This window comes from Harpia harpyja, chromosome 6 (genome assembly GCF_026419915.1).
Source record: "Harpia harpyja isolate bHarHar1 chromosome 6, bHarHar1 primary haplotype, whole genome shotgun sequence".
NCBI classification, from domain to species: Eukaryota; Metazoa; Chordata; class Aves; order Accipitriformes; family Accipitridae; genus Harpia; species Harpia harpyja.
In genome coordinates this window covers 24246254-24318342 of record NC_068945.1, presented here as the reverse complement: position 1 = coordinate 24318342, position 72089 = coordinate 24246254, and the positions used below count along the sequence as shown (strand labels likewise).

General features: G+C 43.6%; 1 protein-coding gene across 1 annotated transcript; it reads right to left on the bottom strand.

The window, feature by feature from the left end:
• Nucleotides 1–41694: 41694 nt before the first annotated feature.
• C6H12orf75 (chromosome 6 C12orf75 homolog) lies at nucleotides 41695–59884 on the bottom strand. Its single transcript, XM_052789894.1, has 6 exons — nucleotides 59794–59884; nucleotides 52568–52592; nucleotides 46214–46249; nucleotides 44945–45024; nucleotides 44103–44143; nucleotides 41695–42655 (listed from the first exon to the last, which is right to left on the bottom strand). The coding sequence occupies exons 1-5, from the start codon at nucleotides 59834–59836 to the stop codon at nucleotides 44139–44141; spliced, it is 189 nt and encodes a 62-aa protein (XP_052645854.1). The 5' UTR covers nucleotides 59837–59884; the 3' UTR covers nucleotides 41695–42655; nucleotides 44103–44138.
• Between the last annotated feature and the right edge of the window lie 12205 nt (nucleotides 59885–72089).

The window sequence follows — 72089 nt, the reverse complement described above, 5'->3', positions numbered from 1 at the left end:
AGCTGTGGGATAAAGTGTATGGTAGCAAGAGAGAACCTATTGGTTAGTCTTCAGCTAGAGGAACCGTCTTTAATAACACAACAGAAGAGCTAATCATTGAAACAAATGACCAGCAAGCAGCATAAAAATACCCAAACTCAATTGTCTGGAAAGATAAGAGCTGAGCTGATCGGAATTTGGGTCTACTAATAGTGGGTCTGTGCAGGGATTTGGAGTACCTTGGCATTTGCTGAAGGAATTTACTGCAATCAACACCTTTTTGGAGACACCCGAGATGGTGATTTTACAAAGTGAAAATCCAGCATAAGAGTAGTAGAGAACAGGAAAGCAGAGAGTGTGGAGGCTTCAAACTCTGTTAGTGAATGGAATTGTTCCTCAATCTCTGTGAGCTTCAAATTAGGTCATAATCCCAACGCAGATGCTCTATTTCAAGAAAGAGTGACTTTAAATGCATCTCTGTGAACAGACTGTAACCAGAGCTTTTCTTCATGGCTGTGGAAACCTTAATAAATATTAATTTTTACTTCAGTTCAGTTTCCATATGTTCACGTATATAAAAATGCAATTTTTGTTGAGTTTGCAAGAGGCTGAAAAATTATGTGCCGTGGAAAATACAAACCCCACTAAAACCTGCTAGAGACATCCTCACTAAGCTATGCAAAGAAGACCCATTGTAAAAAGAATCTTATAAGCTGTCTAATTAATGTTACTTTAATTGGTTATTCACAGTACATTTCTCCTGTTTATTTCCACAGCAATTCTCATGACTCTTGGGAGGTTGCTTATTAGCCATGCCTAGAGAACTATGGCAGACATGCAAATTCTGTGAGCCAGAAGACAATTTAAAACAAAGGAGTTACAAAACCAAAATTCAATTGCAAACCAATTACAAAAGCATTTTAACACTTCACAATTGAATATGGATGTTACAATCTGTCAAGAGGTAAACAGAAGGAAGATTAATTCAGTCTTCCACAGTCCAGGGAACTTTTGTCCCATTTCTAGCAAATTACTCTGATGATAATACGAAAATATAGACCCCAAAATACAAATTGGTATCAATGTCACTACAATACTGTCTCTGGAAGTTCAAAGGCACTTTTACAGAACTGTCAAAATATTTTCACCAAACTTCTTTTCCACTAAAATGCTATTATCTTTTGCTAGGGGGACTATTTGGCCAGGTAAAGGAAACAAAACACACCTTGCTGATTGGTACCGGGCTCTGGCACTTTCCTGGGAAGTGGTGCCGGTCCTTGTCCCACGTGCTGTTGAGCTCTGGTCTGCATTAGACCCCACGCTGATGGGAGGTTGCGCATCCTACATTCTGTGCTAGTCCCAGCAGCTATAAAACATCGACAGAAGGCACGCTTTTTGTTTTGCAAAAATACTGTAGAGTTGTTTTCACTTCAAAAGGAAAGAAAATACTTTCCAAAACATAGTTGTTGCCATGAAAAACAGTATCTCCCCTCTGCCTGAGGTATTCTGGACTTCTCTTCAACACGGAAAGGCTTTAAATATTACCTAAGTCTTAAGGTCAAGAGGGCACTCATTTATTACCCTTCCCTTTCTCCCTAGTCAAGCCCAGGCTTGTCAACAAATCATATATAAATTAGCCCCCTAACTGCCTGCAAGTCAGCGGATCTGAGCAGCAGCTGGATGGTGCAAAGATCTCCCATTCTTCATTGCTGTGTTTTGCAGCGTGTCTTCACTGAATATTACAGTGTTTACAGCACAATGCCGTGGTACTGCTCAGATAGGCTTCCGCAGGATGGGTCTTTGCAGTATATGCATCTTCACCTGCGTGTTCTGCTGCTGATAGGGCTTGCTGGAGGTTGGTTTGACGCCCTGGCAGAACATGAAGCAAGCTTGAGGCCACTGCTTTTGGTTGCAAGAGCCAACGTTTCCTTTAGTCAGCACAGAGAAATTGCGATCATCTGCGGGTCCCTAACCTTTTTCTCCTTGGATTCCCCATTTTAAATACACAGGAATGTAGAAGGTAACACAGGAAAAAGAGCTATCATAACCTTTAACGCCAAAACTCGACCTCACGGGGTTCTCTCAATGCACTTAGGCTCAATACTGCTTGGATATATATTTATCACACAGAGGCACCGTGCAGATTCCAATCCTCCATATCAGTTCAAGGAAGACAGGCTCTACTCCTCACTGTCAGCACTGAGTGGACATATTTTCACTGTAACCATTGGGTCCCTGCAATAGGAAATTCACCTGGCCTATACAGCTCAAAGCTAGACACGGACAAGACCAAAGTTCAGGAAGGCAGATAGAAATGAGGAATTGTGCTTGCTGTTCCAGAAAAGGCTCAACTCCAGGTTGCTATCAGTACAATCACTAACAACAGAATTTTAATCCACCCCCCCCCGCCCCCCCACCCCAGTATTTGAACTTCTAAGAATGTCATTGTGTCCTAATAGTCCCTTTTCTTTCTCCTCGAGCTCTGGTGATTTGCCTCCTTAGCTAAGAAGCTGATCCAAAGCTCGCTGAGGGCAACAGAAGTCCTGAAGACAGGTTCAAAAAGCAAAAGTAGTTCCAGTGCATGTAGGCGTTGTATTCTCTCTTTCCGGTGTGTTTTCCAGCGTGAGATAATGTCTGCTTTTCTTGTTGCAAGCATGTTACTATCTTCTATCTCTTAACATACCTACTAAGACCTTGTACATTCCAGCGATATTTTAAGCCAGAAGGTCACGACACATTGCCCGTAGGTCATAAACCTATTCCCTTTCACTGTGTCTGCTCTGCCACTGGAACAGGCTTGCTTAGTCACCTGCCAATAGTCCCCCTCCGATCGCAGCAGCACTCTATAAATCACTGCACTCATTCCTGCATGTTTACTTGGAAGCACCGTGGGAATCAGCCCAGAGGACTGTGGGACACATCTAAGCAGGTCAGATAGAAAATAAGCAACTGTGGAGTCACAGCTGGGAGTGAGGTTGAGGACACCTCATCACAGCAATTAGCAAGATAGATGATACCAAAGAGCTCATGAGCCAGTTAAGTTTTGGAGTGTCCAGGGATTACTGAAGGACACAGGCGGAGGGAGACGGGTCAAAATTCACTGGGAACAAGATTCACAAAAGCCTTTTCTGTGTGGATCTGCCCCTTAGTGGCATGAGGGCTCAAGCCTCATTGCAAGCCCGTAAGAACTGTGATCCCCGGTTATTTTTCAGGTTATGGACAAAGGAGGACAAAAAGATGTATTTGCAAAACTCTGCCTTCCCCTTTGAGCCCCACATTGCCAAGTGACCAAACGATGAAGTCCCTTGAATCTGCCTTAGTGGTGCAGGTCACAAGAAATTCCCCATACAGCATAGCTCTGTGCCCGGTGCCTCCGGTGTGTTGGGCTGATGACCCCCTCTATACAGGTGACTCCCTCAGATGAATGATGATCTTGGTCTCTTAAAAAAACCTCTTGCATTGTACCACACAGGTATGTGGCATGTAGATGCCAACCAGCAATAACTTGGATGTCATGGGAGGGGGAAAGAAACAAACTGATTTCTACTACAATGAAATAACATGGATGGAGAAAACAAAGCATGTTATACTTGGAATTAAGTCACATCTGCGTGCCTGACATTTAAAATATCTGACAGCAGAGCTGCTGTCATTGGGAGTATTTTCCTTAGGGCTCTAGGCACTTCACTGCAACTTTCTTAACCTTTTGGTACAGACAGAGAGCAGAAAAAAAGCTAGTCACAGATGAACCTTTGTAGGGTGGTGTGGAAGACGATATGGTTTAGGTCAGAGGGAAATCAGTGCAGTCTTCTGGCTGTGTCACTCGATAGCTCTACAGACTTCTTTTTGAGGACGGATTATGCCTGAGATGTCTATATGGGAACAACTCAAAAGTGAAAGCCTTTCAACAGAGCAAGGGTCACAGAGAGAGGTGATAGCTTTTCTTACACCAATTCATAATATCCCTTCTTACAGACTCTTCCTTATTTACATCCTTAGATCATCTTGGCTCCAACACTGTTACTACAATAACTAAATATTTAAATATTTCAAAATACAGGAACTATCTTTGCACTTTAAGTAAAGTAGCACACTGGCAAAATAGTGTCCCTGCAGCATCTGAGGCAAGACTCCCACGCGGATGCCAGGTAACCTGACAGAAGGAAGTGGGTTTAAAATGCAATACACCTTCTTTATCCAAAATGAGCATAAAAATGATTTCTTGACTGATTCTGGGCACTTTCGTGAGCACCTATGGATAGGAAGTTCTCCAGCAGGCATGATTTGTCCACGCTGGGTTTTCAGATGACTTTGAATTTGTCTCCCAGATTTATCGCTGACTTCTCTCGCTTATTTATTAATCCTCCTTGGACACATCACTTCAGGCCTCTCTGATCTAGTGTCATATAAAACCATACCCACAGTGATGAGAGTTACATATTTTTCTTCCATGATCTACCCTTGCCTCAGACCAACACCTCTTTGACATGGCCACTGCCAGTCCTTGATTTCGAGCCAGTACTTTGAAAACAGATATTGTAGGTACTTGCTGGCTATTTCCTACTCTTTACTGTTTGGCTAATTTCAGCTGGCAGGGTGAGAATGGACGTGGTAAAACATCCCATCTTGTAGCGGTAGTTGCTCTGGTGCAGCTTTTCCTTTCGCTTTGGATTTACGCTGCCATAGGACCACCGTGTTCTGCTAACGTTGAGAATTCACGTTGGGAATCAATCTAACAGCAAACTACCAATATCTCACAGTTTCCGCCACGTGACAAGGACACCGAACCAGACCGTGTCCGGTTGTCTCTCCCCAGGAACATCCTTGATGGCTACAACCTCCTCCACAGCAAGAGCTGAGCTATCGTGACTCTCCCCTTTTCCCCATCTGCTTCAGGGTCAGATTTGCCATAGGAGAAAAATGAAAGCGTCTCGCAACTGAATAAGGACCTGGTGTTGAACACTCCGATACAAAATACCCACAGGAGAGGGAGGCTGGCCTGGACACCATATGCAGGTGGCCACCAACGCTCACCCCAGCCCAGGGGCTGTAGCGTAGCTGCATCTTTACACGCTTTATAGCAATGCCCCTGGGCACTACTGTGAGAAAACACAAAGATTCTGCTGAAGTTTAAAAAAAAACCCCACAACAAAAAAAGAGGATTTCTTCTTATTTTGACTTGCATCAGTGAAATCCAATTCAGTCAACCTGACTGACTGCAGTCCCAACCTCACCTCAGGGGGAGAGGTCAGTCCTTTTTCTGAGTTTCAGGCTGAAGCAGCACTGTACTTGAGAGAAGCATCCAGCCCACAGCTGCTTTTAAATAGTTTACGAAAGACTGTATCATTTGCAATGATAAGGTTAAGCCACCGGCACATGCAGTCACTGCTTTATCACTAACATAGGTCCTTTTTTTAGCACAGCACGGCCCACAGCCCTACGAGAGCAAATAATAGCTTGTGGCACCGTTTCAAAAACAAGGTCTTTGTAAATGCCAACCACAATAACCTTAAGGCCTGCAGTGACTATTCTGGGGAAAAAAACCACCTTATTATTTCAGAGACATCTCACAGTACTCCTGCCAGAAAAGACTGGCCCGAGCAGAAACGCTGCTGTCCTGTTTTGAATTTTCCTGAAAATGCCCCTACTGACAAGTGGGCTTACCAAGTTCATTTTTTAAGAGACACTAAAGTAATCGAGGAAAGTTATGTGAAGCCAGATCCTGCTTTCTGAAGTTTTGAATCCAGGGCACGACTCCTCTTCTGTGGTAAAATTTTCAGAAACACCTACAATTTCAATTCTAAGGCAGTCATGTAAATGTTGTTCTAAGATGATCCCCTGGTACTGCTGACTTCTGGATCTTGATTTAACTGGTTTTGTAACTGAGTCACAGAATCAATAGCAGGGGTGGACCCACCAGTCTGGGTTGTGAAATTTCCTTAAAAGTGTGTCTTGAAAATTAGTTTCTGTGAGGAAAAATATGGTAAACATGCAACCTTTTAATGTCATCGGCAGGGTAAAGCTGGAGCTGGGGATGTGCTAAAAGGGAGGTTAACGTAGCAAGTGCATTGACTGCCAAGTCGAGGCAAGCTACCCATTGCTGGCAGCGGCTCAGCAAGCTAGGAGTTATCTTTATCTCTTTTGGCTTGTCAGGAGGATTACGCTTTAACTGTTTCTAGAGCTGGGAAAGGTATAAAGGAGGTGTCTCTCTTCAGTAAATCATGATGAAATAGGGCAGATGATCTCAGTGAGGAAGAGCACCTAAAAACTAAGCAAGGGAATGAATTTGTTTTTAATTGGTGATACTGTCTCTGTCGCAAATATTGCGGTCCTCCAACTCCTATAAATATTAGATTGTTTTTATGTTGCTTTGAATTAGTTTGGAACCAACTTGACAATTTTTTGCAGAATTCCTTACGTATGCAAAATGCTCTAGTGGCCTGGAGTTCTTTACTGTACTCCCTAGACTTTACTAGATGAGCCAAAGCAGGAGCGGGGCTGAAAAAGAGGTAGCTGTTGCATTGACAGTCGTCACAGCTGGCCTTAGGTTAAATCGTTCCTCAAATATGGCTGCGGATGTTCTTGGTACAAGCTGGAGGAATCAGTGCACACAAGGTGGACTCCTCCAGTGCTGAACACGGAGTGCAGGAATAGAAGTTCCCATGTGGACATCCTTGCCGCTGGTTGTTGAAACAAGCACGGTTCCCACCAGTTTTTGGTTGATGCCTACCTGTCCACTTCTGAGGTAAGTTAGGGCTCTAGTCAGTGTAGATATTTGTCCTGCCTTAAGTGCTTGCCAGCTCCTTAGGCACTCGAATTCCTTTCAAAATCTGACCCATCGTCACCGATACGATGTGTGCTTAGGAACCCTTACAAGGAGTGTGTGTGTTGGTGATTTATGGCCTTTTACGAGGTGATATACTTTCAGATGAAGAGAATAGCCATAATTACATAAAGAAACTGAGTTTATGGTTAAAGCCACTCAGTCACGATGTTGTCCGTGCAAGTTGCAGGCTGTATTTCAAAAGCAACAGAAAAATTAACTACGTTCTGCAAGTTACTAACCCCAACAGGCCCTTCAAATGGCTGCAAATTCTGATCTCCCAAGCATTAACCATTACGCATTAATCAACTCCCAACCCCTTTCCCACTCCTATAACTTCTTGTGTTCAGACACTATTTAAGTCAAAGTCACCTCTTGTGTCTCATCGTTTCCTTCACGTGTAACCACGCCTTTATGATTATTTATTTTCCCAACTGCAGAAATAGTTGGAGTCTACAGTTAACACCTTTTTTGACACTAGTTGTTCTAAACAATGAACTTGGCTCTTTTCCATTATATTCCCCTGAGAAGCAAAGGTAAGCAGGACAGAATGTATTTGAAAATGTTTAGAAATGTTCAAAAAATGCACTCGCTTGTTCAGCTTAGCAAGAAAAGTGGCTACTATTGGACTGTTCCCTGTAGAATTTAGAAAGATAGAAGAAAGAAGAATGTCTCTATTTCTGAATACTACATTCCCGATTGTACAAAATGTATAGAATAATAAAGTTTTAATCACGTTCAGCAGTAGGAAGGCATTTTTCCTCTCAGCTATTTCTTCTCTAAATGAGTCTAATCCTCCCAGCATGTCAGCGTGTGCACAGAGCTGTACGGAAGGGGAAATCATAACACAAAGAAACGGAGTGACTTGTTCAAACAGAAATGCACTCGGTGTCAGATGAGGGACTAGAGCCCGAGAGGTCTTGGCTGCCAACTTCTGTGCTGAGACTGCTAGACAAAACTTTTTATTATTCATTCACTTGCACAACAAAATTGAAGAACCCACAAAAGGCCAATAAAATGAGCTGATGAGTAGTGGAGCACAGATATCTCCTCTTCTAGGTGGCTAGTGTGGAGCTGATGATGGCAGCTAGCAGGCATCCCTTTCTGAGAGCTGTCTCACTGCTGCTCCACAAAAAGTTCAGCAGGGGATCTCAGAGTACTTTGAGCTTACGTCACTAAAATAATGCCAGTCGGAGTAATATGCTCATTACCAGGACTATCCCATAACCCCACATGTTCACCTGACAGAGGGCCTGAACTTCTCAGCATATTTCTATCCAAACTCGTCCATCACAGTGGCTCTCCCATGGCAGGAGAAGTAGCAGGGCTATCTTTACTTCCAGAAGTCTGAACTCTAGAACTAGGAGCAGTACTTCAAACTTGATTTCACAGAAGTTCCTCATAGGTGGAACCACATCTGTAGGTAGATTGAACAGATCTTGCTTCAAATTCAAAGATCCTCCAAATATAAACAACAGAATACTTACAGCTTCTTGTACCTATTCAAATAATGCCAGCAAAAGTCTGAATAATAATTAAAGACATGCACCCCTGAACATAAGCAGCAACCAAATGGCCCGCATGAAGAGCATTGCTAGCAGCGATGAATGAAGGTAAAGAAGAGTTTAAAATCACCTGAGACTCTTCCAAGTGGATGACACAATTTTTCAAAAATCTTTTTGCTGAGGAGCAGTTTGATCTGGTTTCTTAAAGAGGGAACAGTTAATTATCCATTCAAAGACATGCTAATGATTTTTGAGTAAAAATTCATTCCTGAACCCCAGAAGAACTTTGCTTTGGAAAGTTTTCCTTGTGAAAAGGAACTGTTTCAAGAAGCCTGTATCTTCTGATACGTGGTAGAAAACTGCCAGCAACTTGTTTTGTACAACACAGCAAGACGCACGTGCAGAGCATGGCTAAAGCCTGAGCTCTGGCAAGAGGACAGCGTGACAGCCCTGATACGATGGCAAGAGTGAATCCCTGTTTCTGGGAAAGGGATAGGGAATATCCCTTGAATTGGAATGCATGGGAGGTTTTCTACACACTAGTAACAGATGCCCATGCAATCAACTTCCCCCAATTCTGCTGTAAGTTTATGTTGTTTGAACTGCTCTGGATTTCACGTGCCAAAGTGTCAAGCTCAGGGAGAGTCTTCTCTACAGACCCACTACATCAACTTTTCTAAGTTCCTCATCGGTATGGTTATATAAACTCTTGAAAAATATAAATTAATCTCTCTTCAGCAACTCACAGCCACTCAGATTTTGACAGAAATGGGAAATCACAGTTAGAAAAACTAAACCCTGCCTTTGTTTCCTGAACTTTAAACTACAGATTAATTTGACAGATGTCTGAGCCTCATTAATATTGCTATTGTCTGCCTCTGAATAATAAGCCTGATGATCACTATGCTCTTTTGAGACATGCATAGTTTAATAGTATGCTCATTATTATAAAAAAACGTAAACCGCATTAACTAGGGTTTTTTTTCACACGGTCATGAAAAATGCATTTGAAAGGGAGATTTGTAATGTTTCCAATTTCATGAAAAAAACTGCAGAAAGAACTGGAAAATACTTGAAATCTGTTGCTAAGGAGTTGACATGGCTGGGAACGCTTTCACTTTATCTCACAGGCTCTCTGCATGGCAAAGCTGGTTCAACTTCCCAAGGACCCCCTGGCACTGAGCCTACGCCAGGGCGGCTGGACCAGGAGGAGTTGCTGGCGGAATGGGACTGCAGCCAGTGCGCTTCCATGTTCTGGTGGTATCTGGCTCCTACAATGGCTTTGCAAAACCACAAGCTTTTAGGCACAATCTCAAGAATCCCTAAGACTTCTCTTAAATGCTCTGAGAGGCTTGCTGGCCCATGGCACTTTTTCCTTGGAAGAACCATCATTTTGTCCCTAAAGTTGAAGTGCAGCTTATTCAGACCCTTCATAGAGTGGGTTTTGAGAACCACTTGGCCAAATGGTCTCTTTGCACGACGTGTTTGTACAGCCCATGCGGCAGCATTTCAGCTTGAGCACCTGATGCTTGTTTGTGTCTTGAATCCAATGGATCCATAGCTTGAGGAAGAGGCAAAACTGGTGACCCCTTGAAGGTCTTCAAGCAGGCCTTTTAGGATGAAAAATGAGCTGTAGCATTTCTTCCAGATTCACTGCTTCAGTCTAACCTCCAAGCGTATTCCAGCAGCTCTCCATACACTATACTTGCATCCCAGGCTGCAATGGCTTTCCCCTTTTCACATCTAACCCTTTGTTCAGAATGGCACCTATCACCCTGATGTGGGAATGCAGACCCTCATCATCGGCCCTTCCACATCTTCCCGCACACAATCCTCTTCTTTCCACCTATCCCAGGCAGACACAACCTGAAGCATGTCTGGATCCAGTAGCTCTTTAGTCTCCTTTGCTCTGCTGAAACCAGACAACCTCTACTTTCAAATCTCACAAGCTGCGGAACTCAAAAAAGCAATGACAAAATGGGAGTCTATCTTTAAGATCAGTTCAGGACTTTACGGAGGTAAAGGAGACATGGCTGGAAGAGAAACGGGAGAACTGATGCATCCAAATTTATCTGAGAGATTTTCAGAGACTCCGTTTTGGTTTGGGAATAAGGCCAGCTCAATTAGTCTACCTCAAGTCCCCCAAAGATCTCAGGAGGACAAATAAAAGATGACTGATGTAAGGCTTTCAGGGGTTTCTGGATGTAAAGATCCCAAGGCACAGCCCCTGCTTTCCTGGCGCTGCCTTCTCCTCCGCTCTTGGTTAAGGTGGCAGGAATCATTCGAGAAACTGGATGAGCAAGTCGGGAAAAAATAAATCATCTCTCCGGCCCAGTTAAATATGTTTGTCTAATTTTTCATTCCAATCAAGTCCCATGGGAACTTGCTAGGCTAAGATTGCTACTCCTACCACCCAAGCTACTGACTGATGTTCCTTTTCCCAGATTTGCCAACATTCTCACTCTGATGAAGTTTTCCCCATTTTTGTCCTGAAGAGGATTCTGTTAACACCTCCCCCCCTTTCTTTGGCAGTCTATCCAAAACGCTAAATCCTTATTTCCTCGGCAGGGGTATAATATCTTCTCTTATTAAAAATACTGAAACACAAGCTTACCCAGAGGTGTGTTTTATTTGACGTGAAGAGATTCAGTAAAAATGCTTCCCTGGGACAGCTAGTGTTTCAACCGTCCTACAAGGCTTTGGCAAATGTTTCAAATGTTCTGCTGGACTCTCTGTTTGAGATTTTATTAACCCCTTTCAGAAATGGCAATTTCCACTATTTCCAAGTGCAGACGGATGGAAATTTCCAAGTCTTTTGTCTGGACCTATGGCACAGGCAAAGAGAAAGACTGAGTCTCTTTTGATTAATGGCTGGGGAGTGGAGTGAATAAGGGTGATAAAACCCTGCGTTTCTAAAAGTGGCTGCAGCAGCGTTTTACAAACAGGCAGTGCATTTAGCCTCCTAAGATAGTGACCACCAAAGTGTTCCCGTCGTCAGCCTCTAATGCTGTAGAGTCTTGCTGTGAAGGGGCAGGAGAGAGCTGGAACCCTGTCTGTAAAAGGTCAAGAGAATAAGAAAGGAGCGGTCGAGGGACAAATGTTTGGTGGAGTGACAAGAGGGTCCCTAACGCTCGCATGCTCAGCACGTACAAGGTCGCATGCACGGAGGGAGAGAGGAGTAAGCAGATCTCCCGCGTTGTGTGTGCGACAGAAGAGATCTCTGCACCGTGGTATGGCTATCCCAAAGGAGGGATGTTAGTGACGTGCCAGGGAAGTCAGTCCCAAAGCCAAGGTTATCATCTGCTGAGAGCCCTTGGCCACGTTTAAATACTTTGGGCTCTTGCCATCTCTCCATGAAGCCAACGGGAGTCTTTCCATTGATTTAAATGGAAATTGGGATGAATCTCTAGGCCTAATCTCTCGCTCTCACTTTTTGTTTGCATCCTTTTAGACCTCTGTGACAGATGTCTCTCAGATGTAGTTCACTAGGTATTTAACTTTCTACTGAGCAATTTCCCCAGCCGTGTTTCTTTTTCTATCTTTCTTTGGAAATCCCAGTGAACAAAACCCTTCTCGCTCTCCACCTGTGGTTGATTTTTCATCCCTCTCTTCCTGTCACATTCCTGGCAGATAGACTGCCTTTGGATTGTTTAATCAAACTGCTATCTCTTAAAATGGGTGTCTGATCACCAAATAGACTCTTCCAACTCAGCCTGAAAGGCCTCAGCTGCTACTCCAAACTCTCATCTGGAGTAAATCACCTCTTGGTGATATCAGCACAGCTTTGCTGGTTTACAACACTTGAGAATCTAATCTTCTACTAAGACAACAGTTTTGGTCAAAGTAGAACATGTCTGGCTAGGATTACCCACGTTTTGTACAAAACGATCACTGTTTTGGCAAGCAGAAAACCCAGCAGAATGTGTGTCTGAACTCTTGCCCAAAGCCATAACACCCCCGGACACTAAACCATGACCCCTGACCCCTGACAATTGACCCCAGTCTGTGATCCCCAAGCCTGACCTTTGACATTGACCTCTGACCTTTGACTCAAACACTTGACCCCCAAATCCCAACCCCAACCTTGATCCCAACCTGTGACTCCGGAGCCCAACCCTTAACCCCAGGCACCATCCCCTATCCTGACTCCTGACCCCTTAACCCCGATCCAAGCCCTGGCACTGACCCGACCTGTGGCCTTTGACTCTTGACCCCCAATCTCTGACCTTTAACCTGTCATGTTGCTGTTTACCTTAGCTGTGACCTTTAACCCTTATCCATTACCTTTAACCTTTTGACCCATAACCATGACCTTTGGCCTTCAGTATCAACCTTTGGACCACACATGACATTTGAGCCTTTACCCCCGACCTCTGACTTTCAAAGATACACGATCTTTGACCACGATCCCTGACCTTCAACACTGATCCATGACCTTTTATTTTTTGACTAAAAACCATGATCTTTGACACCTGACTTTCTGATCTTTGACCCCAATCTGTGACCTTTGATGCCCGGCTCAGATCCATCACTACCAACCCATGAGCATTAACCTTTGATGCCAATACATGTCATTTGACCCTGATCTGTGACCTTTGCTCTTTGACCCCACTTGGCAACCTTTGACTGCAACATGTAGCATTTGACCTTTGACTCCTGAAAAGTGACCTTTGATCCTGACCCATGCCCTTTGACCCATCCATGAGTCCTGACACCCACAGTGATGTTTGACCCTGACCAATCAGCTTTGACCTTGGTTTTGACCATGACATTCTACTTTGATCCATGACCTTTGATGCTTACCACAGTCCTTTGACAAGATCTGTGACCTTTGACAATTGACCCCTAACATTTGACCTGACCCCTGGCCCCAACCCTGACAATAAATGTTATGCGATCAAAAACTTCACCAATTAATTACCTGTGATTTAAACACACAGAGACTGAGAAGCAAGGGAGCTGTCTGAAGTCAAAGGAGAACTTGGCTGAAACCAGCTTCCTCTCTCAAATCCATACTCTGCCTGAAGGACCATAAAAATCAAAGCTTGGGCTCTTCAGTGCTAGAACACGTTCGTTTTCTATTTAACACCCTTGGCAAATGGGAAAATTACATTAAAACATACACCAGCAAATGGCCTTCTAAAGAGACCTTCTGCAAGTAGGGGCCGGTTCCTAGTTGGGTTATAAGCACTCGCGCAGGGTTACATACATACACGTTATGTGAACGTGTATTCAGAACACAGAGTATTGCCACATGTACGTGTCTAAGAAAACAAGTTGTGGTTGGCTACAGCTGACAAAAACACATTAATAAATGAATAAAGCTTTCCTTTTAGCAGTAATTCAGCCTCCCCGCTGTGAAGATAGAAGGGGCTCCAAGCCTCAGTTCCATCATTTGCACTCTTGCCAGGTGTAACATACCGCAGAGAGGACAGCAGTTGTGTTATACCAAAGAAAGCAAACTCCCGCTAGACTAAAAGAACAAGAACAAGAATCCCACTGCAGCTCATGCTTGTTTAGCCATAAGAGGAATGGTGAATTTTTGGCTTCAGATTCACAAGGTCCCAGGACCCAGCACATAACTGGAAAGTTCATTGGGAAAGTTTGTAATGTTTTTTAGTTAATCAGTAGATCTGCCACAGCAAACCCAAGCCCAAGCCCTGTCACATCTGCCTGTGGATGGGCAGCATGGCACCGCGTGGGGAAGGCAGGGACAGATGAGGCAGATGGCCCGCGGCTGTGCCTCGCTGCAGCGCGCGTTTGCAGCCGTGTGGGCAGTGCCCCATGCCCAGCTGCTCACCGCAGGCTGCAAGAGCCAGCTGTGTAAGAGCACACCATCCCAGAGCCCACAGCGCAGTGGAAGATCCACCACGAGAACAAAGCCACGTTCGCCGAGCTGCCGACAGAGAGTTGCAGCCACCAAAGCGTTTCCCTCTTCACAGGATAGATACTCCTTTCTGGATAGACTCTAAAGACCAACCACCAAACCCTGCCCCAATGAAGTCAACAGGAGCTTTGCCATGAGCTTACAAGATACAGGGCTCGGTCCTACAAGGACTCTTCCCAAATCAGTTGGGAAAGTTTCCAGATTAGTCCTCGAAAAAGAAGGTGGCGGCGAGGGGGCTTAAGGCCAATGCATCACATTTATTGCCAGGCACTGGTTGCGATAACCTTAGCTAACACTTCTCTGCCCACTCCACCATTTTAAAGCTGGATCTGCAAGGTGCTAAACAAGTGGGCCGCAGGCCAACAGGACACTTAAACGTGTGCTCGACTTTGAGGATACAAGTAAATCCTCTTGAGTGCTGAATGTTATGCTTTCCTGAACGAGAGCCAAAGTGCTCCCATCCCTTGCCAGCTCTTAAGGTTAGCATCAAACAAGTCTCTCCTGGCAATGCTAAATAAAGCCCTTCATACAAGTATGCAAATAGTTCCACCAACTATGTATATTATCTCATTCTTCTACATAGACTTGAATGGGTCAGTTCAGGATATTCCGTTTCAAGCGCCTTCTATTTTATGCCTACACTTGATGACTTGATGACGTTGATCCAAGCACTTCGTTGCACAGAGAAGACAGGCATTCAAAATGAACAGCATTGAGGATTCATTACCCCTAGTAATAGCATTAACCCTGTAGCTACAGTATAGTGGCTTAAACATTATCCCCACTGTGTTCTCTGGCTGGCATTTTCTCTGATATGTTTTGGTTTTCAGCCCTCCATCAATTCTCTCATCCAACTGGAACAGCTTCTCTCATCCAACGGGAATAGGCGCCAAAATGGCTTAGAAAACACTCTTCAGGCTCCATATAATAAAGCAAACCACAGGAATGGTCTATTAGCATTAAAATCACAGAATCATTGAAACGCATTAAAGATAAACACGCCACCAATGTGAGTCCAGCAAGCATACCACTGCAGCATCACTTTTTAATAGCCCGAGTTTGTACGTTACATCTAAACCTTTGATTATGTACACCATACAACATGCCATACTCTATTATTTTTTCAGTGCAGTTCCCTTTTCACTATTCACTTCTATTTGATCCCTGAGGATGCACGGCACATTCCAACAAGACAAAGCAATTCAAACCTCTATCCCCAGGCTAAAAGACGAACCAATAGCTCTCTGTCAACTTCAGTCTACCAAAACAGGAGAGTATTTCATTAATCGTCCAAGTTGGCACCACTGTGATTTCACCAATTAACCAGCCATTTCTTTTCTTTTACAGGATTTCAGTCTCTAACTAAAGCAACTTTTCTCAACACATTTAATTCTTTGAGATCAAAGCCAAAATTCCCTCCTTTTATGGGTTTCAGAGAGTGTCCAAAAGCAATTGACAGCGATCCAGTTGCAGCTATTCCCCAGCGCCTTTTAAAAATTACACTGCCAGGTTCCTGTATTCTTGACTGCCCTGCAAGTGTCACAGCCAGTACCACTAAAACGCAGAAGTTCGAGTGCCCAACAGCTGATGAACACACCCCCACACCCACGACCTCTGTGACCTCAAACTGTTGATGTGCCTACAGGTCTAAAATAGGCTTGAGGGATCTATCTCAAGAGTATTTCTGTCCGCAGCATCAAGATCTTTCTGCCCTAACAAACAGCTTTTGTCTGTACCTCAGACGGCTAACGATATATCAGGGGAGCTGGGTGAAGAAACTGTGAAAAGGCCGATGCACCGGCTTGGAAGTTAGGAGGAAGAATCATATGAGGCCCCAGATTCCACGAGGAAGGGGATGTTACAGTTTCATAAAACTATGCTTTTCGGGCAATTCCAGAGAAACTAGCTGGGAAGCAGCTTGTACAGATCATCTGGATACAGAGCGAGACCTACCGACATGGGTAACAACCTTTCCATCTGTTACAGCGCAGTTTTGAGTCACGCCCATGATGAAAGGGGAAACCATGCGCGAAGGGGAGGGATGTTTTGGAGAAGAACATTTTTTTGGCTATCAGCAGAGGTATTCCCAGATTTTGGTGTATTTCCTCCCGTTCCTCAGACCAGGCCATTTATATGCTGCTGGCAGTCTGAGAAGAATTTCCCCACGTTACATCAGATTTAGCATGGCTTAGCAGGACGTATCCCTTTTCCACATCAGGAGCAGCTGCAGTTTCAGCAGGAAAGTTGCAAGTGTGTGGTATTTGGCTACACGTTTTGCATATTCGACACATTTGAAGATTTGGGCAGGAGGCTTCATCATACAAAGGTCAGTCTTACCCAGAAGAAAAAATGACGCTGGCAATTGAAGCCTCTACGAGGTTTAGGTAAGCCTAAACTTGTCTCTGTGCCCTCGAATCAACTCGGGCTCACTTGCTAGGACACAGTTTGGCCTGTGTTTCACCTGCTAAAGCCACACTGCCAAGGCTGTTCAGAGTTCTGCCAGAAGAAGAACGACATCCTTCGAGAGCCTACTTGTTCTTGCTCAGCGTGTCCCCCTCGAAGAAATCAACTCCTTGCCACAAGTCTTTTTGCATCGGTGATGCTGTACTGTAGGGCTGGGCCAAGCAGGGCACACGAGACAGAAGGGGATTTCCTTTCTCCTTTCCGCCGTGGATACCTTTTCAAACCAAACGGGGGCATTCCCCAAAGAAGTCAAAACACACCTTACTCTTCTTTTAAAGTGTGTTCATAATGCCATTTGAATAATTCAAACAATAATAATTCCACTTGAATAACCCATTTCTTTTTTATGGATAAGATTTCAGAACAGACAGCTAGGTGTTGAAGTCCTTTTTCTGCACACAGCGCTAGTCCAAGTTTCACCAGTTCCCCAGGCTTTGCTCGGTACTTTATTTGTCATCTGAGGAGACTGATGTGAGTCAGACAGCCCAGACTTTCTCCTTCCTTTGTTGGAAAATGTTTATGGACAGACAGCTCTCTCTTCTGACGGCAGCCACAGCTAGCCAGTAGTTGTCATAGAGACTATGGGTATAAGGAATTTTTTTTCCAACATGGAGGTGTTTCAAGACTCATTGGGATGAGCGACTGCTGTCATCCATAGCCCTGCAATTCCAGCACACACAGCTTTCCACATAGCTTTTCAGTGAAACCAAATACCGTCCGCTATTTTCAGCGACACCGTAAGCACAGGGGGTTGTTTGCCGTTTAATCTACTTTCCAGAAAGCCTTCCACAGAAGCGTTAGAGCTAGGAGGAAACCTCTCTGCGCTTCTTTATTCCACACCCTTGCAGAACAGCCTGTTTACCCGTATTAAACCCACACCAAACCTTTACAGATGAGTATCATCTCCAATGGTGGTGACGTCACCACCTTACTCAGCAGACTGTCCCCGTATCCAGTGCTGGCTTTGGGGGTTTTTAGGTTATGCAATCACAGAAACACGCATGCACAAAGACACGTGTACAAGCCACCTTTCTCCTGCTCCAGCCAGGGCACTGCTTTCGCCACATCTTACGGAAATGTGAAAATAAATGCAGGCAATTCATAAATTCAAGCTCCTGGAGGACAGCATTTTCAACAATCTGTAAGCTAGTCTCTTTTCAGTGCCGGAGATGCATATTAAAAACAATAGGAATAACAAACACTTCCTCTGTTAATGATGCCTTTGAAAGGGCAGCGGGCAGTGCAGACAGCTCCAGCTGTCTTCCAGGTTGCTCAGTCCTAGAAGATGAATCCAACGGAGGAAGAAAACACTGCTTTAGAAGCACAGCTAAACTCACAGTGTCTACACCAGGCAAAAGAGAAGCAAGCTGGGTGTGTAGAGGCATCAGCAGCAACTGAGCCACACTTTCTAGGGCTTGTATGATTCCAAAAGCGAATCTAGCCTACCCTTGTTGAAGCTGAGTCCTTTGAAAGACTTCAAAGCCCCCATGGAGAGGAGCCTTCAGTGCTGGCCGGCCAAGCTGCTCTGTCTCTACTGTTTTCCCAAACCCGTGAAGCTCTGAGCTCAAGCAGCGAAGCCTGCACAGGAGCTGACTGCGTACCAAGCTACCTGAAAAGAGAGGAAAGCAGTGTGTGCATCACCTAACTCTCAGTGTGCGTCCCCTAACGTTCAACACGCAGCTCCCTGCTTAGCAAACTGGTTGCCATCTGCCCCTTCAGTAAGACGGATTGCTCCGTGAGACTGATCCAGCACAGGAATCGTTCAGGAGTTTCAGCTCTCCCTCTCTAGGAACCCCGTTGTCCCCAACCTTCTAAGAGCCCAGAGGGATTAGCTTGCTCGCTTCATGCTTAAAGACAGGCAATGTGTGTTTTTCTCTTAACCACCCCAAGATACTCAGTCGACTGAAGGGTTGTAAATCAGCTTTATATTGAAGCAATCTACCTGGTTTTTTATAACTTTCCTTTATATATATATATATATATATATTTACAGACATGTATGTCTTGCTTCTGGCTTCTGACCAAGAGGGGAAAACTCCCAGCTCTCTTTACCTCAGATCTACTGGTTTTAATTATGAAAGCTTTTATTATTTTTACTGCTCTCCTCTGCATTCTCCCCCAATTTGTCAGCTTTGCTTTCATAACACTTGTGGTTGCTGATGACCAGCATCACAGTTACTCCTGCTTGCAGTTTCTTTCCAAAAAGACCGGTCCAGAGATCGGAACAAGTTGAATGGGCTGACACGTATCTGCTTGCCCCATGCCCAGCTTCAGGAAAGCCAAAGTCATCACGGACTGTATTGGTTTTGTGTGGCAAGGTTTTGGTAGCGGGGGGGGGGGGTTACAGGGGTGGCTTCTGTAAGAAGCTGCTGGAAGCTTCCCCTGTGTTCGAGAGAGCCCATACCAGCCGGCTCTAAGATAGACCCGCCGCCGGCCAAGGCCGAGCCAATCAGCGATAGTGGTAACGCCTCTGTGATAACATTTTTAAGAAGGAAAAAGTTGGGACGGCGGTATTCGGCAGCCAGAGAGAGGAGTGAGAACATGTAAGAGAAACAACCCTGCGGACACCAAGGTCAGTGAAGAAGGAGGGGGAGGAGATGCTCCAGGCGCCGGAGCAGAGATTCCCCTGCAGCCTGTGGTGAAGACCATGGTGAGGCAGGCTGTCCCCCTGCAGCCCAGGGAGGTCCACGGTGGAGCAGATATCCACCTGCAGCCCGTGGAGGACCCCATGCCGGAGCAGGTGGGTTCCCGAAGGAGGCTGTGACCCCGTGGGAACCCCGCGCTGGAGCAGGCTCCTGGCAGGACCTGCGGATCTGTGGAGAGAGGAGCCCACGGAGCAGGTTTTCTGGCAGGACTTGTGACCCCGTGGGGGGCCCACGCTGGAGCAGTCTGTGCCTGAAGGACTGCACACCGTGGAAAGGACCATGCTGGAGCAGTTTGTGAAGAACTGCAGCCCGTGGGAAGGACCCACGTTGGAGAAGTTCGTGGAGGACTGTCTCCCGTGGGAGGGACCCCACGCTGGAGCAGGGGAAGAGTGTGATGAGTCCTGCCGCTGAGGAGGATGAAGCGGCCGAAAATAACGTGTGATGAACTGACCGTAAACCCCATCCCCGTCCCCCTGTGCCGCCGGGGGGTTGGTAGAGAATCCGGGAGTGAAGTTGTGCCCGGGAAGAAAGGAGGGGTGGAGGGGAGGTGTTCTGAGATTTGGTTTTATTTCTCATTACCCTACTCCGGTTGATTTGTAATAAATCAAGTTAATTTTCCCCAAACTGAGTCTGTTTTGCCCGTGACGGTAATTGGTGAGTGATCTCTCCTATCCTTATCTCGACCCACAAGCTCTTTGTTATATTTTCTCTCCCCTGTCCAGCTGAGAAGGAGGGGGAGTGATAGAACGGCTTTGGTGGGCACCTGGCGTCCAGCCAGGGTTAACCCATCACACGGACACATCGCCACAGCTCCGTGGACCAACTCTTAAAAGATCAATTCTGTGTATGTCACAGCCTTTTGGGCAGCCTTCCAGTCTGACAGCTTGAGAGGATCCGTTTCAAAACAAACAACAAAGGGACGACGTAGATGGGAATTGAAGGCTTTAAAATAAAACCCATGCAGCAACCAAAGGGCCACAGGATTTGTGAGCTATTTTACCTCTCAACCCTCTCCAGCAAGGGAACGTACATCAATGCTATAGGAATACCTTGTGTCCTGGGAGCCTGAAGACACAGTAGGAATCTCAAAGTCGGATGAATACAACAGCTTCGAGAAAGAGGTAATGAATCCAAACATGGGATAAATAAAGAAATCCTACAGTTACGTTCCAGGTACAGCTAAAAAGCTACTGCTTGAAAACCCTTACATTCTTGCCTGGAAAACATGAGGAGAATTGGAAAGAAAAGGTATCCCTTTATTGTGGCTGTGGTGTTTCTAATACTGAGGCAGGGAACCATTCCAATGGCAAGACAGTGGCTGATTAGCTGAGCCACACCTGGAGGATGTATAGAAATATAGGTCTGCCTTATCTGGGCCCCAACTCAGGTGCCTATGCATATTCCCAAACCTGTGATCACTGAACAGCACAGAAGGAAAACAAAGCCTCATCAGTGCTCTTTCCCTTCCTTTTGAGGCACCACATCACCCAGATGTGCCTCTCCAGGAACCAGGGAGCACTAGCAAAGCTACCAGCAATACTTAGCAGATCGGCCAGTATCGAGGCAAGGAGGAGAATCCGTGCAGATGAAAGAGCCAGCTGGTGAGTTATGTGGCTGCAAACAAGAGCTTCAGGGAGGTATTTAGCTTTGTTTTTACTCTAGCCCTCTCTTCCTTCCCCTTCCTTCCAAATCTGGAAACGTCAGACTACAGGGACAAGCAAGTCAAGCCTGTTGGTAGAAATACTGTATAACGCAATGGTCTTGTTACACTGCGGATCCAGCCTCCCCTTGGACACGCCTGAAATCTACCTTGGACCTCGGAGCTTTGCTGCACGGGGGAATGCAGAACTGTAGCCATGAGTGGGCCCAGAGAGAACAAATGGCCTTGAAGAGCTCTCACACAGCAGATCGCTCGCTGCTTTTCTTCTTCCCCACGGCCACAAGCCTTTCTGGTACCTCTCACAGCTTACATGTTTAACCAGCCTCACAACCACAGACGCAAGGGCAACAACGATGCGTCTGTGATGCAGAGCGGTCCCTTTGGACCCACAGCTTAAGGCAGAAAGGAACCGAGGTGTCCTGGGTAATTCCGTATCGCTGTTAAAGAACACCTCCTCAAAGGAGAGCTGCACGTTGGCAAAGACCTGTTGCCACACCAGATGTGGTGTACTAGGGATGGAGAACTGACGTTTTAGATGCTCCCATCTAACACTGCACGGAGCTGGCTTTGTCGACACAGTCCTTGAACGGAGAGAGCTTCAGGGAGCCGCTAACGGCCTCTTTGGAAGTGGTCCCACCCCAACAGGACTGAAGAGGTGCCAAGAGACCTAGGAGTCTCTTGCAAAGTATCCTGAGCTCCTTCTGGACTAGTTACGAGCAAGAGTGTCGTGCAAAGACCTGATCTCAACGGCAATGATGTTCAGCTACATCTGGAGTCAAGCTAACGGCAACACTGACTGTAAGCACTTCTGAGCGACGGCTGCACCTGAACAGGTTGGACACAGAGTTGCACGCTCTGCCTTGAGGACGTATCTACCACCTGCAGGGACCCGCGACGTGGAGGTAGATGCCTTTGCTTGCACAGACTGGGTAAATCTCTGCCGTGCAACACAGTGCTGTCCAGCGTGCCAGCCTGGGCCTACAACGCCGTACTCGCGGAAGGGAAATCTCTGTGCCATCTGTGCTGCTCAGCACAGCTGATCGGGGATTAACTTGTGCAGACCTGGCCCAGGGGACTCGGCACTGCACTCCCTGGCTCTGGTGACAGTTCCCACAAGAGCAGTTGAAACAGGTCTGCTCCCGGGATGTAGCATACAAAGGCTCGGGATGTCTCTGTCACCGTGCAGGTCGTTCATAACAAACAAGATCTTTTCAGAGGTGTGATGGGACTCTTCCTCCTCTACTATACAGGCCCCAAACAGTAAAACATTAGGAGCGACACTTCAGAGCAGCAATATCTTGTCACAACAGACAAGTAAAGGGAGCAAGATTCACCAGCCTTGACTACTGCTTCGGTATATGCGTCTGGCTAAGCCATACATGTGGTTACATTAACTGGAACCCAAATTCAAACACCTCTGGGGACTCGTTAACATTTAACTTGTGTCAGAGCACAAAGAGCTGTGATGTTCCCTTTGTGGCATCAAATTAGGCCCCTTAATTAGTCCCTATTAATACACAATCCCCGGATGCCATTAGCACGTTTCTATTGGCAATTTATTCACAGCAAAAGGTCGCTCGTTCTAATTGCTCAAGCTGTCTTTTTCAGAAATGTAACAGTTGCTTTTGGGTAGAAGCAGTAGTACCAAACCACAAGTAAATAAAATAAAAAATACACCAGCTTTAGCACAGAACTTGGAGTGTGATCCAAAGGTCACGGAAGTCAGTGAAACCACTACAGTTGTCTTCCAGGGGCTTTGGATCAGGCTCCCGAAGAACAAATTTTTGCTACAGTTTCAGCCTTTTGGAGAGTTTGCTCAGCTATTTTGTGTCCACTCTAATTTCACATCCATAGAGAGTGATTCTCCAGCCCTGTCCTTGCATGGAACAGCTCGGTCCCATTAATTGGAATGGTTCTCACGAGCAAGCGCTCTTTCATACACAGGCTGCATACCAAAGTCAGCAGTGTCTAAACAGCAGTCCAGGAGGAGGGAAGAAGTAATTCCTAACAAGGACACTTCCCCCTAAAGCTACAGCCAGTATTGGTGCCAGTATTTTGTACTTCGTTATCACCTACATCTCTCTCTTTCTTCACCTCTTCCAAAACGGCTTCCCTCTGTGCAATTTCTTGCAGGTGCCTGCAAGAACAAGGGGAGGAACCGTGACCTTGAATTTTCCTCCTTACGTTCCAGGACATTTTACCCTTCAAAGGTTAAATACTGAGAGCTCTGCCCGCTAAGAGATCGCACTGGCAATACACTCCCACGTACGGAGGAGAAGGAAGGTTTCTCACATGTTCCCCTGGCTCAGTAGCACAGCAGCCTCAAAACCAATTGGCTCTACAGACAGAAGCAATGTCAGACTCAGCACAACTTTGCTGCCTTCTGCAAAGTAGCAGTTCATTTCACGGGGGCTGAATCTGCTCTGCAGATTGTAAAATGCTGCAGTAGCTTAATCTACAAAAGTTGTGGTGAAGACCAGTCCCACTTGGAAAATAGGCAGAAAATGCAACAAACAGGACTGCGCCTGCACAACCACAGGAGAATTTTTCTCCCCTACCCACCCCACCCCACCCCACCCCCCAAAACCCCCTCCCAAATAAGAGCACAATGATTCAGAAAAAGGCTGGGCCTATTAATCAAGACTTAATTTAATATCAGCAAAATTACATCACTCACTGGCATGCTAATGAATTCATTTCCCAAGGTTTTATGCTAAATGCTCTTTCATGACCCCGAATCTCTCCCATTTGGCATCCTGCAGGTTTTTGAAGACCTCTTCATAAAAATGCAACACATACTTGACGATTGAAAGACAGTGGGAGAACTTTCTTTACCGAAGGAACAGCACAACACTAGGCAGCAGCCAAGGAGCTTTTAAAAAGCCAAGATTTTATTCAAAGTTGTTATTGAAATTCAGGGTGGTCCCCCTTTACCGAATTTTTGGCATTTGAGCTCCAGTCCGGTGTGCTCACCATATTCTGCAGATCAACACCAACACAGCAGTGGCTACGCAAAGTCACGTTGCTGCTTCGGCATCCCAGCCTTGGAGGAGACAAGGACCAGCTGCTTTCAGGAAATGGCACACAGCTTCTAATGGCCTTGCTTTATTTTAAGTGCATCGAGCACAAGTTTCAGACGAATTTAGAAGGCTGCTTGTCAGTGACCTCTGAGAAGAGCACACCAAAGCAGAACCGCTAAAGCCACCATGGCTGAGGCTGGAGACACTCCACTGCCATCTGCGGCAGCTCCAGACCTCTCAGAAGCGCAGGCAACATCAGACTCCATCACCCCAAGGATGGGGCGAGGAGACTTTTACACGTCAGCAAGGAACACAGCAAGGGGCAAAGGAACAGCGGGATGGAAAGTCAGAGGGACTGGAAGGAGCGAGGGCAAGATCTGCGCTGTGAAGGAGCACCCGTCTCCCGGCCAGGCAGCGCTGCTCTACAGTCACATCCATCTCTGCCTCAGCATCAGGCTCAGCTCTCCAGGAGTCTGGAATCAGCAAATGAGGCCATAGGGCAACTCGTGCTCTTGCCAGCTACCTTGCCTATGCGTCAAGCTGAGCTGGGGTTTGCCACAAGCTGAAAGCCTCTCTCTCGGAGCTGAGCTTTGGCACTCGTTCCTGAATTTTAGTGTAAAGCCCACATAAACCTATGAATTAGAGATCTATTTCACGAAAGTCAGACTGAGCCTGAGGTAGCTGGGATAGTTGTGGGTAAAGCTTTTTAAAACAATGATTGTTGATTTTTTTACTCACTTACCATCTCACACTTTATCTTGTCCTTCAAGCAGTTATGATTAGCCTGTAGAATATTAGCCTGGCTTGTTTACCCAAGGTTGCTTCCAAGTTTCACGTTGAGCAAGAGCAATGCTGCCGAGGGCCTGAGCCAAACCTAGTGAAATCCCCCCCAAAAGCTGCATCCCTTTTAATGGGCTTTGCAACAGGTCTCAGCTATTTCAAGAGTAGAAGTGCTCCATTCCTACTGTCACAGCATTGGCAGATGGAGGACAGCATGGTGGCCAAATGGCAGGAAGATGCAGGGACGTAGCCTGGGGTATGACCAGTGGATCTCAGCAGGAATTCCTAATTCCAGTAGTTAAAACTGAGCTACTGCTCTCGTGTACAGCCTGTCAGCAGAGGAATTATCACTGTCGTGACACTAGGCCTGTTATCTCAATGAGATGTTAAAGCGTGGAGTAGCTTACACGGTACAGGCTCAGTCACTAGGCACAGAGCCTTTGTTATTTCCCTCAAGACTGTTGTAGAACAAACACATTTAACTTCCACATTTCTTTACTGGGGGCGGGGGCGGTGGGGAAAGCCTTTTAAGTCTAAGAACTGAGTCTTTGGTGATCATATCATAGGTTAGCAGAGGGGAAAGACCTTCTGAATCCTTCTTCCCTGTTGTCCCTCTGAAGCTGTAGTAGAAGTCCTTCCTTCATTAGAAAGTCGACATCTGCATGGGAGACGGCCATTACTAACGTCCCAGACACGAGCAAAACTCCAAGCAGGTTTTGCATCTTATTAGAAAGCAACAAAACCATGGAAGCACCAGCTCAGAGGAGGCTGGGCATCCCCCGAACTACGCTGCTTCCCAGAGAAACCGACCGCTTGCGTGCACAGCAAACGCAGGCCCAGTTCACCTCTCGCTGTACTCAAGTAACTCAGGCGTCCTCCCGGCCACCACAACGGGACCACGTGCGTGTGAAACAAGTCTTACAGTGTCCACATCTTAACAAATGGGGAATTACATTTCTCTCCCCGTCTTGGCCTTTAATATGGGTTACCACACTTCACCCACTGTTCTTCAGAAAAAGGGCGTGTCTACTCATCTGCGGGGTAATGTTGCCTAATGTTATCCGTCCTGCACAGGTACACGTAATCAAAGGTATCTAAACATCCTCCAGTGCATCACCGGGCAGCACAGCTAACCTCTGTCATTCTCTGTTTGTCTCAGCCCAGCAGGAGAACCGAGTCCATGGCATTTTCCTCTAGCAGGGTTGTTTGTGTGGCACTTCTGGGTCTCCTGATGCATTGAAAACGCACTTTAAGTCAAGCCCTGCACAGCATGACGACTGATGGAGTGATGTGAGTGACTAACGGCAATTCTTTAAAGGGCCCCGGCAGGCGTAGCACTCGGTATGCATAAATCACTCCTAAGAGCAACTGGAATAAAGCCTGTGACTAGCAGCGCAGGATCCTAAAATGTATCTGAAGTGCTTGGGAAGGCTTTGCAGTGACACAGCTCTCCCTGCACTGAAACACATGCAGCGATGCTCTGTAAGCCTGGTCATCCATTCCCCTCGATAGCTTTAAAATAGACCAAGACAAATGATGTACTTTGCACTCAGTCTGTGCTGATGCAGAAAGAATCATTTTCCAGAATTTTTTATTATTATTATGGAAGTATCAACCCAAATATTTATGTTCATTCTTTTTCTGTTTCAGTGTGGAATTCTCCTGGTGGTGTATTTATTTTTCCCAATACTATTAAATATATGTGGAAAACCAGACTGAAATAACCCAGGTTCTTTAAGAGGTTAGATGTCACAGATGATGGGAAGTGTCAGAAGAAAGAATGCTCCTTGGGCTACCAAGGAGAACTGAGTGGGTCAGAGAGCCAAGGCTGCTGTTTTCTTGCTTCAAGATGCCATTTCAAACCTAGGCCAAATGAAGAATGACCCTTAAGTAACTGTCCATGAGAAAAGAACGGGCAATGTATGTTGGCTAATAGCAGGGAGGTGTCTACAGCACCAAGCACACAACAGTTTACATCGATTTGTAACCTCTCTATCTTTCAGCAGGCAAAAACGGGTCTGCTGCAAAAACACCGTGCTCAGGAGCACATCTGTTTTTCTCGGTGCTCTGCTACCTTGCTGCTGGCCTGATTAATGAACCCAGTGGTTCTGGCATACCGGGACATTTCCCAAGAAATTACTACTACAGGGTGAGATAGAGCAACTGTCGTGGTTTAACCCCAGCCAGCAACTAAACACCACGCAGCCGCTCACTCACTTCCCCCCCCCCCAGTGGGATGGGGGAGAAAATCAGGAAAAGAAGCAAAACCCGTGGGTTGAGATAAGAACGGTTTAATAGAACAGAAAAAAGAAGAAACTAATAATGATAATGATAACACTAATAAAATGACAACAGCAATAATGAAAGGATTGGAATGTACAAATGATGCGCAGTGCAATTGCTCACCACCCGCCGACCGACACCCCGCCAGTCCCCGAGCGGCGAATCCCTGCCCCCACTTCCCCGTTCCTATACTGGATGGGACGTCACATGGTATGGAATACCCCGTTGGCCAGTTTGGGTCAGGTGCCCTGGCTGTGTCCTGTGCCAACTTCTTGTGCCCCTCCAGCTTTCTCACTGGCTGGGCATGAGAAGCTGAAAAATCCTTGACATTAGTCTAAACACTGCTGAGCAACAACTGAAAACATCAGTGTTATCAACATTCTTCGCATACTGAACTCAAAACATAGCACTGTACCAGCTACTAGGAAGACAGTTAACTCTATCCCAGCTGAAACCAGGACAGCAACAAAAGTACTAGCTCCCATCCAAAACGCTACAGCCTGACCCATCGCTGGGTTGTACCAAGGACAGCAGAGCCCAAAAATGAAAGTGCCACTTTGGCATAGGACCGAATCCTAAATAGGACTCAGGTCCATGCACAAGAAGAGGACAACAACATTATTTTTATCCCTTCCCTACTGGCAGAAGGTTCATATTTCTGCAGGTATAATTAGTGCAGAGATTTCAGAGCTGAAAAAAACCCAAGGAAATGTCAGCAGAGAAGCCCCAACAAGCCAGCGGGCAGACGTACCATGCAGACATCAGTGGGACAGATGCTGGCCAGAAAAAGCACCCTGCCAGGGAGCCACGCAGGGTGGCCACGGGATTGAGGACGAGTTGGGCATCAAGGGTGGCCCTGTGCAGGCTGGTCCCTCGCTGAGGGGTGCAGCCCCAAAGGGCTGAACGTGGGATGCAAGGCTGGTAAGTGGGTCCGTTGATGGCACTGCAAGGGGCAAGCCAGTACCAGGGTGTCCAGCCAGAAGCAGACAGGGCCAGGCCAGGGCTGCAACATGGCACCAAGGGGATCCAGCCAAGAGACGGGGCAGGAGACAGGCCCACCAGCAATCCAGCACAGAAACAGGCTGGACCCTGGGCTGGCCTGAAATAAGCTCCCAGCCTGTGCTGTGGGTGGGGGGCCCAGGTGAAGTCAGTCAGAGCCATTAAGACCCACTAGTGCCCTCAGGTCTTTTTTTCTTGTTGCTTCTGACTGTAGTGGGTAACTGGGCTCCAGTACATGTCTCACCAAAGGGCCATGCAGCAGAACAGCAGTTCTACAGCCCTTCAGGCTGAACACCCTCTGACAGTAGCAGGGCTGCTTCAGAGGGACCTGTCCGGCCCTAGGACACAGCTCTTGCTTCGCGCTCTGCAGCAAAAAATTGACTCTGCCTGACATTCCAGCCCCTGGAGGAGAGGGAAACGTGGGCTATAAGGGAAACATTGACTGCACACAGAACATACTTCACTGGCCCCTTGGGAAAAGTCACTTTGCCAGTTCACAGCATGGGGGATCAGCAGCAGGCTTAAATCTGGTCCAGCTCAGACTCACCCCTAACTAACCACACAGAGTGTCAAAGACTTTTGCTGGCCTGCCTTTTAAATAGCATTCCCTTTTGTTGGGTTGCCTCCATTAGAAGCCTTAATTGGAGACAGCAGATGATGCTAGTGTCAGTGGCCCAGACCCCAGCTGGGCTCAATTACCTTTGTAGGTGACCTGCACCGCTGATGCTCAGGCCCAAGTGCCTTGCATTAGGCATTGAAATTAGTCCATCACACTGCTTGCAGGACTACAAGGTTTAAATCTTCTGAGAGAAAGCATGTGACAGAACGAACTCTAATTTTCCTCATGCTATGGGTGACCCTGGAATAACAGCAGCTCTGACCTTCCTGAGTAAGTTTGCTTTACGTTTCACCTCCCTCGCGCGCAGACCGAAAGCTTTTCTTTCTAGCTATACCTTGTTTTTTCTCCCATTACGTACTCTCAATACAGTACGTTTTTTGACCTTTGTCATTCCTCGGCTGCACTGAGAGCACCCATGCTCCACACGGTCCTTTTTCCTCCACCAGCAGCCCCCTCGGCCCTTGAGCAAAGCAGCCCCGCGGCGCTGCCGGGGCCACGTCCCGCAGCCGCGACGGCACCGCTCGCTGCTGGAGCAACGCTGCTCTCTGGTGGGCAACCAGCGCCTGTGCGTGCTGGTGCCTCCGCTGCTCCAGCCCGCTTCCTTTTTGCTTTTTTTCTTTCTTTTTTTTCTTTTTTTTTTTTTTTTTTTTTTGCGTTCGCGGGGGGGGAGGTGTGGGAGTCAGATAGCGTGCCTAGGCGGGGATAATCTCTTCTTAATGCTTTACCAAGTCAAGTAATGCTTGTGTTTAAGAGGCAACTGGCCACAGAGCATTCACACAAACATACAGACACCTACAATCCCCTTCTGACCATTGCGTGCTCAGCAGGAGAGGTCAAAAGCAGTTTTCACCATGTAGAAATATTCAGCCTTGTACATAGCTCCAACGTGCTGCTGGTTTACCTCCCTTACCTATGCACACGCAGGAGACAAATGGTCCAACCCTCCTTTCTTGCCCCAAGGGCTTTATTCACTTGTTCTCAGAGGCTTCGTCCCCTCTTGGCTCCCATCACAAGCAGGACCAGGTCTCTGACTTCCTCCCAGCTGGATTTCTGCTCCATCCAGACAGCCTTTGGGCCACCTCCTCCAACAGCCCCCACCACCTATTTGGTTTTCAGCAGTTCAGCACTTAAGTAGTGTCCTGAGGCAAGGCAGGAGCCCCTAGACCTTTCTCACCGCTGCCCACCAGCCCTGAGCATCTACAGTGGTTTCTGAGGGGGTCAGCCTCACGGGTGCCCACTAATACTTGCTGTCAGTTGTGCTGTTACAGTTGGATCTGGTCGCTGAATAAGATGGCTCCCTTTCAAGCACCTCAGGCCTTTGGTGGTTTCTACACATCCCAGAAAAACTCCTCAGTTTTCCCCTAATTGCTGGTTTCAGGAGATGCCCCTGGAGATTTGAGTGTTTCCCATTTTCCCCAGCCATTCCCTGGATGAGGTACCACACAGGCCAGGTCCAGGAGAAGATCAGATTTCCACATCTTCATGGGAAGAGTCTTGTGACTCTTGCTCTTACCCTCACCCCTGCTCTCACTGCACAGGAGTCCTGCCTGCAGCCAGTCCCTGTGCAGTGGGGGGGTTGCAGCACAAAGCCCCCACGTCCCCGTGCCTGGTTCCCTTTCCCTGCCCAGAAAGCCACTCTGCCTCTGTATCCTCAGTCAAGCTGTCATTGCTCAAATCCCCTGCTCCAGACACCTGAAGTGTGTCCCCTGCAGAGAAAGAGTCCAGGATTTTGCTGACGATGGTCGGTATCAAAGGAAGAAGTTCCAGAGCCTGCAAACATCCTGAGGCGACTGCCGCTTAAATGGTTTTTTTCCACAATGTCTGTCCCACGCCCCTTCCCTGGCATCTGCACCCCACACCCAGCTGCAGGGCTCTGGTCCCCTTTTACAAACTCAGATGTCCGCAGTATGCCCCTGATTTTCCCATTTCCTCTCACAGGCCATGAAGTCAGCCACATGCCTTCGAACCACTTGATGCTCTCTGGTGTTTGTTTGCCACCTTTCTACCTCCATGTGCTCGCTGCCATTTGGTGCTTTTCATCCACGGCACAACATCTTTCTTACTGGGAATCCTCAGGAGTGGAGCAAGCAGGCTTTGTTCTCTCCAATCTTCACACTGTGCCACCTGCTGACCCAATCTCTCCAGTCTTTGGGGAATGCCACAAGATCCTCCCCTTGGAAGTACCTCAGGAAAGGAAATCTTTCCAGGCAGTAATGGCTGGTCACTATGGGTGATTTCATGAAAACATCTTGGCTCCTACTGCTCAGTTGGGATTCAGCAAGTCATGGTCTTCCACTGGAGTCTGATGGGTCCCATAACACTGTGGGAACATGCTGGGATCTCTCCTATCTTTGCCACCTCTGTGAAAGGGCGTCTCCTGCCCAAGGCTGCAGCTGCACACAGCTGGAGAGCTGGGACACTGGAGAGAGGACTGCCAGCTCCCGGTGCCCGGGGGAAGCCCAGCCCCACCACCTCATCATCCTCTTCAGGTCCCTGAGACAAGCAAGAGCTGGTGGCTCCCTTGCAGCCGTGACACTCCTGCAATTTTATCAGCTGGAGGATGTGAATGCAAGAAGGAAAACCTCTAATGCTAAATTGAGGACCAAAGTGATCCCAGGCTGGACATAAGGGAAACACTGAAATACCTCCTACCTCTACCATTGAGCCTTTCCCTGGTCACAGTGGAGAGTAAACAAGCCTTTTGCCCAAATTCAACCTTTTCTTATGAACAAAAGTTGGTCACAAAATCCACACGTTTTCTTGGGCAAAACAAGGTTAAATCTGGATTTTTTGTGCACTGGAGTTTTTTTCTCAGACTGGACCTCTGCAGAGCTGTCCGGTCTGTCCAAACAGTTTGGGAGCAGCGATGAGTTTAACACTTGCCCTTAGAGTCAGAAGAGACTCGTGCTTAGACACAGATATCACTGGGATATGGGGAAAAGTGACACTCTCAAGCAAGATAAAAAATAGCTGTTTACTCAGCCAGATCTCAGTGTGTGAAAAACTCACTCCAAGTCCTTGCAATGTTTGGATTTTTGCTAAAAGCCATAGAAAAAACATGCAAGCGTGCTGCTGCCAGGGCTTTCTGTACAGGTGCACTGGCAGCTGTTCAACCCAGAAAGTGGGCACTGCTGGAATTAACTCTGTCAAATGAAAAGAAACACAGACACAGACATCCCTCCGAGCCAAAAAAGCGTTGACTACAGCTCAGCGCTCCTGCACGCACAGAGCTGCGGGTCAGCTTGCACAGTTTGCCATGCCTGCTGCTCCGACCCCGATGGAGCTGCGAACATGATGGGAGAATTCGCAAGAGGATCTATCCTGTTGCATTTGAACGGGGAATGAAATCAGGGATTATTTCTTTTTCCTACTTAAACCCAAAAACTCATTGCCAAGCTATTACTGGAAACAGTAACAGGTTGTGAGGCTTTTAAAGAGGAGAAAAAAAAGCTGTTTGGCTAACGTGAGTAATGTTTCTCGGCATTTGTAATGAAGTTCAGCTACTGATTGTTTCTCCATCTAGAAAAGAGTAATTTCCACTGAAGAAGTGCAGGGAGCAGCATTTCAACAAACAACAATTCATCGGCATCACTAACACGCTCTTGCTTTTCTGCTCACCTCTAAACCCCTCTCCTTCGCCTTCCTTTATTGCACACGTAAGAGGTGCTAAATCCTTGCTCTCTGGCTGACGTAAAACGCGTTGGGGCTGCGCTTCTCAGGCAGAGAAACTTCCGTGAGGTGGCAGAAAGGAGGGAGAAGGCAGAGAGGGAGATCCAGCCCCTTGCTAGACTGCCTGCTGGCGATGTGCGGGCTCCTCACCACGTCACCCAGCCTCAACGGTGGTCCCAAGAGCCTCCGAAACATGCTCACCACTACAAACTCCTCTCAGCTTTCCCTAGGGAGGGAGTACCAGGACATCATTAGAACAAAAGCCCTTTGCTTGAGCATTCAAGGCTAAGAACTGTTTTTGTAGGATTCCACCTAAGTGGTTCAGCCAAGACCAACAAGCCTGTGGCATAAGGAAGGCTGGAGTTTCTGATTCCCAGTCCCTCGTGTCTATTTTTAGCTCTGAAATCAGATAATAAAAATCAAAACCAACCAGGCAAACAGAGAACCTGCTGAAAAATAGCAGTTGTGTATTTTTGGCTTTCTTCCACAGGTAGCTAGCTTTAAGTAATAATAACAACAACAACAAAAATAAAATTAAAAGACAGAAAGAATAAATGAGTGAATAACTATTTTTTACAGGCTTGTCCTCTGGGCGGTTAGGAAACCTTTACATTTTCACATCACGCTCCAGAAGAGTGACTGTCCACCCAAAGGCAGGTGCTGGGATTTCTTCAGATCTTCAGATGCCTCTTATCCCTTGATGTACCTACACTAGTTTTCAGGAAGCAGTAAGGGTACCAGCCTGCTTGTTCTTTTTAAGTTTATTTTAACCCATTCAGCAGCAGGATGAAAACTTTTGAGTTCCTAGTAAATTACAGTAATGGCAAAACAAAATAATTTGAGATTCATCAAGCTGAAGGCTTGATATTTTTATTCCAAATTTTAGATGGCAACAGACAATCCTTAGCAGATGTTACCCCTGGTAATAAGACCATCTTTGGGTAACCAAGAACCAACTTTCAGTAGTTCAAAAATAAGAGAAAGAGAGAAAAAAATTACATTTTTATTGTCGGACTTGAACAGGAAAGCATATTCCTGGGCAACAAATTGGCCCAAAGCAATGATAAACCAACGATAAAATGAATAAACAAGTATTTGCAAAATTTCAAGGGAAAATCCACTTTTTCATACATATCTAATTAGGTTAGTCTATTTTAGCATGTATCCTGTGAAAAAAATAATATTTGATCACATTGTCAAAAAATGTGTCATCATACAAATGTATCAAGAAGCTGCTTTAATTTTTTAATGCTAGATTATTTTAGGGTTTTGAGCATGAGAGAGTGAATCTTTTGATCTTATTTATAGTTTAGTAGTGCCCAAAGTGCATTGGAGGTCATAAAAACATAGCAGGATGCAAACATTCATTTTAAGCTATCTTGCTTCGAAGACTTTACAGAGCACCCAGAAATGGCTGGGTGCCTTTTTTCATTGCAGAATAATAGTAGCATCTGTAGAGAGGCTAGAACAGAGCTATAATGAATCACTTTGAAACTGGACAACAGCATGGATTTCAGTAGAGAAAAAACCTCAGAGACATATTTTTATGGCTTAGAGGACAAACTGAAGTAGCCCAGAGACAATGTTTTTATAGACTCTATTATCTTTCAGACTTGACCTAAAAGCTCCATAAGAAGCAAAGTTATTTAAAATCATTTGATTTTTAAGTTATGTCCATAAACTATAACTTTGTCACAGGCAGTGGCAAAGTGACAAGTAGTACTGTTAGCACTGCCATTGATAAATATTTTGTAAAATGAGGTAAGCCCTCATTTTAATACCAGCACTTGAGTCCATCTATTAAAACTAATCCCTAAAGTGAAAAACAAATAACCACAAGCTTTGAAGTGATTGATTAATTAATTTGGGCAATTTCCTGGAAATCAGGATAATAGACATAGAGTAACTTTTTTCAAAATTTGAAATAAGTGTTTTGAAAAAAGGTAAATTTTTAACTGCTAAAATTATATGAATAGATGCTATGAAATAAAAACTTAAGACATTTGCAGCTTTTAAGGAGTGATCAATTGAATGTTACTAAAATGAGAGCAGCAGAGGTGTATCACAGCTCTTTACAAAGGATTCCTTATGCATTTTTAGGGTGTTTTTAACAAGCCTTTGGGATTCTCTCTCTTCAGAACATCTTTTCTGTTAAATTCTGCCAGAGGGTTCAGGCTTTAGGGAACTGGCGTTGCCATCCGGGTCTGTAGGATTCTTTCCCATGAAACACATTTGAAGAAAATGATTGCCAGCAATATTTAGAAATTTGCTGTCTCTGATCAAAGCTGTTTCTCGAGGCCAGCCACAGTTTGCTGACCTACTTTGGACAAGGATTTATTCCGACATCCCAGGCTACAGCCCACCCCCTCTGAGGCTGCCGGGAGAGCCTGACATGCAGCTGCTGACGGGACAGTGATTAATCTGATTGTCACCAGCACAGTTCTGAAGATAAGGCTTGTTCAGGAGGCACATAAAAGGAAACTCAGCGCAGCCACTTGGGTTTTGCTGCTAAGAGAGTGAGGGAAGCAGAAAAACGAATCCCAGTGCTATTTAAGACTTCAGCCAGCCGAAGACAAGGCCAGCCTCTCCAGCACAGCAGTGTTGTTTGTACTGGTCTGCTGTCACGGGTTGGGTATGGCATGGTATGACTGGCCTGGGGAGGATCACTGGTAATAGGTGGTTGGTCCCTCAGTGGGTGTGAAGCCACCGTACCTCACCCAGAGCACCAAGAAGACAGCGGGATCAACAGAGGTAGTGTGTCACGGAGGTGTCCTTCTGCCTCACCAGTCAACCAGCTGGTTCTTCAAACCACTTTGACTATTCACACTGGTAGATACCGTGAAGGTGCACGGCAGAGGCGCGGGGCAAAACCAGCAGGTTGCAAAGTGGGGTTTTCAGATTATGCTGAGCTACACTCTGTGCACGTAAGCCTGACCCCATGACCTAGGCAAGAAAACCTATGGGTCAAATGGTCAGCCACTGTCAACTGGAAGTAATTTCCCTTGCTATCTACGGAGGTGTGCGGGTGAAATTATTACAAGACTGCAACTACTTTGTGGCAACCACAGTGACAGTACAAGGGATACCGCTATAATTCGTAATGTCTAATACAGGCATTTAGGATATTGAATCACAGGACCTGATTCCCTATTATCTTGCTCCTTTTGTCATCATTTCAAGCCGCTCCAAAGAGACTGTGCAATGTTGCAAAGCCATCTCACCAACTAATTTACCAGTAATGTTTACTCTTGTTTTGCACATCACTGTCAAACGGGAATGCGATGGAGACACTTTCCCACCATTTTATGCCTTCCAACTTTGTAGCACAAAGCTGCTTGTCCACAGACATATCTGAAGGAGGTATCATGCAGGAGGTAAGATGAGGTTTCAAGACCCCACACTGAGGAATGGAAGACTCCTAAAACCATGCCAGTCCAAATCCCAAGATAATACAGTCACATGTGCAGTAAATGCTCCTCCTACAGAACAATCAGGCAACATTATACATGTTTCAACTGAAGTTGAAAAAAACAGCTGAGTAGCAATGTGTTCAGGATAAAAACGTTCTCCAGTGGCACCTACTTGGAGTGCTCACCTGAGCAAAGGTGTGACCCTAGACCTTTGGGTAAAACCTAGTCTATGGCAGAGTCTTATGCCAGAGGTTGTGTCAAGATAAAAATGGGAAATAGTGCAAGAAGTTTTGAAAATTATAATGAATTACACATTCTTACAACAAATATAGAAGAAAATTTTTTGCCAGGGATTTTTTCAGCCAACAGCAAAAAATGAAGGAATAATATCATGTTTTCATGAAGATACCTGAAAGGATGAAACATGAAATCTAGTCTAATCTAGCCTATTTGTTAAAGAAGATCAGGATTAATTTCAAGTGTATGAACATATATGACCCTATGATAGAGCTAGTCAATACCATTTATCTTTTTTCTTGTAGCTCTGAATGAGAATTGTCTGCAATTGTTTGCAGGCAAGGAGAGGTTGGTTGTTCACCTCACTGGTTCAGATGAGAATTTGGCTTCCTCTTGAAATTCGAAGGGAAAAATATAATGCTTCTCTTGGCAAATTATTATTAGAAATCAGAAGTTATTTTCCAAGTAGGCATTTTCAGGATTCTTTTCACTGGAAATCTTGGGTTTCTCAAGAAGCAATGCTTATACAAGCAATGATGTCTTGAACAAAGACTCTTTAACAGTGCTGTGTAAGTTTTCCAACCATTATTCATTCTATTAAAAAGAATTTGGCATTTATAGAAGCTCCATCTCCCCTGGCTGGCACAGTTTCCTTATTACAGATTCATTCCCTGCCAAAAAATGGTTTGTTTTTATCTGATGATCCAAAGCAGTTCCTTTGATAGAACAGTAAAAGAATTTAATCATTTATTTATTAAAGTAACCCACGATTTGGAAGAGGAAAAAGAAGTAGGCAACTGGTTTCTTGTGAGACTTCAGAGGTGAAGTACATTGTTATAATAACCAGATACTTGGAGTTTGCTCAAGTTTATACTATTTATACATTAAGATCTAATTAAATCTTTTAATTTTAAAGAAAATCTGTTGGCTGATTTCCCAAAAACATGTAAAGCTCTTATGGACAAACCAGGTAGCAGGAATGCTTCCAAGTTTTTTCCTTACAGCAATATCATTTGGGGAATGCAAACCTAGCTGTGGGAAAATATTCACAACTGAAAGTTACGGTCAGTGTCCAGTAATATATAACCATAAATATGATAACAGATATAAGCTGAAAGGTGTGCATTACCTCCCTGATTTTATTTAATTATGCATGTAGTGCTATGTTTGTGTTCTGTCAAGTAGAGTTTGGTAGTCATGCAATGTGGACTCTCTCCAAAGTTTGAATACCTCTCTAACTCCAATAAACAGTCTTACATTTTCCTGCAGTCTGGTATCCCCCCACAAAACAGCTATTGAATATGACCTGCCTCCAATTAACATGTCGCTCTGAATCATAGCCTCACAGTAAGGATCCAGTGAGCTCAGCTTTTACGGAGCTGAAGCCATCCTGCAGACAACACTGAGATTTGGCCAACATAAAAAACGGGCAATGAAGGCTAAGGGTGGAGTTTAGTATTTCACATTACTGCCATCTGCTATGACATAGGAATCAAAGACCATAAACAAAACTCTGTAAGTGGACTGCTAATTCCCAGAGCACTGATAAGGGTGCTGTGATCCAAACTAATCACTTGCACAGTGATCCATTACTTATGAGAAATGTAAAATAGATGGCATAAGTAAACCAAAGCTTTGGTTCTAACTCTACTCTGTTTTTCAGATTAAGCTATTGCTTCCTTGTCACATGTTCTATAATCTTTCCTTGTACTATGCCTGTTAATGATTTCTACATCTTGTGTATTTTCTCAGTCTGCTAAATTGTTTTTCAAGTGTGATGCAAACTTCCAAAGTAATTAGAAGGTTCAGTCTGCATAGAGAGACAGAAACAAAAGGAACACCACCACAATTTTGAAAGAGAAGGCAGGATATCTATATATCCTGGTAACACCCAAAAGGACATATAAGGTTCATGAGCTCATTACACTGGGCATTAAGCAAATAAAAATGAGATAAGCTGTTTCCCAAAAGGTTTGCAATCTCAGACATCTGAGGGTTGGAATGAACCGATAAGCCAATCCCCATTTCTCTTCAGGCTTAAAACTATTTGGCAGTGGTCTACTTCTTGCTCTACTTTCGAGAGATTAGAATCACAGAGAAATGGAGCAGATACTAATTAAACTGTTTCCTTTTTTACGTCATTTTCAGTTCCTAACCTTCTTTTGCATCTGTCTTTACTGCATAATATTATAATCCTTATTCTCCTACGTATTTCCTCCTTTCTGGCACACAAAGTTTCTTTCATCCAGGCTCCATCCTATGGTGTCTTTCTAATTCTTTTCTCAGTACAGTTAAGCTAATGAGAGTTTCACTGCACTTCATGGAATGATCTGTTTCACAAGCAGGGTCCTATCTTCAGCTATAGGTATTTTAATAATGAACAGATAAGTACCCACTACACAGAAGTTCCCACAACATGGGTGACAGCTGATCTAAGCACCCACAAGCAGGTTTCTGCTGTCTGGGAAATACTGCTTTGTTTGACAAACCTAGGGTTACAGTAAAAACTGTCAGATCATGTAAAATGGAATCACTCCTATTATGATAAATCTAAGTTCTGTGCACATTTTTTGTTAAAACAAGGGTTGAATCATTTAGCCCAGCCTCAAAAGATTTCCTGCAATACTGGCACACCATTGCTCTATGGAAAGTTCACAGAGCTGTTATTTTCTTAGTCTTTTTCTAAATACATTGCAAAACAAAAATACTCCACAAAACACCCTCCTCCAGCATGTTCTCCACAAAGCCAATTCACCTGAAGTGTTCAAAATGCTGCAATAGGAAGCGATGATGATGTACTGCAAAACTCCAAGGAACTATAACCAGGTAAGAGCTTCTTTTTGTGGGTACATGCAACTGAGGAACCATAGTAGCAGTCTGTAATAATTGTCACTTCTGATCACCACGGGAACCAAACAGAGGTCTACTTTGCAGAAAACAGATCAGCAGTGACTCACCGACTGCTTGGGAAGCATGATTATTGAGACTCACTAGACTTGTGTGGGTGACAGGGAACAATACGCTAGCGATGCCATTTCAACCATAGTCCAATACAGCAGAGACTCCTCTGCTAGACATGCAGGATGAAGTCAAGTAAATCAGTACTTTGCCTTTGTGTTCATTAGAGAAAAATTTCACCTTTATGTTTTTCTGCATCTTCAGCCTTGTGGGGGGCTCTTTGCTATGAGAGGATTTCACTTCTAGTGAATAAAGTCCTAACTGAGCTTACAATGGGCTTTACCAGGTCTTCTGCAACCCTTTTAGTGACAGACTTAACCCTTGAGTGAAACAGAGGTTTAAAGCTATGTCACATCCTCTGAACTACACTGTGATGTGGATGGCACACACCAGATGGGGAGTACCTCCATCTGGAATACCCAGATACTGAGAAGCTGGGTCCTTACAACTAAGCTCCAGGTTCTGCATTAAGAAGAAAGCAAAATAAATGCACTGTCTCATCAGTGTAATTCAAAGGAGCAGCTGCCTTCGAGGTGAAATAGTTTGTACCACTAGACCAAAATTTGTAATCCAACAAGATATTTGGATTGTTTCCTAGCTAAGCACAAACTGTAGTTTCAACCCTATGCTTTGATACTCCAGAATTTTTCAAGATTCAAATGTCTCAGTTATGTGAATTCAAGCACAGTATTTCTGGACTGTCAAAGAATCTCAGATCAGAGAGTCTGAGATTATAAAGCCTGAATCCACTGTCATTGCTAAACTATTTTCACTAGCTCCTCAGCTCTGGCTGGAGAAAGAGTGACAACTGCAAAGGAAATGGTATTACAGCCCCAACATTTAAATGTTTCATCTTTACAAATGGTAATTCCAAATGTTTTGACAAAACCAAAGTATATTCCTTAATAATAACTCTGCCATTCAATGGCTCGTGTTCTGTTCTCAATTCTTACATTGAACCATCATTTGAGTGCCTGAATATCCTCCAAGGATGCCATCAAATGCACAGCTGGCAGCTGGCATATAAGGTTTCTTTTGTGTGCCTGCTCCTAAGAGGAATATCCATAGATTGTATGTTTTGAAAGAGCAGATATACTCATTTCTCCATTAAATGTCCTGTGCTTTTATTAACAAAGGCTTAAGAAATGCTGCTCACCATAGAGGAATTTTGATGAGCAGAAAATCAGTTCCCTAAGTGGAATTTGGCCAAGATGGAATACTGTGTCCTGTCACACAGTTTCTAGATCTGTGGGTCTTTGGGAAAACAAAAGACAAGAATCTGCAAATCTAAGACAAGGGCATGGCCCTATCTCTTCAGTCTGATGGGTACAGGCCCGCATGGCATAAATGAATGTATATCTATTGCAGAGGTTCCAGTCCATGATACTGAAACATTTGTCAGTTGAACAGTAAGCTTTTGAGATGAAAAGATGCAGAGGAACAAAAATATTAAGAAACCACCATACCTCCCACACATTCAGAGGATGAATCATTAAGAGGCCAATTCTGCAAAGTGCTCCACACTTCTCTGCAGCTCTGCACAGGAAAAATTAAGCAATGACGTAAACCAAGAAAAAGTACCCTTTCAACTGTCCCACGACCAACTGCTAGGAGCTTTTTGTTAAAGATTACCTCTTTCTTCCCTCAGCCTACACATGGGGGTTCAGATGTCAGTAGCAGAACAAGTGGTGTTCAAATTTAGCCCTGTCCACCTTTTTGATGATTCTTCCCAGCAGTTGAGGGATAGAAGTGGACAAATAACTGGGGAGATTACTGGCATCTGCTGTTGGCTTTTCGAGCACTAGCTGAGCTACGATGTATCCTAGGATGCCTGGTGTTTTTTCTGCTTTGGGAAAGACAATCATGATCAGGTCAGACATGGGCCTAATTGCTTTGTGCTAAATAAACTTGTGGTGTGCAAACCATTTAGACCATTTGTGGAACATGTAATGTGGAAACTATACCCTTATGGTAAGGTAAGCAGGTGGGAAGCAAACCTGCATGTTTATTACCCAGTGCTATTGGAGTTCTCATCAGCTTGGCTTGCAAGAACAAGACTCTGCAGATGTCATCTACAGACATTCATTCATACTGAGATATTTTAACACCACCTCTTAATCTTCAGGCTTACTTCATCTTGGTTCTAGGTTGAAGGGGTCAACCATGAGATGTGGTTTTGTCTTTGGGAGCTGGAAGCCTGAAATCATTGGTAACCCAAGTAGCAGATTTCTACAGAATAGCAGTAAATAATGTCACAAATACTTAAAAGAGGACAAGCAAGGAATATTTTTAAATACTTCTTTTTATGGGCCTCACACCAAACAAACTACCACCACAGCCAGAGCTGCAAGTTACTGGAAATCATAGTCAGTGGTTGTTCATTGGTCTTAATAGATATCGGTGAAATGGGCAGGAATTTCATGGTTCACAGTGTTTTACTTCTTCACGTCCAAATTTTCTGTTTTGCTTTTCTCTTTTAGTTTTAAAAGTGGTCATTAATCTACGGTGATACATTAATGTGGTGTGGGCTGGGGTTTTTTGGGTTTGGGCTTTTTTTTAAGTGTATGGCATACTTTGTCCTATTAAAATAAGTTTGAAGAATTATGCAAAAGGCTTTAATAATTTAAATACGTGTTCAGCCATATGGAAACGTACAATCTGTTTTATGTTCTTTGGGAAACCTACAGTTGTTATAAACTTAATTAATTTTAAAACCTCCCATCCATTATTTAATACAACAATTTGCTAAAGTAATAATAACACTCATTCTGTTATAATTTTCCATCCTGGAGATGCTTAGAGATAAGTCAGGGATACAAAGCTCTAATAGTGATCAAAAATCCTCTACAGTTCAGGAGGATGCAGCACTGGAGTTTAGTCCTGCTATCTCTGAAAATAATATCACTTCACCCTTACACAAGGAAATGTCATTATAATATTACACAGAATGGAAGACATAACATAATAGTTTGGTTCATTAGTATTTTTCTCCATGTAATGCTTTATAAAAGAGATAAAGCTGAAGAAAATAAAAACAGACACGTAAATATTACGATGAAGTACGTTGTTCTTATTTAAATAAATTTACTTGAGCAATGTCTTCTTAAAGGTGAAAATTAAACACTAATATTTGTCTCACTGTATAAAAGTGACAGTAGTAATTATAAAGAACCCAATGGTCTTACGCTTATTTCACCCTATTCTTAAGTTTTCACAGCAAAAATATTAAAATTTGCAATATTACCAAAAGGATGCAAACCTGTCAAATATATTACTCTGAAGTAAATTAACAATTAATTTATAGGAACCTACCATAGGAACTATTAAGTGGACAGTAGTAATGGTTCTCTATATAAAATCTATCAAAAATTGTTGGAGAAAATATATGAAGCGTAGCTGATAGCTGATGAAATCTGCAATATGGCCACAGAGAAATAAGTTGCAGATCATCAAAGTTAGCTCTTGTGCAGAAACATCCACCATGAGTTCATTAATTTCATTTTTCACTGGAGAACAGCAGGAGATTTCCATAATGCAACCGCCATAGGAAACTCATTCAACACTGTACTTTAAGCTTTACCCGTAGTTGGAACTTGCAACGGTTTAGATTTTTTGGTGCTCTGATCTCTCTTGCTCTCCGGAAGGCTACGTAAATATAAAAATCTTCACCACAAAGACAGCTCTCTCTAAAGCGCTGGCAACTGGTCTTAGTAGAAGACTGTTCAAAAAAAGAAAGGAACAAACAAACAGATTTAGCTGGACTGGTAAAACAACATTGGTAAAGCAATACAGTAACACTCTATACATAAACCAGAGAACTAGGTCATCGTTAGAAGCTGAGAGATTTGTAGCCTATGACCTGCAGACACACAGGCACATAAACTCGTGGAGCTCAGAGGACCCTTTGCAGATTTAAAGGTGCTTATCTGTGTAAGTCTTTTTTAGCATGTCAGCAGCCAAGCCCTGATCTTGCACCAATGAAAGCAAAGTGCACTTTCAACTATTCTGAATAGCCAAAAATGTCAAGTGATTGATTCTACCCAACCACAGGCATTTAACTAAAGCACCTAGACACAGACCCAATTAACCCAGGCTCTGTTCATCAACCACAGATGGAAAGCTGCAACCTCAAGAAGGTGCTTCAGTCTTGCCTAGGTCAAGGGTGACAGTGTTCCTAGCTTACACATCTCAGCTGGGTTACTGAAATTAGTATAATGAAATTAGATGACCAACTGAAGGTCTTCCTGTATGACAGTGCTCCTAGCGACGTCCATGGAGCTTTAACCATGCACATGATTAAAGATAATCAGTGTATGTCTGTTCTGCTTTACTAGGCCTGCCTCCAGCACTGGAACCAGCCATAACTGTTTCTGGCTCTTCACCTAAATTAGGAAAGGGTTCTGCTTCCTACGGCAATTGTTGGCAGCTTTATAATTTCCCCCTCCCCACTAGCTAGACATCAAAACAGTCCCCTTCCAAAATTTAGCAATGTTTATTTAGTTCAAATTCTGAATGGAAATTTAGCTTGTTTTATTTTTCTTCAGACATGAACTCATAAAGGACTTTATTTTAGTTAGTTAATTGAAACTCTTAAGTCAGGAATAGAGCCTATAAATCTTCACTGCCCTATTCTGGCTGGTGGAGAACAAAGCCCCCCCAGATTCTCCCATAGCAAGAGGAAAGCTCCAGTACGTTACTTAGTGGGTGCCTCACTTTGGTCCTCAAGATCCTCCCCAAAATGGAGATGTTTTCTAACTGCAAACTACTCCTTCCTGGGAAGAGCTTTGTCTCTACAGATGCTGGTCTACGCACTGCTGATGCACATCACCTCTCATGGGAGGTCTCAGTACCGCTGCAGGATTAGCTGTGGTGTGGTTGAAGGTGAATACAAGGACATTTGATTTTTATTCATTCCTAAATGGAGTAATACAGAGTTTCCTTGCTTCTCACTTCTCACCAAGAAGGTGACTTTACCCACTTTCTAATTTATATCTGCACCACTGAGAACTGGCCCCTGGCCCAGCCTTTACAAGAGTTACGCTGCAGCTGGAGAAGTAACTGGGCGATTCCCAGACTACCTGAGAGCAGCACAGGGAGCATTGCCACCTTGTTTCTGTTCAATGAATACATGCCAAGCATATAACTTTAATTAAGATATACTGTACCTCCAGCTGTTTGCATCTTGATGTGTTTATTTCCTTCTAATCTTAATTAGAAAAAAAAAGATAGAGATGGTTAAAACATTGTGACATATCACTAATTTAGAACACCATTTAAAATAACCCATGCAACAAAGGTACTACTCTTCCAAAACCAGCTACTATTATTTTGGTTAATAATGTTATTTTTCTTCATTTTTTTGTTTTGCAGTGAATTTTGGAAGCACCAGCCAGTGACTAAACTCTGTGCTGTATGTATATGACAGTAGCATTTTGTTGTATTAAATCTAAGCAATATTACACGATTTCATAATTGTATGTTTATGACTTGTCTATTAAGTACCTATAAAGCTAATGTTTTTTCCCACTGTTCGAAAATATCACATGGAAAAGAAGCAGTTTCCACTGGGTTTCATATGAGAACAGAAATAAACCTGAAAGCAAGCACTTACTAACTGTTATTACTGGAATTCACCACAATGCAAGTAAACACCTTCAAAACTAAAAATAGCGCTGAGGCTCTGCAAGTGCATCTATCACAGCCTCTTAGTCCTAACAGGGTTTTGTTTTCTTTGAATTCACAGAGCACTCAGAGCGTGGAGAAGCTGTTCAGAAGACAATGTACCACATTGTCAGCATCTGCTCTAGGATCCTTCTGCAAAAGTGTGTTAAAATTTAAATAAATGGGAACAATCACTTTAACGATTATAAATAGCCCCACTGCCTTAAGAGGCTCCAAGGCTAGCCAGTCTGTCTGAAATAATAATTGATTTTTAAAGGAAATACATCCTAATAGATAAAATTAAACTGAGGAAGCAGGAGAAATGCAAAACGCAACCTTCCAATACCTTTCGGTGTAGCTTTCGTCTGACTGGAAACCATGGCAGCCGCATCTGACGGCAGGCCAACATACACGCCACCATAGTTCCTGATTTAAAGAAACAATTAAAGAGACATCAGAGCTTAACTGTCACACTTCTCCCTATAATGTTGACGTCACACAGCAGCATTACAAAGACCACGGATGGTGAGAGAGGAGGGCACCTCTGCACAAGCATCCGCAGAGGAGCCCTCCTCTCCCATGGCTATGGTAAAACTGCCTATTAAGTGCCACATGCTTGCTAATATGGTGCCAGGCAAAAAAAAAAATTCAGGCTAGCTGCTACTCTTAAGTGGGACCCAAGCCTGTGAAAGGAGCTATTTTTCACTCAAGTTCCTAATATTTTTCATTAAATCCCAACTGTCTTGTGATAATAAACCCCAACTGCCCAGCTTCTTCTAGACACTGAATATATCCAACTGAGGACAGAGCCAATCTGACAGTAAGGTTTGACGCTACGGCCACCAAAGCACCTCACTTCAAACAACACACACCAATTAAACAGCACTTTGACCTTTCCTCGTTAATAAATAGGACCTGCATCCCCCTGCTTAGGGCCACACTTGGAGAAAAATGTTAGTAGGAAGGAGCATGAGGGTGTTGGTTACTTTCATAGGCCAAACCTCTCCTCTTCATGGCCTTGCAGAGCATACCTTCTGGCTCCGAGGCCTGCATGAAAAGCAGGGACTGATGCTGGGAGGTGAAAAACTGTCTGTCTGAAATAATAATTGATAAAGGTCCTCAAGAGCCTCTGCTGTGCCTGGAGCTACTTGCAGAGACTCCCATTACGCTGCTCTGCCCCATTAGGTGCCAAATCAATCATACCTCCTCCAGCCCCTGGGGCTCCGAGTTGATTTGTGATTTGTTTGATGATAGAGGCATACTTCCTTCGATTCCCAGCCCAGCGGAGATCTCCCACAAGTGCTAATGCCATCTTCTGTGGTAGGGCTGGTATGAAGGCAGAGGTCACTGGCCCTTATCGAGCCCATCACCTACAGCTGTGAGATAATGTGCTCTTCTTGCCATGAAGTTCCCCCCTCCCCAACTCACTAATGGGGTGGGGGGACTCATCAATATTGGGCTCTGTGTGAGATTTCCTCCCTTCTTTTCTTTTTTTCTTTTTCTCTGCTTTGGTGGTATTGGTGAGACTTAGGAGGAGGGAAGGAAGGATGTACATCTGGCGGCAGAATTCGCTGCAGCCTATTGCAAATAAAGCCAGCCCCGATAGAGCACCTACCTCCTTTTGTCATCATCTGATACGGATTCTTCTGCTCTGTAACATCAAAAGATACAAAGCACATTAGCAGATTGTTTCTTTCAGATACTCCATGACCATCTGGGTAGCTTCAGGAGCAAGGGAAGAAGGGAATTATTACTGATCCCAGTTTAATTCAGGTCATCCACAATTCAGTAAAGTACTCACACAGGCACAAAAAAAGCAACAATTTTCCAATCTAATGTATAGAAGAAAGAAAAGGATTGAGAATAGATGAAGTTTACTTTTCATGACCCCCACCAGTGATGGCTGAAAGTAGATTTTGGAGCTGAAACAGGTAAATTCCTGAGTGAGTCCCCACACTGCTCCACACATAACAGGAACATAAAAAGGCTCCACACATAACAGGAACAAGTCTGGGCTGCTATTCCGCAAAAAGAGGACTGGAAGGGACTGGGTGTCCATGCTGGCATGGGAATGAGGATGAAGAAAGATAAACTTTCCCAGCAGCTGTGCCAAAAGATGTCACAGACCCTCTCCATAAAATGGGGTACTGCAATTCCCAAAGTCAGAGTTGTTTGCAAACCAAATAACTGTTACTAATCCTTTATAAACAGGCAATTACTTCTCTTTTACCTTTAGGGTAAAATCACATGTCGGACTGTAGATCGATAGGGAGTCACTGAGGTTTGAATCCCCCCACTGAAATACTATCCGGTGTAGCTGAACCCGAGCAGGGGGTAAAGTAATCAGCATCGATGCAAAGGCAAATGTAGTACGGAAGAGAGAAAAATTTTATTCTTACTCCCTGAGGGTATAGTGCCTGTGCTGCAGTCTCAGTCTGTGCCCCAGCATCAGTCTTCACACAAATCACTCACCCACCTTTGATTAAATATTTGGACTTTGAGCTCTGCTTGCATGGCTGTATATGGATCGGGGCAGCAGTTGCACCTTAGCTTGGTCTCCAACCTACCAACCTAGCAATAAAAATAGAGGCAAGACAATTTGCTGTTAAATCCACAGACATCCTTCACTCCTTCCCTACAGCTGGGGGCAACTGTGACAACTGCCCGAGAAGGAGTCCTGCACCTCAGGGAGCCACGAGATATGGCCACAGCAGTGCCCGGGGAAGGCTGCAAACAGTGAAGGGGGCACCACGACCCAAGGAGGGCTCTGCTGTGGAAACGCTCATGCACAGGCTGTTCACCCAGATATCCTCACCTGAATATTCGCATCGAAGGACCAATTGCCTGGACTATGGGGGCAATGCAAAGATATTCCCCATCAGGAGCTGATGGATGAATTTCTGATCTGCTCCCCAGGCAATAAAACTGAGAGCTGGCCTTTACCCAGTGGTAGGGCTAAATGCATACCATAGCCTTGAAAGGCATTTCTGAACTACTATCTTGAACAATAATATATGACATTTCTTACTGTCATTTATTTATTCTAAAAGGTAGATGTGCCTACTGTTTAATCATCAGGGCTGTATGCCATTACTAACCCCTGAAGTCACTGGGATTTTGGCCTGAAGTGCAGAGAGCTCGTAGCAAGGTACAGCTTTAAGTGCAAGAAAACACCCCTTAAACCTCAGTAACACTCTCCTGGGAGGGTAGCAAATGCCTTAAAAATACCGGTACAAGTTGGAAATTATCTTACACTTATCTTCTTTCTAATTGGCAGAACATTACCAACTATCCCTTCTGAGTCACCACAGTGAGTAAGGGCACACAGGTCCTTTTAATAGTAGAAGTTTGAGGTAAATTTAAGTATGCTGCAGTTTTCCTAAATGGTATTCATGCAGGGCATAGCACTGAGTGGGGTGAGCCTCCTCGTCCGCTGTCTTTGCCTACGTCTTACCACTGAAGAGAGACTAAGCAATAAACTCCTCATTCTCCGGCTCTCCTGCCACTCCTCCCTGGAGGAGCTAGTGCCATTTCAGAAGGCATTTCCCATCTCCTCTGACCCCACGTAGCCTAAGCCACCTTGCAGTCCTCATGCATACAGCCCAAAAAATGCAAAGACAACTTTCCTTGAGGACTGTGAAGCTGCTCTGTCCTAGTGTGGGCCAATTCCAGCTGAAGAAAGTGGAAGGCCTGTGTACATCAGTGGCTAGAAATGAGGCCTGTATTTTAGAAAAAAAAAGATGGACTTGGGGTGCCAAAAGATCACAAACAATCATCTCTGTTGAACCAACTGAATGTGTCACAGGATTGATTTTCTCATACAACTCGAAACATTTTCTATAATCCAGATTAACCATTATCCAGAGAAAAGAATCCTTTAAAAGCACTGGCAACTTCATGCACAGCTCAAAGCCTCTAAAATGGAGTTGTAAGGATAATAATCAATATTGTCCAACAGGAATTAATGTCAATGTTTAAAAAAAAAGACTCTACTAGGCAACAGGGCTATTTTCTTCTGTTCTAGAAATGTTTTGTAATGGGGCATCATTGGACCATTACTGTCATTCTCTCACCAAAACAAATTATCCCGGTGTATGATTAAGCAGTCTAGGTTTTTTCTAAACATTTTGCTTTCTTCCTTTCCTCTGAATATCTACAAATCAAAGTCTAATTTTGCAATACCTTCTCCCTTAAATGCGCAACAGCAAATATAATCTGGGATTGTACAGGCCCCAGCTCTTGGGCTCGGTGATAACTGGGTGCAATCTGTTGTAGTCCTGCTAGGAAAGAGGAGGTGAGCAGAGACAGAAGGAATATGGACGCGTGAGAGGGATAAGAAAGAAAAAATTCTGGTGATGGCACTTAAGGAAGAAGCCATTTTCCATCCCTTTCTGGGGACTCCTTTCTAAGCAGCATGGGAAGGAGTGTTGCTCGTTTATGCGCTACGCATATTCACGCACCTCTTGCCTTCACACACTGTAGCTTAAGGCCCCATTTTGAAAGGTGCCCACTAATTTCAGATGTTCAAATGTCCAGGTGCCAGCTAAGGCACTGCAGCAGGTGCTGCTCCTGTGCCCACGCTGGGTGAACACGGGTGGCTCCGGGGAGCAGAGCTACAACAGCAACACTCGACCGCGTGGAAATGGGAATGGAAAGAAGCTCCTTCGGTTTCGGCAGTGGTCCCACTGCCACATCTCCCAAACTCACAGACAGGGTATGGGGATACAGGAGTCCAGCACATCCTGTCTCTCTCCCTCTCTACCTCCTATGTGTCTCTAGCTTCTTCTTATGTCAGGGATGAAGGAAGAACCTAGCATAAAAAATATCTTTATATATCTCCATTTACAGAGTCCTCCAGGACTAGCAAGTTAGGATAAGTTTTTCTGCACCAGGAATAGACAGCAAAAGGAACTTAGCAGTCCTGTATGCTTTGTACTGTTCTGCTGCCGTGTCGCTGCATCTTCCCTCAGATGTTGTTGACATCTACTGCAGAAGAACTGAGAGCACATTTTTCAGCAGGTAGTGTAGGTGGAGTCCTGTAGCCGGTAGGCAGATTTAACAGCAAATCCACATAATGGCATTCTATTTTCAGCTAGAATAAATGTTTCTTTTGGTAAGGATTTGTCTATCCCAAGAGGCTTCCTGTCACCCTCCTAAGTTTGAAAAATATACTTGGTTCAGCTGTCAGCTTTTACATCCATCAGTTCTATGTCCATTTGATGGTAAAAGAATCTGCCATTTTTCACATAATATTTTAAATATCAAATGACAGGCATTCACATTAATTCATTCCATCCACATTTTTCTTACTTCAGCTTTTATGACTCTGTTCGTGCTGAGCATTATACAGACTCTTTCTAGCCATGCTCAGTAGTCCCACCAGAAATGATTCACTAAACTTTGCACAAGTGACAGACTACATCTCCTCAGTTTCTCAGCGTTTCTTGGGAACAAGGGCCTGTCATTTGTATTTGATGGATTTCTTCCCAATATTTTGAAACAGGCTTGAACTGCTGTGTCCTCTCCTTCCTACTGTTACTAATTTTCTTCTGAACTTTGCCACATTCTGTATATCACTGGTGTTGCATTATTTTCTAACATATACTTTACCCCTCCTATATCTAAGTTTTCCAGTTAGCTGTGACGTACTTCTCTCTATTAGTGGGGCAGGAGCGTTGGCTGAAGCTGGCCGACAGATCCACCATTGATTTGAGGGCTGGAGTACACAGGGAGAGATCACGTTCCCAGACCATACGTCCTTCTTGTCACCGCAGGGCCCTCAGCCTCACAGCACTTTGCGTAGGAAGATCATATCATCATCCCTATCTTACTGGTGGAGAAACTCAATGCCCAGAGGGTAAAGTAGCTTCCCTGCAGTCACCCGGGAAGGCTCAGAGCAGGATCCGGTCCTCCCTCCTTCCACCCGACTGCTCACTCCCGGAGATGCTGGTGCCTTGGCAATGGGTCGCAGTCAAGAAATGAGAAATCTCGAGTTGAAATAACCTGTTTCTGTATCAAAAAGTATGCTGTAAGTAAGGACACACCTAAATGCCTTTCTGGACCAGAATCGATATGACTGAAATTTGACAGCAAAAGAAATGTGGGGGTTTTAAAGAGAATTTTTTAATCTTTAGCTCATAAAAGTGAAAAGGTGTAAAATAAAAGCTTGTGTGGATACATAATGTTTGTTAATATAAATCTGCTTTGTTAATTTCCATGAAACTAAAATAGGTTTTCTGGTATTTTACTTCCTTCGTAAAAATCTGCTGTTAAATATTAGGATAATTGATTTAGGACTTTTCAGGTCATCATTGCCAGTCCTCATTAACAGATCTGTGTTTCTAATGTCTGACAAGAAGGCTCAACCATGCTATTACTCACACAGGTTGTTTGGCTGGCTCCACTATACTTACCTCAATGAGTAATGGTTCCAGGATTGACCTTTTCACTTTGTTGAAGTCTGCACTAGTAATTAGTTTTTTCTAAGTTATCCTGATACTTTTTTGAAACATGACAGATGATCTAACACTAATAAGTAGGATGCTCCTAGTTCAACTCCTAAAGCCTGGCCCTACAAATGCTTACACACACATAAATGCAGTTCTACATACACCGATACCTTTAAGCACAGAAACGTGCCTACTAAATTCATAATTTAACAGTGCTTGCAATTTGAAATTTAAAACTACCAAAGAGCAAAGACAGAGATGCAGTTCTAAGTCAGTCACTTAAATTATCTAAATTGAACAACAAAAAAAAGCTCTAATATAAATTAAAAACAGTGGGTTTGTATATATATAAGTACTGAGGGCATGAATGCTGCAGACTGTATCAAGAAGAGGTTCCTCATAAGCTTGCCTTCTGTAATTTTTTTATTGTCTGACACTGCAAACCCAGAAAACAGACTACACGGGTAACACAGATCTCAAGAGTATCTGTGACAAGTGTTCATCTGCCAAGTGAGACCTGTCGTTAGAACTCAGCCATGCTCTGTAATAGCAGAGACAAGCCTGCTGTTAAGCTCTTCTCTCCACTTGTTTATCTGCCTTGACAGCCCTCATTTCTACACCAGGATTCCTCCTTCTAATTAGAGTAGTTATTCTAAATGAAGTAAATAAAACTGAAGAATGTTCCTATTGCATAACATGAAATCTTTCCCAGGTCCCTCAGTCTCAAACTCTAGTGGCAAATACCAATTATATGAAATAGAAGAAGGCAAGACCTCAGGAGGACTTCTTTAATATTTCCTTTGACAGGAAAACAAATTTATGGCTAAATAAAGCTGTTCCTGCACATTTCTGAATCAGCAAATGAAAAATGGGCTGAGAAAAGCTGATCTTTTGCTGCTGCTTTTCTGAAAACCAGAAGTTGGCAAGAGGCAACAGGACAATAGAGGTTCAGACCTTCCACATTTAGAGAAAAACAGGATGGGTAGGGCTGCCCTCTGCTACACAGCGTCAAAGATAAGGGAGAGAAAGAGGAGCATATAGATACTATCTTCAGTGCAGAGAACATCTAGAGAAGGTGGGTACTTTGAAAAGGAAGTCTGGATGGGTTACAGTGTCTCCTGTAAAGAGGGGAAATTTGCCTAATTGTCTCTTTAAATCTCTCACAGGGCTTGGTGGAAATTTATGTGGTCATGGCCTTTGGAAAAAGGTGTACTGGTACATGATGGGGAAGAGAAGTCTGAAGTAACATGACCACCTCTGGCAGACAACTCTCTCAACAGAAGCAAAGAAAAGACATTTCTGTTAGAGAAATAATAAGGCAAGGAATCTGTAGAAAAGTAAACAAGACATGAAGTTGTTTTGTGAAGATGGAAGCTGTCACTAAAGACAATAAACAGCTGGTGGTGTTGATTATATGTTAGGAGCTAGATGAATCATGTATGACTAAATCTAGTATAACGCTTGTAAGACTGAAGATAAGTCCAGGGTTACATATTTGAAAGAGTAGAGTAAGTACTTACACATCTTTAGTAGTCCCTGTGGCACCTAGAATAAAAAAAAAAAGTGCATGTTTACAAGATAATGGCATAATCCCCTAAACCAACCAATAGTACAGTAAGCATTTTTCTGCCTTTCTGTCCTAAACAATGCAGAAATAGTGACAGGAATTTTCTATTGTCAGAGAACAGGTTTCTCATGATTGTCTAGTTTATCCTTAATGATTATCTATATTATCCTTTAAGTCTATTATGCTTAGATCTGGGCCAGATTCTCAGTGGGTGAAAATGATGCTGCTGTGGACCAGCGCTCAGGTGCAGTCACTCAGGATGAGAGCAACATAGGATAAAATTCATCTTTCTGAATTTTATATACTTCACTTTGCTCAGTCCTCTGGTGGTTTCGTCTGCTACAAAGTCACCACAACTAACCAAGGAGTTACTCCTGAATGCCTGTTTATTTTGTAGTTTGATTCAGTTGTAGACTTGGCACTACATGTGTAAAATGCTGCTCCGCTCTTCCTGCCAGATAAACGAAGTTTTATAAAACAACTAGACAGAACTAACATAAACATTGGACACAATCCATCCAAAGCCCCAGACATCTAAAGAGATCAACAACCCCTTAATTCATCTTGCTGTTTAACAAAAAAGAAAAAAGACAAAAGCTACCACCTGGCTGCCTGATCTCAGTGATTGATTTTTTTTTGGTGACTCAGATGCTTCTTGCTGGGAGAGGAACATTCACTCAAGTACAAACTCTTTCCTGTTCCTCCCAAGTTATTAATGCCATGTTGCTATTGCTGGTATATCATTCAGCTGAGTAACCAGCAAATTATCCCTTCTATTAATTACACATGCTAGGGTAGACATTAGAAAACCTTTCAATTCTCCGTTTCCTCTTCCTCTCAGTACTTAGCTGGAAGAGGTTACCCGAGCTCACTCTGAAGAAACTAGTTGTCAATCCAAAAGATATTATGGGTTTGGAGGTAGGTTGGGTTTTTTTCAGCCACAGCACTTAAATTCTTGAAAAACTTTATTTTTGCTGCTGAAAAATACCCATAAATAGCAAATATCTTTTGTCTCACTCTGATGTGTAAGACTATGCTTCCTGCATCCTTATTTTAAACACAGAGAGGAAGAAACAGTCCTGCAAGGCCTTCCAGCACTGTCTACCTGAATGGATGGCTTGGATGGCAGAAAACAGCTAACTCTTGAACATAATATCACTCCCAATTCCTATGACTTGACTATCCCTCCTTTTCCCAGCAACAATGTAGACTAGACTTGGATAAGACTGTACACAATTTTGTTGGTATTGCTTCCATAGTCAGCAAAACCTCAGTACAGTTATATCTATCAGCAGAAGCTCTTAATTAAGCTGGAGGAAGTACCTCTATGCAAAATACACTCAGGTCCTCACTTTAAAACTTTATTCTACCAGGCAGCTTTCTGAGACTTTTTGGCTTTATAGGCACGTCTACACAGTACTACATACAAACCCTCCAAATTAATTGTGTCCAGGTGGAAGGTTGGCATTGCAGCACTGCATGCAAGTTCAATCTCAGCCGATGTAGGGAGGTGTCTTCTGCTACCAAGGCTGGTTCACCCAGAGTCAGCTCAGCTATGTACCTCAGGGCACCACTCTGCACATCTAGACAGAGACTAGGCATCAGCAACACCTCAGACAACATATGTTTTGAAAAGCCTAGCTCTATTGCTGTAGCTAGCAGGATTTTTTTTTTTCCCAGAAGAAACTATTCCTGTGCTGTGCCTGTTCTGCACCAGAACCACAACTTTCTCATTTTCTCAACCTAAGCTCACTGCAAACAAACTCAGTTTTTCCAGAAAGGTTCATGGTCCTTTGTGAGGCCTTTGCTGAGCCTTTTCTGAGTCTGAGCTGAGGTCTCAGCACTTTGGATCCTCATTTGAAAAACTAACGCCTTCCTTGCAGGAAGTATACCAAAGGTAAAAAGTGTTTAATACACAAACCGAAACCTTAGCTGAGTGAGAACTGTGTACCTACAGTACCGCTACATTTCCCGGTGGAGATGCTCAAGTTCCAGTCAATCACCAGGCACACTTCAATGCCATACCCATGTTCAATGCCATACCTGTCTTCAGTGCATTACGGTACACATACATTCGCACTCTGGGGACAGGAGCTGTCTCTCAGACCCATCAACTTGGGCTTCGCGTAGAGCTATACAGCTATGAACCTGTGTTTGAGAACAGAGATGTGCCACTAGCATTCACACCTGGCAGCACTTGTTTCCTTTGAATATTAGAGAGGGTACCACTGCCGAAAAATCACTGCAGCATTTTGAAACGCACCTCACACAAAACCACTGAGAACTAAGTGTGATAAAAACAAATTCGCTTTTTAAGATATCATTTTTACTATTTATAATAAATAAATACATATAATAAACAAACAAATAGTTTGCTTTCTATTGTTTTTATAAGCACAAAGAACCAGGTTATCCTCACTTGCATTGATGGGATTCCATTGATTTCAGTGGTATTATTTCTCATTTTCACTAGTAAAAGTGAAACAAGAGTTTGGTCCAAATTCACTTGAGTACCACTAAAGTACCTGAATATAGATCTGAAAGTATTTCCAGTTTACAAAGCAGTTTTCTTCCTGGAAGACTTCTGGGCTTGTAAATGAACATCACTTCAGTTAGGTGGCCCATAAGCATCTCTATGTAAAAACTCATAAGGTTTTCTTCATTAGGGAGCCTGAACACTCCTTATACATAGATTTTATTTCACAAGGAACCTAATAACATCTCAGTTTGTACAGACATGTTTGTTTTTAAAGTCCAATCCATTCACCCTCACCCCTGTGACTTCACTGACATATTTCTCTAACTCTTCCATGTTTAGTGAGCGACACATTATTTTATAGCTTCTCAGGTTCCTCCTGCCAGAAGTTCAGCCAAAGAATCTTGTTTACTACTGATTCACAAACAGTGCATAGCTGTTCCACAGCAGCAAGGCTTAGTGCTCTCATAGCCATGATGGTTTAGATATATGACTTGAGAAAAGCCTCACATATTTCAAAGCTTGTCCATTTTTTCCCACTATATCAGCCTGGCCTAAAAAAAGGCAGCACTTGACCCTACAAACCTCGATAGGCTCATGTTGGTTTTGTTTTCCAAACCCTGCCTAACCTCAGCAACAGACAGAGGGGTAGCCAGGAAGCTGCATCCACAAAAAATAGGCATTACTGAATTGTACTGAACGACCCCTCTGCTCACACCATCTACATAGTAGGACCATGGGTGCATCTTGGCATTTTAGAGCTGCAGGAGGAGAAGGAAGAATACAGCCTGCAAAATAAATGAGACCCATTCAGCCATACATTGCTTTGAGCCCAAGTGATTACAGAAGAAAAAACATTCTGTCTGGAGTAGTGGAGCTGTGATCCCTCAAAAAAACCCCATAGCATTGCAACAGTCACAAATGAAGGACAAGAACGTATCCCAAAGTATCTTCCATTCACTGAGAGGGGGTTTTGCACTTTCAAAACAACAGCAGCTTGTAACTGGTGACCCTGCAGGATTTCAGTAAATGCAGGACAAATGTAAAAGATGGTTGAAAGAAATTGGTAGCCACAGACGATATTCCTCTGTGCTGAGAAATGCATCATGAGTGAATGTGGAAGACAAAAACTTCAGAAAAACATAAAAAGGATGAGAGGCAACCACTTACATGAATAAAAACATGGATACAAAAAATGCCAGTATCTGACTTTAGAGAAGATTATGAAACATTTTATTTTCCTACAATATTGCAAATACTTCAAATTGTTACAAAAAAAGCAAATAGAAACCTCAAAATTACACATACATGCATGCAAGAGCTAAGATTACGAATGAGTTTTCTATTGTAGGCTACTTTCTGATTTGCTCCAAAAGACAGCAACATGGAACCAAGTCCTAACATCAATGAATTTATTCTATTTATATCCCAGTGTAACCGAGGACAAAATTATATCAATTTACTTCAAATTGATTACTTCTTCAACTCATCAGGTGGAGTTCTGCACATAGACTTGACCTGATCAAACATTAATTTTAAAAATTAGTTGGATTTTAAATAGAATGGCAGGATGGTTTCCTGGGCATTCCACCAAACTTGAAGTTAAAAAAATCTGTTTAAACTTGGTGTGAAAGTTCTCCTTCCTCATAACTGTATTTGAAGCTCTCCACAGACTAACAGCTTCTCTGTATATTTAAATTAAGGCTAGACTGCCAGCCTCCACTGAGTACCATAATTTAAGGTTCTGTCATTGCTACTACAATTGATACAGAAAGGAGGAGGCAGTTAAAAATTGTTACTGAAGCAATCCTAGAATGAAGGGAAATGCCTTAACTCAGAAAAAAAGTAAATTAACATTTGAGGGCATATTTTTAAAAGACCGAAAAAGAACAACTATTTTGGAGCTTCTAAAACACCAAGAAATAACATGAAAGAAGTATATGTAAAGCAAGATAACAAAAAATCACAAAAATAGCAATTTGGTAATAAAACTTCCTATGGATAATGGGAAATTTAAAAAATAAATATAATCCATAGTTAACAGGTAAAATAGCTAGGTGATTTAAGAAGGGAGTGTATACATCAGTTTACTCGAATAACAGAAGTTGCCATTTCTCAACTGAGGAGCCTTTTGCCAGTGTCTGATGCTCTGGAAGGAAAATTTAAACTCTGTGAGTTATATTGGTGTTCTGGAGTACTGCATCACAGACAGAAATGTTATTCTAGATCATGTCTATTAGTTTAGATCTCACAGACCATAGGGCTGATAGCTCCTCTGATGTCATTCTAGCCATGCAACAGAAGATAATATCATTAGCTGAGCTATCATTACATATACGTCTGCTTAGGAAAAATTGAGTTAGGCTACAATAGAAATTTTACCAGAGTAAGAAAATGGGGACTAGCATAACATGTTTAATGTATTCTATGAAGTATGCTACAATATTATCCTTAGTCATATAATACGACAGAGAGTGTTACAGGTTAATTATATGCTATGTACCTCTAGCTTTGACATTACTGACTGTAGAATAGTCATAACTTTAGCACTGAAGATGTAGTCATGCTGTGCAAGACACAAAATTAATTTGTATTTACACAGTATTCATGTCTTTTGGTAAAATATTGAGTTTCACTTTCCTTATAAGCTCTAGGATTCTGATTAAAAATGGTACGTCTTCTCCTTCCTCTACATAAAATAATTTTATTTTTATTAGACACACTTTGTAAGGAATACTAAATGGAAAAAATAAATAGTAGACAACCGACTTCTTACTTTTATTACCAGTTGTTCGTTATTTTAAGACCACAGACTGCATAGAGCTATTCCTGACTGACCGTGGTGAAAGTAAGAAGAGAACTGGACCTTTCAGAGCTGTATTTGCTTTGGAAAGGTCTATCGATGCAACAGTAATAATTCCATTATACTAATTATGTGTTTTACATGGCATTGTTGTTTTTCACCTCCGCTAAGCCATTGGAGATCTGTGGGCCATTTCTAAACAGTATGCAAAAGGTTGCCACAAAATGCAAGTTCAAATGCATTATGAATAACAGTACAGGTGAGTTAAACTACCAAAGGGACCGTACCTTCAGTAAAAACAATTTATGAATCTACAAGCCAAAAACTGTTGAAAATAGCTGCCTTTAATGCAACAATTAACACATTTACTTAAACAAACAAACTTTTAGTTCAACATAATTCACTAAATACTACTGCTGTCAGAGTTAGTCTATTTGAAATTTACCCATTTGTGTTCTGCTACAACTTCCACAGAGTGGCCAGATCAACATTAATCGACAAGCTACCACAAAGGGATTAATAATCAACTCAAAATTTTCCTCTGAAATTCTCTGATACTTGGTCTGGTGCTTTTACCCAGCAAACAGAAATGGGATGTGAACAAGCATCCCCCCAGCAGTATGAAGCCACACTGGTCATATACTGCAACAACTTCCAACCACAGCAACGCAGGAATCGACTAATGGGAGAGAATTAATGTGTGCAAACAGGAGAGCTCTAATAAGAGTGCTGGAAGTTCAACATGCAAATTCATACAGTGTATTCTTTATGGATGAGAGGCCTCTGATAGATACACATGATACCTGAAACCTAATTTGTAATCATTTAACAGGAAACAAGTAAGCAATAATGGCAGCAGCGATAAAACGAGTGTGAAGTGCAGGGTTTAGTGGGTAAACCAGCAACACACCACACAAACATAGACACATACATACAACTTGGAGAAGGCATCATCATTCACACTCAAAGATATGCCCAGTTCTTCAAACTGGGACTAGCACCACGCAAGGCACCACCGGAGCTCTGGATAAAGTCAAAACGGTAAGAGGTGGAGACCCAGTAGTTCTAACTGGTCCGGCCACTATTTTGCTGTGTATTTTCGGGAGGTTATGAAGCTAACAAGTACATCTGAAAGACTTAATACAGGTACTGAAACAGATGGCAATGTTTGCCAAGTGCAGTTAGGTTGAAAAATGATTGAGGAATGCTCATATTTATAATTACATGGTGAAAGTCCACTTATCAATTTCCATATACTTTCCTTTTTTGCAGGGGCTGGGGGGAGGAAGAGCAGAACAGCACCATCTTCCCAGATCTTATCTCTTTTGAAAATAACAATGAACAAATAAGGGAGCCAGCCAGACACACCAGCCAGCGCCAGCGGTACACATTAACATGCAAGAAACCTCAGTCTTGGAATATCCTCCAACTTCTCCGGCAAGCAGAGGAGAAGTGCCACAAATTCATTTCAGAAGTGGCATTCGTGGCCTTATAGGGAGGCAAAGAGGATGGAGCTTACACCGCCGGCGGGATCCTTAGGTCCAGCTCCTGACCTGGGCTCGCCGTGCCTACGACGGCTGCTGTTGGAGGCGGTGACCCTCACGACACCCCGGGCACCACCGAGCCGCCGGTGCTCCCCGACGGGCCACATCACCCCTCTCTCCCCTGGGCAGGCGGATCAGCCTCGGGAAAGGAAGATGCTCTTGCAGGAGCGCGGACAGCGATTCCCGCGACTCAGACGGGCATCCCCTCCCAAACCGGGAGGGAGGCAGCCCTCCCGGACCCGTAGCCCCCCCCCGGGACCCGCAGCCACCCCCCCCACCCCGGCAGGGCTGCCCAAGGGGATGCTCACACCGCCGCTCACCCGGCCCCACCGCCGCCGCCGCCGCCGCCGCCCTACCTCGCCCGCCCGCGCCGCTGGCCGTAGAGTTGCCGCAGCCCATGGGCGCTGCCCTGCCCGGCGCTGCGCCCGGCCGTGCGGAGCGGAGCGGTGCGGCGACGGGAGGCAGCCGGCGGCGGGCGGAGCCGGGTGGGAGATAAAGCCGCGGGGACCCCTCCTCCTCCTCCTCTTCTCCCTCCTCCTCCTCCTCCTCTCCCCACCCATCGCTCGGGAAACCGCCGGCCCCGAGCGCCGCCGCCCGGCCCCTCGCTGCACCCCCCGTCCATCCCCGGGGGAAGCCAGCCCCGACCTGCCCGGGCTCTCCCCGAGTTTGCTCCGGGCCGGAGCTGTTAAGCCGGAGATAAGGCTCAGGAGAGGCGTAAGCCTGCAGGACCCCTAACGATCCCCACAGGCAGGCAGCAAGCTCGGAGCTCCCCCGGGCCGCGAAGATGCCCCTTGGGTTTCACGGCAGCTTTGGGACACCCCTCGTTCACCGCGGGGGAAAGCCGTGTGACCACAGGTCCAGGCTGCGAGCCCGATAGCTGCTATCGATAACATCCAGTTCGCTGTTTTAAGGAAAGAGTTATTGGTTGCTTTCGGTATTTCTCTTCCCATAGAAGCATGGTGGTGAAACTGAAGACCCACCGGGCTGATAAGAGCTACCTACAGATTCGCTTTTCCCAGTTAATATCAACAGCACTGAGAAACGTGCAAGATGAGTTTACAAAGCCTGCAAGCAATCTTTTATGATTCAAAATTTGCATCATTCCCACAAAAGAATTTGACTTATTTTCTGCTAGCCCAAACCTGTCTTCCACACAGAGAAGTAAAATACTTCCAAACCTTGATGACATACTCTTGCTCTGTCCTCTCAAATGACCAGGGAGCTGAAACCCAATGGATACAGCCAGATGCAACCACAAATATTCTAGCTAGGTAGATATTACTGCTACAGCAAATCTGTTTAAGGGCTCCGAAAGGTGTTTTAGGGTGTCATATAAACACCAGTATGAGCATCACATATCCATGGGACTGGTAACTGTCTTTACTACAAAAGGACCAGATAGAAAATACTGCTGCCTGATCTTTCACTCTATTCAGAGAAGGGAAAGACAGACATCACAGTTCTCTTACAGACTTCCCCAAAAGTACATATTAAAAACAAGCAGCTCCGTAAGCAGCAGAGTCAATAATGTCCAGGCTCCTATGGATTTTTCCCCTGGGGAGACACACCTGCACGGGCTCTCTGATGTCTAACCAGCCGTGAGCACACCTCGGAACAGCGTGGCCATTTGTAGGATCTCCCTCCTCCGGCCAGCCACCTATTTTCATGACATTCATAGAAAGTGAGTATTTTCAGGGTCTTTGCCTATACCTTCCTGACAAACTGCCTAAACCCGAACAATCAGTTCAAAATTCAATAAGGCAGGGCTAACGGGCACATATGCATGGCTACACAACTCCTTCACCACCAGCAGCCCCCAAGCAGACAAGCAGTGCGATTGTGTGCATTTGGCTTCAGAAAAAAAATCTCATAAAGGTTCACAGCCACCTCTATTTGATGGCCAATTTTCTGAAAATCCCATATAGAAAAATAAATCCTCAGGCTCAGCTTTCAAGTGCCAAACATCACCACAAAGTGAATTTTTAACAGCAGAGGTAAGAAGGAAGAAAGGGTGCTCTGAAAGCAAAGTTGAAAGACATGCTGCTTAAGACTCCACACGGTTTTCTAATAAAAAAACGAACAAAAAATCCCAGCAACTCACACCGACCATAGACTTGCCACGCTGTGGAATAATCTATGAACATGGTTTTAATATGTAATTTACCTGGGAGGAAGCAGTTGCGGTGAGCACAGAAACCAAGCCATCTCTTCACATATTAGAAGAGGCAGCTGGGGGCAAAAATCCCCTGGTGTGAAGTCGCCTTCACACCGAGCCATTGCCCTGGCCACAAGGAGAAGACGTGAGACTGGTTCAGAAACCTGCAGTAGTATTAAGGATGACAGAAGGATGCTATAACTTCTTCCTAAGTGCTCTCACTCCTCTTACAAGTTCAGTGTATTGTACACAAGCCAAGAACCCTGCGTGCACAAACTAAGGGCTGTATTGAGTTCAGTAAGGCAAGAAACCTCCAGCACACCCATCCAAAGCTGGAGCTAGTAGCAGTTCCAGAGGACTTAGGACAAAGGAAATGTGATATATTCCTCTATATACTGTCTGGGATTGTAATGAGTCAGCCCCTCCTGCACCTTTTAAAAGAAAGGCCCCAAGGCAAACTTTCTCTCTTGGCAGCTGTATTGTAGGTGCCTCCAATTTCAAATGAGAAGACATGCTTTAGTTTCAACTTCACCTGTGTTCTACACAAACCGAACATTTCACGTTACTACCGAAAATAACTGGTAGCAAAATACAGTTGCATAATCAAGTTAATTAAATGAACACTTTACATTAAAGGAATGGAGCGGTGCGTTCCCTGCATCAGCAAACTCTCGGTGTCTGCTGTCACACACCCTGCATACTCCATCTCCTCTGAGGAAGATCGGAAGATGTATGGTTGTGAGCTTCTGTAAGTATTTCAGGTGTAGTGTGAAAGGGCTTTGTTATTCTTTCCCTAAATCAACCTAAAATTTTTACCTAGATGGGAAAACAGATTGGTTAATGGGATTATCCAAATCTGAAATTCCAGTGTTGTTCTCTTTTTGGACATATTTGCTAGTCTGAGTGTTTGAAATCCAAACAATCTGTCTGTCAAGCTGGTATGCAGGTCTATGGAGAAGGATTTTTAAATCCCATAGTTACTTCTGTGCATTAGGAAACAGCCTTTATTTGTTACAAGAATGTATACTTTCTCAAATTGTTTTTTATCTAAGCATCCATATAGAAACCTTATTCACCCATGATTTTTTCTAACAAAAAAAAAAACCAAACCAAACAAAAAAGCTCTAACAAAAAAGCCTTGCTTCCAAAGGCTTGTATCTCAACTCAAGCAAGTATAGAAAAAATATAGGGCTAATTACCATTTTCTGGGTATTTTCTTTTGAAGAATGTCTTTTAGATATAGATGTTCTCAAAACCAAAAGCGTCCTGAAAAAATTGTCAGTTCTTCATCAGTAGTTAGCATCCTGAGATTAATTTTTTCCTAATAAAATTTACAACAGGAATTCAATTTAGACCAAACTTTCCCACTGTAAAAGTTGCACTATAAATCTGTTGTCAGAGTTAATGCAACCACCTTGTCCATGGTGGATTCTCAGTTCCAGTGCTTTCAAGTTCAAATTCCCTTGTTTTCAGGCTACCATGTATTATGTTCCTCCCTGGACGGTTTTACAGTCTTGCTACAGCACTGTTGTTTTATAGCTAGCAACCTGGGCTAGTAGTTTTCACTGACTTGTTCAAATATCATGGTGCTGCATAGATGGTGGTTGTGATCACTTAGCCACCAAAGGTCAGACAGTTACACTTCAATTTCCCAGTAAACCTGCAAGGATGATTCTGCTTGAAAAATTCATTAGTCCAAGCCCCAGTCTACCATGGACAAAAGCACTCTTGGGTCAACTGGGGGTTGTTTGCTCTTACATGTCAGTAAACAGAGCCCAATGTATCAAGATACTACATTATTTTCATTGATAAAAATAGGGGGGGGGGGAACAGATCAAGAATTCATTAGTAAAATCATGATGCTGCAACAAAGGTGCCCACTATGTGGCAGCGGGAAATGCTTCAGAATTTTGTATACAGAGAAGATCTCTACATTGCTATGAACATTTTCAGAAAACCCATTGCATTCTTAACAAAAAGTGTTAACAAATTTTATTTGGGGAACAGAAGCCAAATGACAATTATAACAAAACCCAGAGGCCACCGAAAAGAAAAAAAGCCCTACAATCCCCCATGTTTCTATAGTATTTCTTAGTAATGCTTATATTGTGATAGCACTTGATGATCACACCAGTCTGGCTCCAACTGTGCAAGGTACCATTTGGACGTATAATGAATTTCCATCTTTGCTGGCAGTCAGAAAGACAAGAAATAGCTGATGGGTGAGATAACAGAGAAGCCAAAGTAGGAAGCAGTGGGACAGGATTACTATCGAAAAAAAGGATGTGCCTAACAGGAATATAAAAAAAGCTGTATCAGGTCAAAGCAAAGAGCCACCTTGCTCAGGATCCTGTGTCTGATAGCAGCTGAAAGAACACAGGAAACTTATATGGTATGTCCCCCCTCCAAATTCTCCCATCTTCCAGCATTTGCAGTGCAGAGTCTTCCTGAGGCAGACATGGTTGCTATATATTTAGCAATCCTTAACAGATTTCTTTTCTATGAACCTGTCCTGCCCACCCTTGAACCCACCTAAGCCCTTGGCACCCAAAGCATCCCATGTTGCACTTCGCAGCCACATGCGATTTGAAGAACCTCCTTTTGTTTGCTTTGAGCCTGGCTCCTGCCTGCTTCAGCTGTTGATGGTTTGCTCCTTGTATCAGGATAAATACTGAAGAATCAATCCCCCACTCCACACCATTCATGATTTTTGTTCTTCATTGTAGAATAAACAGCAAAGAATCAGTATGCCATATCCCCTATACTAATCTTTAGTTAGCAGCAGTGATGGTAAGCCGTCATTTCCTGGCAGCTGTATCAATAGGTAAAATACTTTAAAAGAGATTTTCTGTGAAAGAATTGAAAACATTCTACAGACTAAATTCTGCTAGCAATACCAAGCTTATGCAAGAAGCAGTGCAGGGACCCTGCATGGAGGGAGCGGCCAAACTGCTTTGCCCATCATCATAGATTTACTGTAATCCATGCAGTGTGTCCCCCCTTGCACTCCTTGTTAGCAATGAGAAAATGTGGATAAAGAGCTTTCTATACAATTTCCCCCTCTTCCTTTTTCTGGCTGCCTGGGAGCCCCACGCTTGCTGTGGGAGCTTCTCAGCACCAACCCCAAGCTCCTCTTCTTGCCTCACCTTGAGCCCACCACTGAAGTGAGCAGCCCACAGATGGGCCAACTACCAGCTAGCCTTAAATCATCCACGTGACATTATTTATTATGGCAACACAGCAAAGAACAGAATCAAACTGCAAGAACTTAAGAGGAAAAGCAATTTGTCTTTCTCCTTGCAGTGACAGTGGAAAATTTGACCTGAGTGTTTCTTTTAAATCAAAATGATGAGTCCTTCTATTTAAAAAACAAAACCCCATAGAACGTGTTGGTTTATAATGGTCCATGGAAGCTGACTTAAAAAAATATAATTTAAACTCCTCAGTTTAAAGAAAAAAGAGTATTTGCCAAGACTAAGGTTTTTTTTCACAGAACCATAGAATCATCTAGGTTGGAAAAGACCTTTAAGATCATCGAGTCCAACCATCAACCCAACACCACCATGCCCACTAAACCTTTCTTCCTAAGGCAAGAAGATTTTCATTCATCTATCTGTTCCTGTTCTCATGGAAGTCACAAATAAAATTCTCATTATTGGGCCAAATCAGACGTGGATTGAGACAAAATCAGTGACATCCACGAAACTGCAGCATCCCCTAAAACACCTGGAAAGAAATGAACAAGGAACCCACTGGTCAGCCAGCAAGAAACGCAAGCATATCACTAAGTAGAGACCTAATAAGCATGAAAGAAATGTGAATATTCTGTTAGTGGATATGCCAGCTCTACACCACACCCCACACCCCCCCAATCTCTGAGACAATAAATAGTAATTAATTTTGCAGTAATTCTTTCTGAATGTGATTATTGTGCATAGCCATGAAATCCCCTTTGTTTTTAAAAGCTAACAGTCCAGGGAATATGATTCTTAGCTGATTCACAAGGTAGAAAGACAGTTCAGGAGTAAAACTTTCAAAGGTAAGTTCATGGGGAAGAAATAAGTCATAATTCAACACTAGTATGTTCACATCAGTGTCATGTCTGTTCCTAAAAATGTCCAGATTTTAGCATACAGAGCTGCACAGAGCTTTCAAAGAATTTGCTCCTGAGCTCAGCTATTACCCACTCCCTGCAAGATTTTTCTTTCAGAGCTAAAAGGACGATGCAGTTTTGGGCTGTGTAACCAAGCGTTCTCTGAGCTCATGGGATCCCTGTCTGAGTGAGGATCACTATATAAACCTCAGAGCTGGTTTAGAAGGTATATTTTATCAGTCTCCTTAAACAGCTGCATTTATATTGGTGGCAGTGAAATACAGTTCCAACATCTGCAGCATGTTCAGGCCTAGGAGAGTGAATTACCAGCTTTCAAGAAATGGTTACCTTTGAGACATCAGAGTCCTCCTTGAGAAAGGCAGAGGAAAACAAGAAAAGCTCTCTGGAGAGCTTTACCCAAATGCAAATTCTGACCTGCCATATCTTATTTCTTCAGAATCAGTTCGGTAACTACCTCACCTTTTCCCTTTCCAGATACAAATAGAGAATCCCAGTGACTTTTAATTAATAAAATTCTAAATTCATGGACACATTTTCCTTAATTCCCCTCCCTTCCATTTGAAAAAGATGCTTGGCTTAGCATTGGTGCATTTGCTGCTACAAACCAAGGTAGGTGCCCTTGAAAATAACAAATGGACAAATGCTTACATTGTATATTCAGAAACAGTTTGGAATCCTTCTGTGCCCAAAAGGTTGATATGTATGCTGTACTAGATCCTTCTATTAGAGGTCTTATAAAAATACAGAAGATGCATAACAGTGCTTCCTACCTCTGAGGTCACTCAACCTTCATTTTATAATTGCTGATAACAGTCTCCTGAAGCTCTATTCCGGAGGAGAAAAGCGTCTTACTCTCTTCTTTTAATATTCTATGCAGACAGAGTTATCTCTTTTCCCTGTCTCTCACTACATAAATTAATTTGCAAGATGCAGCTAAATCAGCTTTTACAAAGAAGGGATCACAAAAATGAAAAGATAAAAAATGGCAAAATGCTAGAGAAAGGACCTTTATACTGAGATGTCATTGAGATGCCAGTGCAGCAGTGCATCCCTTTGAAACAAAGCGTGTGCTTCACTTCAGGCACATGCTTAATCCCACTGATGTGTACTTAACACACACTTGCACCATTTTATAAGCCTAAATTAGTACTCAAGTAGTGTAAGACAACCTGATCTAGATCCTTGTGACAAAACTCCTTGCCTTAAAATTGTATACAAGAAAAGGCACATGTCTCAGGAGATGGTCCTCCGCACAATACACCAGTCTGTTTTACGGAGTCCCACACTTTTATTTCAAGAGAGGCCCCTCCGCACACAACGCTACTATTTGCTCAATATTGTGGGAGGATGGTATCCCTGCTTTATTTTCATTTGCATGCACTTTTTCAAATGTAAATTCTTCCTCTGTTGTTGATACAGATTTCCATTCCAGTTTTCCACATGTAGTAATTGCTTTTGCCTTATGTTGGTAATGAAGCCAAATAGCACAGTTGCTGCCTCATTTTTGTATGCTGTGTGCCTGCAGATTGTAGAAACAGGAGATACATCCTCATGACAAAAAATGTCTTTATCAAATCTGCGTATTTATCCACTCTGCTTAATTAACAACTTATCTTTTGAAAACTTAGGTAGGCTAAAATTTGCCAGTATTTTTACAGTGGCTATATATAATTTACACTGGGTAGGACTTTCCTAACTTGTATGTGCCATTTTATTGAAAAAATGGAATTCTGCTTCAGCAAATACCAGCCAGGTTAAAAAAAAGAAAAACTCTATGTCCATCAAAACAGCACCTCTTTATCTAAATATGCATTTAATACAAGAAGATGCTAATCATTTTGATTAAATGAAACTTCTGTCATATTAGGCATACAGTAAACAGAAGTTGTTCATACAATTAGCAACATGGAAGTAGTGTGTCTTAGCTTATTCAAAAAAGACACCCATGTATGCCAATTATATTATTTTGCATTGACTGACAAAGAGCAAAAGTATGTTTTTAACTGAATTTTAACCAGAATGTGATTTTTGACAGATAAAATACTAGTAATTTTTAAGTGCTCAAAGAAGGCTTTTGTATACATAATTTGAAATATTTGTAAGAGCAGAGTATTTGTACACATAAAATAAAACAAACTGTAAGCAATCAGCATGTTTAGTTACATGATGTTCTCATAGGAGACATCCTTTTAGCACCTATATAAAGGGGGCAATCCCCTCTTGCTTATATTAATAAAGATGAAGCAATTCACCCTTGTTCTAACATGGAGTTAGCTTCCGGATCCACAAGTAGAGGCAAAGGGTAGAGAGAGACACAGAAACAGACAAGTTTGGGAATCTCTCCATTAAACACTTTATCTAGTTTCAATCATTCCAGGTTTAACACCACAATGGAGGCAATGCATCAAAATCCAAGACCAGCTGTTCCTCAATATGTCCCTGGAATTACTCCCAAAACACCAGTATTTTGTTTACTAGTATTTGCATCTGTTAATGTGTCCAAAAATCATGACTTGGGGCTCTTAAAATGCATGGGATTGTGTAATAATTACGAACTTAGCTTAAAATAATTGCTGTGGAGATGTGCTGCTTTGATTTCTGATTAGTGCGCATTTAGGTTTTGAGGACTTGCATTTGCTCTTTCCTCCACAATGATAGGGACTAGTCCCTTTCCAGCAAAACCAAAATTTCTCTCATCTCATAACAAGAAGCACATGTCGTTCAGGGAAGCGCTGACAGGGAGCTGACAGCCCCGGTAGCCCCTCGCAGCAAACCTGCCCCAAAAGGCTGCAACATGACCACACGTGCTGGCAGCAGCGATCCAAATGTACAATAGTGTAAATGAGAAGAGATCTGGACTCAAACCTAACAATAACCAGAGCGCTTATTTGAAACCAAGCCACTCTTTCTCCATTTAGCTTTCAAAGTACTGAACATAGCTCCATTTGGCAACGCTACAACGCTGTGTAAATCAAATGTAACAAAACTGTACGCACAAGCAGTTCTGTTCAGGCAAGGGCTGCAAAACTCTGGAGACTTTTCTTTTGTCATAGATTTCTTTCAAAGCAATTAAGTTAGTTTAAATGCTGACGAGAACATTTTCCATCGAATTATTATTCATGTTCTCCCAGTCACTGATACGCATTGCTATTCTGCTTGGGGCTTTTTTCTTTTTGCTACTTCATACAGGTTTGATTTGAGAGGGTGAAAAACTAATTAGGAATCATTGGTCCCCTCTAAGAAAAACTCATGATTAGGTCCTATTGACTCTGTCTGCTGTACATGTTGTCTGCACACTTCATGGTTTTCACAACGAAAGAGGCTTGCTGACCTAGGATCTTGTCAGCACTTATGTTTACAGAGTATTTAAAGATAATGACTGTATGTGACCCTTCAACTAAATGTTCTGTTTTTAAAAAGTGAAAGAAAAACAAGGATAAGCAATGCATTACCATAAATGAATTTGAAAGAACTGGAAAACTATTTACAGATCCAGCCAACATTTATATGCCTGATTAATCTCCAGGAATTTGACAGGCTAAACCCAAGTTTCTATGTTTCCAGGACTGCAGCCAGGTAGTCAAGCACACAGGTAACATACGGCATTGTTACAGGGGTTACAAAACACCTGCCTGCATCACAAATCACATGGTGGAAAGCAAAAGGGCAGGGCAGCTTCTCTGCTGCAAGGCAAATTCTGCACTTGATGCGAGGTGCTCAAACAGTCACATAAGGTGGGCAGTTTATAGCCAGCAAGCTGCCTGTGGCCTGGTGGGATAATTTGTCTTGCTTGTACCTTGCTCACGGTGGCCTTTATCCTGGAAAAACTTCATGAGTGCACTGAGAGGTTTGCCAACTCTAAGACTTATTTTGCTAATAGCAGCAGTCTGGCCCTGCTGCCGGCCTTCCTAGGGGCTGTGCTCTTTCCCATGTTTTAAGACCAGCACATCTCTGACAAAGACACTCTAAGAGCTACAAGGTAATAACAACACGTGGCTTGCAACCTCTATTATAATCATTCAAATCTCTGCTCCCCTTGTACACCTGACTGGCCCCCATGAAAGCAAGCCACCGGCGTGCCAGGGTGACAATCCTGCCACCAGCAGCAATGCTGGATGGAGCATCTCAGTGCACACGCTGCGCGCTTCTGGCTGTCTGGCAAACCCTGCACTTGCAACATCGGTCCTGTCATATGACAGGAAAGGGTTTCCAGTATCTGGCTTTCTCCAGACAGCAGAAGAACTTCTAAGTGGCTGTCACAGGAAGAAAAATTGGAAACGTCTAATCTCGCAAAGCTGGAAGCATCCAAGCACTGCGGAGGAACACAGAGGTTGGGAGATGGTTCCTGCTGAGGTAGATTGGGAGTGTCCAAACCTTCTGCCAATGCAGCAGCGTGTTTTCCTGGTATGCCAGCACTTGCTTGTGTATGTGTGTGTGTGATGCTGCCTTGGCAGCCTGCGCGGAGTCACTCCCCTTCAGGAAACACATTGTGATATCAGTGCCCATTTGGGCGCTGCCTAGAATTTCCTTATTGCTTTCTGTATCATCCTCTGGGTTTTCTGCTGTTTCTCTAAAAACACAAAATGACACCCTTTTGCACCACCACGTCCTGCTCTGCCTTTGCCTTGGGCAGCACAGGCAGGCTCCGCTTAAGGGGGAAGCAACCAGGAGAGCTGTTTGGGGCCTCTGTAGTCTTCAGTAGCCTCAGTTATCGACCAGGACCCCCCGGTGCTCCGCTATGTACACAGAACAAAAAGAGCCCAAACGGCAAGCAGGAAGGCCAAAAGGGATATAATAATGCTAGCAGACTTCTGTGGATTTCTAATAGGCCTTAAGTGTTATGACTTTATTGTTCAGCTTTTTTACCCTAAGCAGCCATAGAAAGATGCCAAGGGAATGTGAATCAAAGGCAGTGATGAGAGTTAAGACAACATGAACTTTTCAATTCCATTCAAAAGGAAACACAGAGTGCACAGCCTGGGTCTTTCAGGTGATCTCATGATAAAAAAAATAGGCTAAAAGCTGGCTTTAGACACAGTGACAACATTAAGTGCATTTGCCTGCAATATTTGTATTAATGTTGTATTTTAAAGACTATAAAAGAAGGGCTCTGAGTCAGTGTTCTCTCTGACACCGAATTGACAGTCCTACCTGCAGATCCAGCCAGCATTTGCAACATGGTATTCCTTGTAACCTTTGGTAACCTTTACACCTAACAGGTTACTTATTAACATCTCATAAAACAATTATATGCCAGACATTAGACGTCCCTTATTTTAATCTACAGAATCATAGCACATGCACACTTCTTTGATGAAGCACTTGTATTATTCTGTCTGTTACTTGTTGTATTTCACAGTAAGATTTTTCACTACAGCTCAGATACCCCCCAACTCCATTGGACCATCACGTGAAATAGTGAAGCATCTGCTAGGTTAGGGAGCAATATACGTTACAAAAAGCACAGCTAAAAGGAGAAGGGAGCCTCTATCTTAACGTTTGCTCAAGCACTGCAAAAACTGTAGACAAAAGGTAATAATATTAGCTTAAAATATTTCAATACTTCTACCTACTGACGAACCACTCATTCTCCGCTTGCTCCTGTTCCTTGCAAAGCAAATGCAAACTGTTAAACCAGATGCCCCTCATCAGGTAGGCTCCCAAGCAAAGAGTCATGCCAACACCACTGGAAGCCACGCACCGCAGGGCAGAGGCAGGCGTGGGGGAAGTGGTGGCAATACCTCTAGCCAGTACTGTCATCAGAGGCTCTGGCTTTTGAAACCATGTTCTTAGTCTGGATCCGGATGGAGGCTGCAGCTGTACTTGGTTACATGAGAGAATGTAATTGTCCTTAAATTGCATGAAATTAAAGATGGCAGTTACACCCTTCACCTTCAAAGAGATTTTAATTTGATCCATCCCACTAGCAAGTACATCTGTACGTAGCCATTCTGGCATATTACTAATGTGTTTAATGGGTAATAAACAAAGCCATGTGTTTTACGTTAAAGAGCATGAGATCTTGGCTACATGGCAATTAATAATTTCAATGGAATTTTATTTCAGCCTGGTATTATCTTCTGGGTCATACACAAAATCACAAGATACTCCTTCTCTATGTGTCCAAGAGCTCTCCTGTACATTAGATGCCCTGTTATTAATTTAACCAATAATTTCTTCAGATACTATTAAAAATTGTTTTGGGATGCTTGTGATAGTGAGATTCTTTTTCAAATCTTTCACTTGTAAAGAATTAATCTGAAGTGATTTATTGCTCCTACCATTTAATATACCCTCTATATTTATGCAGGACAGCTGCACAACTTAGGGTAAATTATTACACCTCTAAAAATCATTCGTAGTTCAAAGATTTCTTTGTCACT

Excerpts from the sequence above, each read along its gene's own strand:
- C6H12orf75 (XM_052789894.1), bottom strand. The coding sequence starts at position 59,836 with ATGGGCTGCGGCAACTCTACGGCCAGCGGCGCGGGCGGGCGAG. Across the intron at positions 52,593-59,793 it reads CAGCGGCGCGGGCGGGCGAG|GTGCCACAGGGACTACTAAA; the intron begins GTAGGGCGGCGG and ends TTTTTATTCTAG. Across the intron at positions 45,025-46,213 it reads TCAGATGATGACAAAAGGAG|GAACTATGGTGGCGTGTATG; the intron begins GTAGGTGCTCTA and ends TCTTTAAATCAG.